The sequence below is a fragment of the Ptychodera flava genome, assembly GCF_041260155.1.
Source record: "Ptychodera flava strain L36383 chromosome 23 unlocalized genomic scaffold, AS_Pfla_20210202 Scaffold_23__1_contigs__length_28996876_pilon, whole genome shotgun sequence".
Taxonomy (NCBI): domain Eukaryota; kingdom Metazoa; phylum Hemichordata; class Enteropneusta; family Ptychoderidae; genus Ptychodera; species Ptychodera flava.
Window position 1 is genome coordinate 5,136,025 of NW_027248277.1, and position 72,089 is coordinate 5,208,113.

The 72,089-nt window shown below is 37.3% G+C and overlaps 2 protein-coding genes and 1 long non-coding RNA gene across 3 annotated transcripts; all 3 read left to right on the forward strand.

The window, feature by feature from the left end:
• The first annotated feature begins 11,116 nt into the window (after positions 1-11,116).
• On the forward strand, positions 11,117-15,971 carry LOC139123720 (uncharacterized). The gene is made up of 4 exons (XM_070689876.1): positions 11,117-11,404; positions 11,558-11,743; positions 13,541-13,734; positions 14,359-15,971. The coding sequence occupies exons 1-4, from the start codon at positions 11,165-11,167 to the stop codon at positions 14,573-14,575; spliced, it is 837 nt and encodes a 278-aa protein (XP_070545977.1). The 5' UTR covers positions 11,117-11,164; the 3' UTR covers positions 14,576-15,971.
• A 12,763-nt stretch (positions 15,972-28,734) lies between these two features.
• Positions 28,735-31,990, forward strand: LOC139124201 (uncharacterized). Its single transcript, XR_011549883.1, has 4 exons — positions 28,735-28,787; positions 29,743-30,051; positions 30,509-30,607; positions 31,647-31,990. It is a non-coding gene; the product is annotated as an uncharacterized lncRNA (long non-coding RNA).
• Positions 31,991-38,686: 6,696 nt separating this feature from the next.
• On the forward strand, positions 38,687-44,529 carry LOC139124253 (uncharacterized). The gene is made up of 4 exons (XM_070690393.1): positions 38,687-38,733; positions 39,489-39,799; positions 43,799-43,897; positions 44,207-44,529. The coding sequence occupies exons 2-4, from the start codon at positions 39,491-39,493 to the stop codon at positions 44,357-44,359; spliced, it is 561 nt and encodes a 186-aa protein (XP_070546494.1). The 5' UTR covers positions 38,687-38,733; positions 39,489-39,490; the 3' UTR covers positions 44,360-44,529.
• The last annotated feature ends 27,560 nt before the right edge of the window (positions 44,530-72,089 follow it).

Consider the following 72,089-nt stretch of genomic DNA (forward strand, 5'->3'; position numbering starts at 1 on the left):
TACCGCTGAGGCAATGTCACTCTAATATTGTGCCTTCTTTACATCTTATTCCAGCCACAAGACTCAAATCTGCTCCAATGGAATAAAACATGCATTCACACAGCCCTAAAGATGTGCCTTGACAAGATAAATGTCATCTCTGAGCCCAAACTGGATAACTTCCATCCAGGCCAGCACCCCTCCCTATAAACATTGATGCAGACACATCAGGCCAATATCAGAGCATAACAATGCCACTCACAGAGTGTGACTGCAATATGTTCTTCTATTTTATTTTAATTATTTTCAAAATAAAGGCCAGAGTCACATGATATTATTTGCAGTTATAGGTCAACTTTATGAAACATAAATTTTCAGACCAATTAGACATACAAAAAAAACATCAATTAGTGCAGACGCAATACACTTTCTAATGTACTTTCTAATTACACTACCGCTGAGGCAATGTCACTCTAATATTGTGCCTTCTTTAAATCTTAAATTTTGAATTTTGCAGACACAGGCCAAAATCTTATGCTATAGCATAACAATGCCACTCACAGAGTGTGACTGCAATATGTTCTTCTATTTTATTTTAATTATTTTCAAAATAAAGGCCAGAGTCATATGATATTATTTGCAGTTATAGGTCAACTTTATGAAACATAAATTTTCAGACCAATTAGACATACAAAAACAAACATCAATTAGTGCAGACGCAATACACTTTCTAATGTACTTTCTAATTACACTACCGCTGAGGCAATGTCACTCTAATATTGTGCCTTCTTTACACCTTATTCCAGCCACAAGACTCAAATCTGCTCCGATGGAATAAAACATGCATTCACACAGCCCTAAAGATGTGCCTTGACAAGATAAATGTCATCTCTGAGCCCAAACTGGATAACTTCCATCCAGGCCAGCACCCCTCCCTATAAACATTTATGCAGACACATCAGGCCAATATCAGAGCATAACAATGCCACTCACAGAGTGTGACTGCAATATGTTCTTCTATTTTATTTTAATTATTTTCAAAATAAAGGCCAGAGTCATATGATATTATTTGCAGTTATAGGTCAACTTTATGAAACATAAATTTTCAGACCAATTAGACATACAAAAACAAACATCAATTAGTGCAGACGCAATACACTTTCTAATGTACTTTCTAATTACACTACCGCTGAGGCAATGTCACTCTAATATTGTGCCTTCTTTACACCTTATTCCAGCCACAAGACTCAAATCTGCTCCAATGGAATAAAACATGCATTCACACAGCCCTAAAGATGTGCCTTGACAAGATAAATGTCATCTCTGAGCCCAAACTGGATAACTTTCATCCAGGCCAGCACCCCTCCCTATAAACATTGATGCAGACACATCAGGCCAATATCAGAGCATAACAATGCCACTCACAGAGTGTGACTGCAATATGTTCTTCTATTTTATTTTAATTATTTTCAAAATAAAGGCCAGAGTCATATGATATTATTTGCAGTTATAGGTCAACTTTATGAAACATAAATTTTCAGACCAATTAGACATACAAAAACAAACATCAATTAGTGCAGACGCAATACACTTTCTAATGTACTTTCTCATTACACTACCGCTGAGGCAATGTCACTCTAATATTGTGCCTTCTTTTACACCTCCAGCCACAAGACTCAAATCTGCTCCAATGGAATAAAACATGCATTCACACAGCCCTAAAGATATGCCTTGACAAGATAAATGTCATCTCTGAGCCCAAACTGGATAACTTCCATCCAGGCCAGCACCCCTCCCTATAAACATTGATGCAGACACATCAGGCCAATATCAGAGCATAACAATGCCACTCACAGAGTGTGACTGCAATATGTTCTTCTATTTCATTTTAATTATTTTCAAAATAAAGGCCAGAGTCATATGATATTATTTGCAGTTATAGGTCAACTTTATGAAACATAAATTTTCAGACCAATTAGACATACAAAAACAAACATCAATTAGTGCAGACGCAATACACTTTCTAATGTACTTTCTAATTACACTACCGCTGAGGCAATGTCACTCTAATATTGTGCCTTCTTTACACCTTATTCCAGCCACAAGACTCAAATCTGCTCCAATGGAATAAAACATGCATTCACACAGCCCTAAAGATATGCCTTGACAAGATAAATGTCATCTCTGAGCCCAAACTGGATAACTTCCATCCAGGCCAGCACCCCTCCCTATAAACATTTATGCAGACACATCAGGCCAATATCAGAGCATAACAATGCCACTCACAGACTGTGACTGCAATATGTTCTTCTATTTTATTTTAATTATTTTCAAAATAAAGGCCAGAGTCATATGATATTATTTGCAGTTATAGGTCAACTTTATGAAACATAAATTTTCAGACCAATTAGACATACAAAACAAACATCAATTAGTGCAGACGCAATACACTTTCTAATGTACTTTCTAATTACACTACCGCTGAGGCAATGTCACTCTAATATTGTGCCTTCTTTACACCTTATTCCAGCCACAAGACTCAAATCTGCTCCAATGGAATAAAACATGCATTCACACAGCCCCAAAGATATGCCTTGACAAGATAAATGTCATCATTGAGCCCAACTGGATAACTTCCATCCAGGCCAGCACCCCTCCCTATAAACATTTATGCAGACACATCAGGCCAATATCAGAGCATAACAATGCCACTCACAGACTGTGACTGCAATATGTTCTTCTTATTTTATTTAATTATTTTCAAAATAAAGGCCAGAGTCATATGATATTATTTGCAGTTATAGGTCAACTTTATGAAACATAAATTTTCAGACCAATTAGACATACAAAACAAACATCAATTAGTGCAGACGCAATACACTTTCTAATGTACTTTCTAATTACACTACCGCTGAGGCAATGTCACTCTAATATTGTGCCTTCTTTACACCTTATTCCAGCCACAAGACTCAAATCTGCTCCAATGGAATAAACATGCATTCACACAGCCCTAAAGATATGCCTTGACAAGATAAATGTCATCTCTGAGCCCAAACTGGATAACTTCCATCCAGGCCAGCACCCTCCCTATAAACATTTATGCAGACACATCAGGCCAATATCAGAGCATAACAATGCCACTCACAGAGTGTGACTGCAATATGTTCTTCTATTTTATTTTAATTATTTTCAAAATAAAGGCCAGAGTCATATGATATTATTTGCAGTTATAGGTCAACTTTATGAAACATAAATTTTCAGACCAATTAGACATAGAAAAACAAACATCAATTAGTGCAGACGCAATGCACTTTCTAATGTACTTTCTAATTACACTACCGCTGAGGCAATGTCACTCTAATATTGTGCCTTCTTTACACCTTATTCCAGCCACAAGACTCAAATCTGCTCCAATGGAATAAAACATGCATTCACACAGCCCTAAAGATATGCCTTGACAAGATAAATGTCATCTCTGAGCCCAAACTGGATAACTTCCATCCAGGCCAGCACCCCTCCCTATAAACATTTATGCAGACACATCAGGCCAATATCAGAGCATAACAATGCCACTCACAGAGTGTGACTGCAATATGTTCTTCTATTTTATTTAATTATTTTCAAAATAAAGGCCAGAGTCATATGATATTATTTTCAGTTATAGGTCAACTTTATGAAACATAAATTTTCAGACCAATTAGACATACAAAAACAAACATCAATTAGTGCAGACGCAATACACTTTCTAATGTACTTTCTAATTACACTACCGCTGAGGCAATGTCACTCTAATATTGTGCCTTCTTTACACCTTATTCCAGCCACAAGACTCAAATCTGCTCCAATGGAATAAAATATGCATTCACACAGCCCTAAAGATATGCCTTGACAAGATAAATGTCAACTCTGAGCCCAAACTGGATAACTTCCACCCAGGCCAGCACCCCTCCCTATAAACATTTATGCAGACACATCAGGCCAATATCAGAGCATAACAATGCCACTCACAGACTGTGACTGCAATAATATCTTCTATTTTATTTTAATTATTTTCAAAATAAAGGCCAGAGTCATATGATATTATTTGCATATATAGGTCAACTGTATGAAACATAAATTTTCAGACCAAGACATACAAAAACAAACATCAATTTGTGCAGACGCAATACACTTTCTAATGTACTTTCTAAATGCAATTATAGGTCTTACAAGACCTCTGTTTGACTTTCACTCTCTTATTAGTTTTATTTAATTTTAATTGCAGTCATAACACATAAATCTACTCCAATGAGGACATCAAAGCTACCACACAGCCAATGCTGATATGCCAGAGCTACATGGATATCCATTCAGACCGTACATCGATATCCATTCAGATCCAGAAATTATGTGGGCGTCATATAGTGTTCTACATTTTTAGTTTAGGTATCTGGAATTTTTTTTTCATTGTTTTTGAAATTCGTGATTTTCTCTATTTTCCTTTCAAAAACATGTCTTAAACCATAAGCCTGGGAGCTTTGATTTTTATTTTTATTGTTTTTTCGTGATTTTCTCTATTTTTCTTTCAAAAACATGTCTTAAACCATAAGCCTGGGAGCTTTCAAATTTGGACTTCATGTATGTAAGGTTTCTATCTTTCTTATTTCTTTGTTTTAGAGAAAATACGTAAGATATACGTTTCGGGGGAATTTTTGCTTGTCGTAATGCTTTGATATTTGATTTACATTGTAACATACTAATGAAAAAAATATTAATATTTTATTGGGGCGGTGGAGTAAATTTATCATTTAATTTCTTGTAATGTTTATATTTATTTATATTTAACATAAACATAGTATTTACATTGATATGTTTATGTTTATATGTTTGTGTGCAATTTTTGTGTTGATTGAAAAGAACAGATGAGTACCATCACGTGCTCATTATTTAAGACCGTGACGTGTATAGGTGTTTTCAAAGTATCATCACATTTTTAGTAAATAAGGTTTTTTGAATAAATTCTCTTGTTTCAATAAACAGTGATAATCTCTTTACGCAACATTGTGTTTTTGTTTTATTTTATATAAAGCGAGATGCATTTACATGGGTCTTTAAGGTAACTTCTCAGGTCCACACAATTATTTTCTTAAATATGCCTATTAAATTCTGTATTGTCCAACTAGTCCCCATTTCATGACTTATTGGTGTGCCCATGGGTCGATAATGAAACAAGCACTGGAAGTCTGCGAATTCCTTGGAAAAATTGTAGCAATTTAGTTTCTCTGTTTTAATTCGTTCTTTTGTCTTTGATGAAATGATGTCACTAAAACAGAAAATACTTTTTAAAATGATTGCTAGTTTTCTTACAATTAAAACGACGAAAAGAAACAACAACACTATTATCAATCAAGGGGTGATTACGACTTTTATTCAGCTACGTGGTATCTTCCCAATGTGGCCATTGTGGTTCATTGCTTGAACCAGCATCCACCTGTTTCGCCATTGTCTTGAAATCGTAATGGTGACAGGCATAGTGTAAATCCGCCATCCTCAAATGCTCATCATGTTCTCTCTGTAATTGTATTTTGTGTCCTCGACTGGCATGTTTCTTCTTCATTACGTATACATCACACCGTTTGCACGTATCTTCGTGTGGTTTTCTGAGCCCTGTGTTCAAGTCCTCTCTCACAATTTTACGAAAAGATGCATAACTGATACCTTGTTTTCCCATTTGTGATTGGTTTGATATGAATTGTCGGTGGAGCTGTGATATGCTATAATTCGGTGCCAAGTAAGGTTTAAATCGAGCATTTCTGCAATAGTGGGACTCTTCTATTCTATATCTGCATACGTATTTGGTGACATCAGAAAGTGTCTCCTGATTTATTTTCACGTGATGTTTTGCATGTCGACCTCTTGCATCCGGTAATGGCCCCGTCGAGCATGGTTGCAATTTGCTGAGAATTGTTCTAATGCGCTTTGCACTAATGCCAAACATCCTCAGAAATGCATCTTTACAAACAAAACTATGTTCACAGTTTTGATTAGCCAGGCGATAATGAACTCTTTTCCTGTACACTTTTTGATGAACATCCATCAATTTGTACAACATAAGGTTCTGTTCATTATAAGTCCGTCGATCGAAATTCTTCCTAGTTGCTATTAAGATCTCCTTGCCCCCAAGTTTCCACAAGCAATTACCCTGTCGACAAGCGCATTCCATGGACAGGCTGTCAATATTAACATGGGAGCGATTTTTTCTTGGCTGATTCGACCCTCTCTGTTTTTTTCGACGCCTCTTGCGTCTGACTCGAGCTGTCGGTGTTCTGCGGTCTTGCCATAATTGCAGGGGAGTCCATGTATAAGCAACTCTCTCCACTAAAGCAGCGTCTCCCTGACCGACCATATCTCATACACCAAAGAGCGTCGTTTGTTCTGGAATAAATCAGTCGCTAAACCTACTAGTTAACTCAGCAACTGGCAAACAAGTTTGATAGTGACCTGGTGTTGTTGTTGTTAAGTTGCCTAATAATTAACTTATATCGTCTCAGTAAGACCGCATTATGATTGAGCGAAATAAGGGGCTGTTTTACGTTGTAGAGTTTCGAGAATGGAATATGTTGACGAACAGAGATTTTGTACAACGAACGACTGGCTTGTGATACATATGGACTTTCACAAAGCATTGCCTGCTCCTAAACTCAGTTCACAAGACTTTTATTTTAGATCAACATTACAAATGAAACTGTTGGGAATTTACAACGGGACAACTGAGAAGATGCAATGTTATCTCTGGTCAGAGCTCGATGGTGGAAAATCACCCAATGAAGTTATGTCCTGTCTTAATCACTATATTCATAATACAGGAGTAACGAGTAGACACGCCATTTTCTACAGTGACAACTGCCGTGCAGAATTTAAGTGTGGGAATTTAATGTTTTATTTTGACCACCTGTTACGGAAAGGCGTCTTTCGACGAATTGATTACAAAACTCTAGTAGCTGGACATACCTACTCAACTTGTGATAGAGTGTTTGCAGCCATAGAAAGGCGGGCAAGTCGTTTTCAAACCATAGAAACCCCACAGGATTGGATTGGTGTTATCAAAGGATCGTCTCTGAATGGAAACATCGACGTGACAGTGATGACTTACAGTGACATTTTAAATTATTCCGAGTTTCTCAAAAATGAGTACATTGTGCGTTATAAAGATACAGAAAAGGAAACATTTTACTACCAAGATATGCATTTTTTCAACTTTGGAGAAGGCGAAAGGATAAATACTGACGGCGTTCTTAGCACATTCAGACACTCTGACAAGGTTTGGGTGCGCAAATCGCTCGATCCACGTGAGACACCGATTACTGTGGATTTCAGAAAGAAGAAGCAGCGGCGATGTTTGCAAGATTACGTACCACAACACGTCCGTCAAGAAACTAAACCCTTGCCAAGGAAACTCTGGAGGGACCTTCAAAGCCTAGCAACAAATTATCTGTCTCCAGAGGCAAAGGCATTTTACAAAAATCTACCGGTGGAGGCAAGTAGCGGCTCTTTGGACCCTTATGATTTTGATGATAACGACGACTGAAATGGACGGTGCACAGTCATTTTAGTTTGAAAGTTTCTGGCGGGTTTATGATAAGTTGCTATCTTCGAACACCTCCAAGGGTGAGATTTGTCTGACGTAAGGGCAAAGTTTCGGATTTGACTATTTGAATTTCAGTTCTTATGCAACACGTTCAACGTTTTATTTTGCCCGTACAACCCATCCACACACACTTGACCCACTGAAAAACGTAAATGGGCCACATTCGAAATTTTAGCTATGTTCATTGTTTATTAGTCAATAAACACGCCTCTTCCCTGCAGTTCAATAGTTTGTACATTACTTTTCTGTCGTTTGTCTGTCTGGCTGTCTTTCTGACTGTCTGCCTGTCTCTCTGTCTCTCTGTTCGTCTCCCTTCGTTTTCCTTCACTTTCGGTTCATTCATTCATTAATCAGTGAATCAGTCAGTCGGACGGTCAGTCGGTCGGTCAATCACAAAAAAAATGTATTCATTCATTCATTCATTCATTCATTCATTCATTCATTCATTCATACATACATTCATTCATTCATTCATTCATTCGTTTGTTCGTTTGTTCGTTTGTTCGTTTGTTCTTTCGTTCATTCATTCATTCTGATGGGCCTTTTGTCCCAGTTAGTCAGTCGGACACTTATTATCTATGTCCACTTGAGCCAACAACCAACGAATTTAAACAGAAATGGTCAGTCAATTCCAATTGTCAATGATCGGAATGTCAGTAGCGATTTGTGGGCCTAGAAAAATCTTAAATCAAATATAAATTGGCTGTAAAAATGGCTTTTAAGTGCATGTATTTTGAACTGGTTTCTATATACGTGAATAAACACGATGAAATTATGATTGTGTTATCAGAACTCTGGTGATGTTTTACGATGTAAACATAGATCTATCACGGTGACGTCGCGTAGCACAGACGTTTGGAACAGCTTGCGACACTTCTACGCGTAGTCAAAATTACGTGTAATATTTCCAGGATTTTCTTGATATTTTCTCTTAGCTTAGAAATTCGATCTCTTGAAGTGTAATCCTAAATTAGTAAGCATCCTTCATGTGTCAAAATTTTGTACAGTATGCGTCAACATCGTCGATATTTGCGATTTATCCCCAAACGAATACAGTGTAAACCCAAATCTTAATGTTTTAGAGGTCAAAACGACATACAAACCTCGTACATTATACGTACGGACGTGGGAAAACTTACAAGGAAAGTATATATTTAGAAAATGTTCGTATCGTTGAGAAAACAATTTAGTTGAAATTACGAGATTTATTTTATTTCTGAACATTTGTGTCAAACACGCATAACTGAACTACAAAGTCTGTAAGTCATCGTGCATACATGTACGTTAGTGCGCTGCTAAACTCTCAAAGCCCTCTCGCCGTCTCCGCCAACTGATCTTTGCCACTCAGCGTTTCGAAGCTCGCCAGCGAGCCGGCCGAGCCGGCTAAGCTACGCTACGCAAAGCTACGCTGGCGTCTTGCTCTGCTAAACAGTTGAGGGCGCATCACTCTGGACAGTACGTAGCGGAACTTCTGCTGTGAGAGAGTCTAGTGCGCTGCGTGCGCGTAAATCTCTCTAATATCAAGAGAGTTTAACTTATTTTTATTTCATGAGATTTGCCAGCTGTGAGTATGCAAAATGACCGTAAATGACGCAATGCTGGCTATCTATGCATTGCATTCCCACTTCTACATAAACAATGGTCACTCCAGTGTGGGGGCCAGTGACGTCGGCGATTCTGACAAGGTGGCAGGCACAGTTTCAGCAATCGTTTGGTAAACGAACGCTTTAAAAGTATAATATTATCTGCCGACGAAATCTGGTTTACTTTGTACCTTCAAACGATTGCAGATAACGCTACAGCTTAATCCTTACAGAATTAAGTGACACACGGTAGTGTTAAATTTTATTTCCCGTTTTTTGACGTTTGTGGCCGTCCTCCATCGTTTTGGCTCACGGGATCTATTGGTATCTATTGCCAACATGTCTCTAGCCGGCTGCTCTTTTCTCTGTCAGTAAAGGGAACAATACATCTGTTGGACGTGAAGTATAGTAGTCAGGTTTCCTTCAAAGTTAGTACCCATGTTTTGGTAATTAATTGGTGTTGCTGACACGGTTGATTAAAGCACAGTCCCTCAGAGGGACTGTGATTAAAGGGACAAAGGCGTTCATTTCAAAGGCGCCCAGGCCTCGCAGTGTGTTTTTTTTTCTAACCGCAAACACTTTTGTGGTGGCTAAATCACTTCACACATTGTGTCAAACAGAAGCCATTGTTCAACGTTAGCACGCACTTAATAAAACAATAAAGGACGTGTGCCGGAGACATATCACCGGCAGGTTGGCGACAAACATGTAAATACGATCTTTAAATGATCGTGTTCCCATGTGCATGATACACTAGCATTATAACACGGTTTATGTTTAAAATGTCGATTCTGACACTAAAAATTAGTTAAAATGTGGGTGCAAAGGTTAGTTTCATGGATACGTTTCATGTATTATAGCCGAATACTGCTAAATATATCTGCGAATGGCTATAAGTATCAGATGGTCATTAATATTTACTAAACATCGAAAACATTCCTTATTACCAGTATAGATTATAGTATCCAACTAGTGACGAAATAGAACAGAGTGAACACCTATTGCCTGGTCATGAGGGCTATAGCGCCCGTCTATTACCCCGAGGGACCGTGTGTTACCAGAAACACATCGCTATTCCCCGAGGCCGTAGGCCGAGGGGTATAGCGATGTGTTTCTGGTAACACACGGCCACGAGGGGTAACAGACGAGCGCTATAGCCCGAATAAAGACCAGGCGATAGGTGTTTTATAACACACCACATGCTCATGTTGTATTGTTATATAGTTTTTAATATGTTTTGATATTTTGCACCACAACAATCCATTGTGACAAGTTTACCGGGCGATGTTTCCACAGTGGTTTCAGTTGTACGTACATGGTACCACTATCTTTCAAAAAATATTCTAAGCATACCTAGCGACATCCTTAGTTGCACTTTAATCTTTTCCGTCGATGAGCTGTTCAAGTTCCTACGCTGTTGGAATGTTGGAAAATGTTGGAAAATCTGTTTCAGAGAATGTGTCGTCACCTATCCCGGACGCACATCACGTTTTAGTCACCCGCCATTGTTGCAAAGCTGCAGACGACAATACGGTCACGTGACCGGGCACTTTTCCAAATTTGGTCAGAACTATTTCCCTAGGGAAATAGCCTTTCAAAAAATACCCTCTGACGTCACTTTTGTCGATCCGATGGGGACTAGACGTATCTATTTTTCTCGTCACGTGACGTATTCTGGCGAATCGCGACATGGAATGAGCGCGTGGTGTGTTATAATTGGGTATATTTTACAATCCCGCAGTCCTAGGAAATGGTTCCCCCGTTGAGAAAACATCTGACCATACATCCGAAATGCTGGTAACTAATCGATGATACCCCTGATCAATCACGTGACCTTGTGTATGTAAATGTGGCATTCATGTATATTCTAGAAAGCTATTGTCTATTTGACGCATTTGTAGTTACTTAAGATTCAGTCTGTTGAGAAACAGTGCTAGCGAGACAACAGTTGGTGCTACTCTAGCAGTTACTAAATATGTCTAGTTGGATAAGGAAACGACGGGGCCATGTGCGATCTATTGTCAACGCCACCCACCGATCTGTACAGTGTCCTTTTATACAAAAGTGGATGGATCAGCATTTGATATATACAAGAAAAGCGAGGGACTTTGTGCAGTCAAAGAAAATGTATGAATCGTACAGATCATGGGTTGAACGTTATTCATCGGGGGACCGGCAAGTATTAGTAATGGTGACTGAATGTCGATTTTTCAAGGTGAGAACATAGTTCTGTGTAAATACCCCATCGTTTTCCAATGGTAGACTAGGGGAGGTAGACGGTAGACGACATTTCTTTTTGTGCATTTTTACTCGGACGGATGTGTAAGCATCAATGAAAAAAATACGTTTGCTTCCATTTCGCTTTCAGCAACTCAGTTCACGTATTCTACAAAACAAATATGTGACTAAATCGAAGTTAGACGGGACTAAAATTTACAGGGGAGTTATATTGAAATCTTCGGGGAGAATTTCGACGACAAAACCACAGTGGAATGTGCTGGCAAGAGCTGCGAGGAGTTTCCTTGATGATACGAACAGAGAATTACCACTTGAGGTAAGGACTTTTGTTGACTGCTTTAGATACTCGACAATGATGTGCACGGGGTTCTAGACGTTTCGGCACCAAGTCGTTTCGGCCCAAGACGTTTCGGCCTCCCGATTTCAGGCCCCAAGTCGTTTTGGCACCGCGACTGACCCAAGACGTTTCGGCACTACTCAGGGCTATCTGAGGGAACTAGTGCTGGAGCGTAATGTTGCAAATCAAAGCACTAGAAAAGTAAGTGTCAAATAACATTCATGTACATCATGCTTCACTTTGTGAGAACATAGTAAGAGGCCGTAAGAAAAAAACTTCATATCGTTTTTAAATCTGTGACACAAGTTTATCGATAGCAATAGCCGCCGACACGGCAAATGTTTGAAAGCGGTGCCAAAACAGCACGGCAAATGTCACACAAATGCACAGAAAAGTACTGGTCAGAACGCAAAGGTCACGCTTACGAATATGACTGGTCAGTCAATTACTAAATAGTTTGAAAACAAATCGAAACAGGGATGCCGAAACGTCTTGGGTTGCGGTGCCGAAATGACTTTGGGACGGAAATTGCGAGGCCGAAACGACCAGTTACCATGTGCGCGCCTCTCCTGTACAACTGATTGCATGGTTTGCAGTAAAATGAGAATCAGAAATTTCACTAAATGTGCACAGTCTGCGCGTGAATCTTCTTCCAATTGTGCTTTGATCATGGATGTAAAAATTTTTTTACATCCATGCTTTGATAGATATGAAATGAATTTTATTGCCTACAGAAACGTGTCTGATGATCAAAGGTCAATTATAAACAAATTAAACAATTAAAATGATTTGTCATGATTGTGTTGCTAATATCGGTAAAACGTGCATTTGAAACTACGAAAATGCTTCGAGTGTACAACTCAACTGATAATAAATTAAAGATGCCGTAAGATAAGAATCACTGACCGTCGATTTACGATATGAATCACAAACTATCGATTCGGTAAAACCAGCATATTTGTAATCATTGAGTTCAAATGTATAATATTTTACAAACTGCTGTCTATCGGCTTATAACATCTAACAGCCTGAGTGCCCAATCGGTCAAGACAAAACCTCGCGGGATTTTCTTTCAAATAATGAAACAAGTTCACAGTAGGGATGAGCTAGGGTAGTTTCGCCACAGGAAACAACGGGCACTCACGCCACGGAGTTTGAATATCAATCATGGCCTCTCACCTGACGCTACAGACAAATAATTTTATATTGCATCAGTCTTGACTTCGCTTTCACTGATAATAGATTTAGTGTCCGTGGTTCGAGATAGCTTGACTGTCACAACATTTACATTGAAACGCAACAGACTCTCCATACATTTTTTGTGGCAAGTAATGCGAATCCAGGAAAACGTATATAATTATTCACGAATTTGGTTTACCATGTTACTTGTTTACTTTTTTCTAACACACTGAGTATGGTTATTGTTTTTAAATCGGCAGTCTCCCTTACATGAATAAGTGAAGCGTTAACTTGTGAACTACAGGTCCGACTGTTAAAGACATGTAGTAGGGTGATCAATATGCCTTGAAGTGGCAATCACAAATGAGGAGCGGGATAGGTGCGGCCATGGTGTGGCTTTGTCGTGACCCATAGTCAATTTATGTGTATATAGAGAACTGCAGGCATGAACTGATATGCCCTGTTGGCAACTTTGTATTGAGTGTGAAGTACATACATGCATGTGCGAGTGTATGCAATCCTTTGGCCTTAGATTGGGCGAAAGGATGCGCCACTGTATGGCTTAGGCCTAACGTCTTGTCTTAATTATCTTTGTAGGTGAGAACTGTTCGCGACAGACGAGATGCAGGGCGATGTGTGTTTTTGACGAGGGATATTGAGGCTTGGGATGTTGTGTGCGAGTACCAGGGGAAGCTGATAAGTGTGGAGGAGTCAAAGCGACGGGAGGAAGTGTACAGACGAGAGGGGAAATGTCCACGAATGCTTCACGTTATCGGACAAAAGCACGAAGTGTAAGTGTAATAAATTTGAGCACAGACAGTACTTAGAGCGAGAGTATGCATTGTGTTTCTTTTTGTGTGTTTTCTCCAGGAGACTCCGTGCGTAATTGATAATTGCTCAAGATTATGCGAAAACAAAGACAAGATTTGGATACGGAAATTATTATGTGGCTGAGAATGCATTTACATGCATTTTGCCAGCATGACAGTGGCAATGCACCACCATGTCAATGTGTTAACTACCTGACGCGCTGACAAACAAACAATAAACAAACAAACAAACAAACAAACAAAGTTTACAATGACCAGCTGTCCCACAAACAATACAGTTGTATACGACGCACGGGCGACACACATACAAGCCAATGGTATCGTACTGCCTGTCAAAACCATGTTTACTTTGCATTGCTCTCAGGCCAAAACACTGCATCATGGCTTCCGCTTAGCACTACACGGCAACAACAACACGAACTCTCATGGAAACACTTTCGAGGTTATAAGTGTTTTGAATTCGCAAGTTCTTTAATTATCTGCGATCTTAAATTTTGTGCGCATCAATCACAATCACAATGTTATTTGCAGACTATTTTCATGATAAAATTATAGTAAAACATAACTTGTTTTTTTTTTAATCAGCATCGACGGATACGACGTTCCGGATGGTGTGGAGAATGTCGGAGGTCTCGTTAATCACAGCGCCAACAACGTTAACCTGCAATTATTTCGGATAGGAGATCGTGTAGTGTTTTTGGCAACGAAAAATCTTTGTCGGGGAGTAGAACTGTTATACAACTATGGTGACGGTGGTGAAGAGGATTTCTTTAGAAGTTCTCAGACACTTACCGAAAATTAAAGCCCCATTAACTTTACTGTTTGTGCTATCTTAATTATGTCGGTTTCTGATCAAACGCAAATTATGGAAAAATTTATTCCCAAACATTGGCCACAGAAAGTTTCAAAACCTTGCTAACGGGGAGACAACTTAATATTTTACCAGGTAAATTATTTTTTACTTGAAAGCCAAGGGCGTGCTTAAATTTGATTGACACAATCTACCTGTTAAGGATTGAAATAGCAACATTCTCCGAGTAAAAGTCCCATCAGCTGTTCTTGACCAATACTAGAAAACTTTCTGTGTCCACACTATGGGTAAAACTTTGGCTTGAGTTTATACTTTTGATTTAAAATTCTCATGATAAAAATAATTCGAAAGATACAGCTATTGAGCCTTTAATATAACCAGGTTATTACAAAAAAATACCGGTATTTACGTCCGAGTACGTCGTGCAATGTACGAGGATATAAGATAACATTATTGTTTTGCACCTTTCAGTTGAATTTTATGTGCAAATTTGAAAAATATTGCTTCAAAAACTGCCGATGCGAACAACTGTCAACGGCATATTGACAACGCAAAAAAAATGCTACAATGTATGTTGTTTTCGTCCTAGACGCCTGTGTACTAGTGCGTGCTCTGATCTGGGGTGTTGTGACAATGCCTGGCACCTCCATTGTACGGTGTACTCATGACGTAAATCCCGGTATTTTATGAATAACCTTGTTATTATTACGTGCAAATCTAAAAAAATATTGCTTTAAAAAACTGCCGATGCCAATATCGGATTTTCGATCGTGGTATAGCGTTTTGAGTACAATACTGAATGCGCACGACAGTGAGCGGTCTGATCACATTGTGTGGGTTTGGCTGGCGCAAAGCCAATTTCAAGTTGTGAATTATGAAGAACGAAATCTTCGCCTAGTGGGGAAAATCACGCAATCTCACCATCGTGAATTTGTTTTTCGAGAAAAAAATTGGTTTGAGACTGTGCGGTGAAACTCCATATAAGTTACGGCAGTAGGTGCATGAAAAATAACGGAATTTACTCAATGATGCTTTTTATTTTTCTTGCAAGTGAGCAAATATTGCGTTGTAAAAATGTCGGCTTGAACGAAACCCTGTCCAATAATTTCTCTTTAGAATTTTGAATTTCTCTTTTGTCTTTAATTTTGTCTTGTAAATTACCATTGACTGCCTGCCTAGGCTAATACATTGATAAGCTTGTTCTGTAGTGTAGTGTGATACCAAGAATCCCTAACGCTTTACCAGACGTTTTTACGGACTCTTATTTTGTTGGGTGATTCTCCGTCATTTAATATTTATTGTATACAATTTCAATGTACATTGTATATCTAAACTCTGACTAATTATTAAATATGTCTTTTACTTGGTATGGCAGCCAAGAGAACGTACACAGTTGTCCGACTACGTTACTGGTATTGGAGAGTGTTTGATGAATCACAAGTACATGTATGATGCTGTGTTTTGAGTTTTTCAACTAAAGAAATAGACAAATCATTTCGATCATCCAGCTTGACATCGTCAAGCGTTATTTAAAAGAGAATACGTTACTGGTATTGGAGAATGTTTGATGAATCACAAGTACATGTATGATGCTGTGTTTTGAGTTTTTCAACTAAAGAAATAGACAAATCATTTCGATCATCCAGCTTGACATCGTCAAGCGTTATTCAAAGGAGAACATCCTTCGTATTTATTGAGAGACAACAGGAATGATCTTTAAAAAAACATTATTTAAATATAGACACCTTCCCTTTCACACCTGATATACAGTACTTTCTTTCGGGCTTATACATGTACAGCACCATAGCTTGCAGAACTGTGTAGAATATTCATCTGCATATTCAGCTTGACACTTTAATCGCCACTTGATGTGAAAACAATTCAATGGCTTAGGGGTGGAACATTTCATATCTCCGAGGGGGTCTGAAAGATTTTGGAAAAGAAACATTCCCAGCAATCGTCAATTAAAAAGATAAGCAGCAGATAGATGGCTTGACGTAAAACGTTTTCAACCTAGAAAAATATGGCGCCTCATCATTCTTCTAGGACCCCCCCTCCGTTGAATATCGAATTGTCCATCCATTATATAGGTAGTTTTATGAGAGCGATCTCTTTTCATCTGAGAAATTCATCTGGTTTCGGTTTACGAGAATCGGAAGTCTAAGGTAAATACTTGATCTTGAATTGATGTGGAAGAGTTCATATGACGCGTTATTACATACATGTAAGGGGATGACCAGCCTCCCGGGACCAGCCTAAATTGCTGAGGAATGAACTCGGAAACAAAATTGGTGAAATAAACTCAATTTGAACTAGCGATTAGATTCGGTTGAAGAAATGTTATGAAATATTCAGCTTCGAATAACAATTGCCTAAACATTTCTGAATAATACCCATCAGCTGCCATTTGAGAAAGACACCCTCCTTCTAAAGTGTAGTTAAACTTGACCAGAACGACAATGGCTGCTGACAAGCTGAACAACTTGAAGCAGGATGAGAAGGAGAAGTTGAGGCACACTCTCCATGAGAAAAGCCAGATTTCCAATGAGTGTGTGCTCTGGTCTGGGGGCACATGTCGTAATGGTTATGGTGCTATAACCATCAGAGGTGAGAACACTTTTACAGCTTATGTCCATCAAATCGCTGTCGTAGTTAACGGTCAGCGATTGGTGGGCAAGCCGTTTCAGTGTTCCCACCTCTGCAACCATAGACTGTGCGTCCGGCCGGAGCATATCTTTCAGGAAACCCGACTTCAGAATAATTCTCGGAGAGCGTGCTTTGCCAAGCCAAGTCGGGCATGCCCACACACCCCTGCGTGTATCAGGTATAAGTCTATGTGTAAATTGTATAGTATCAAGATAATATGATTTTGCATTTATAATCCGCAAGCAAAGTGTAATTGTTATTGTTATGTCGCATATTTTACATACCATTTTTTGATCAGTTATAGCCTAGTCTCCTATGAAATAGTCTCAAACACCGCATTATAAAATGTAGTTGTGTTTTATATAAAGTTGGAAATGCCAATCATACGGTAAGGCCGAAGTAATTAAATTCTTTGTTTTGCGTCCCCACCCGCGTAGGTTTTTAAGGTTTCCATGAAAAACACACACAGTGTACTTGAATAGGAAATTTTAGGACATGACCGCTTAGCTTTTCTGAACTAAAATTTTGTTACAATTTTTTATTTGCTGCAATTGAATTACATTGTGTTAATTTTCTTGTGTGTGTTTTCCGCCGCTTAGACGCGTACCTTTTCCCATTTAGAGTGGACGCAAAACAAAGGATTTAATTACTTTGGCCTAACTGAGGTGGCAGCTAGCCATTCCTTGACAATGTGTCCATATGCCTGTACACGTTCACCATTTTGCTATAAAAAAGCTGTCGATGTGGGAGTAACAGAATTCAAAACTTGTAGATACCGCTGAAAGCAGCTCCCTCCCTACCATAAGTCGATTTTATTTAGTATGCTTAAGGTAGGGCGAGGGCTGTTTTTAATGGCAACTACGAGCGAACGTTCGAAATCACGATTTCATATGATTACATAGTATCGTAGCTAGCTGCAACCGCATGGTTTCTATGTCAATTTTTAATCATCAAAATGAAATTTACAACTGTATAGACTATACAGAGTGAGCACTGTGTGAGGGACTGCGTCGCTTAGGCTCAGTGCTGCGGTATAAACTCGATACAAAGAAAGATATATTCCATCTTTAGGCGTACCTAGCCCAACTTTCTGTCTATTAGGCCTAAGAACACCCTTCGGACCAGGAAAAAATTATCTGTACTAAAGAGCTGACCTTAATATACAAGAATAAAATATATGAAAATCATAGCATTTGTCTAGAAAAATCTGTCTTTAATAGAGAGATGTCCCGATTAGAAAGGTGTCCAGATTTGAGGTGTCCATAATGCAAGGTTTCACGCCTTTCTTGTCAGGACACCTCTCTACAAATGTTTTCAAAATCAAACTTATGATTTCAATAGAATGTTAAATGCTACTTTAAGGACACCTCTCTGTTTTGGGCAGTTTTTCTGTTCCCAGAGGTGTTCACTTTCACTGCATTACACATAAAGCTAACCTGTATAATCAAACGCCCTCTGGCGGCTGGCTTTGGCTGATTCTGTGAGTTGATCTGTAAATTACCACGCATGCACGAAAACTCATTTTTTAAATTTCACTTTTATATTTCAGATAAGGTTTTTCAACCATCCCTGCAAAGGTTTACACCGTTGACAACATGCACTCGAGTAACTATAGCTCAAACAAGCTGTGCGCGACCGCGCCATGTTTGTTTACTTCCGCAATTAGGCCTGTATGGTATTGGACAGTTATTCTGTTTGTAGTGCCACTGGAATCAAGCAAACCTAACAACTGAGAAAATCATGGTGATCGATAGAAGGTAACCTGTTCAGTTCTGTCAGGTAGGTAAACCGGCGCAGAGACCTGCACACACGTTGTGACACAGATCCGTAGCCCATGCCCAGTCAGCTTTCCTCGACGATGCTGTGTGTGTAGTCGGAAAACGTAGGCACACACAGCATCATCGAGGAAAGTTGTGGGCTACGAAACTGCAGCAATCTGTGGATTAACTTCAGAGACCTTGTAATCTCTGCTCGAACGAATTTGCATCTCCATCGCTATTGTGGCAGTTGTGGGGGCTTGGCTGACCATTTTATAAAGATTACAGTAGTCGACTGTGCTGTAATATTGAGGGCATGCAATGGGGCTTGTTTCTCTGCAGTGGCAAAACAACTTATTTGTTAAAATAAAACTTGTCTAAGGGTGCGGGCCAAGTAATCGACACTTTTTTTATTAAAACAATTATCCGGAAATTAATAAGCTCCGAACCCCATCAAATTATATATTTTCTAACAACATTACAGTATACCGCTGAGGCAATGTCACTCTAAAATTGTGTCTTCTTTAAATCTTATTCCAGCCACAAGACTCAAATCTGCTCCAATGGAATAAAACAATTGCATTCACAGAGCCATAAAGATATGCCTTGGCAAGATAAATGTCAACTCTGGGCCCTAACTTGATAACTTCCATCCAGGCCAGCACCCCTCCCTATAAACATTGATGCAGACACATCAGGCCAATATCAGAGCATAACAATGCACTCACAGAGTGTGACTGCAATATGTTCTTCTATTTTATTTTAATTATTTTCAAAATAAAGGCCAGAGTCATATGATATTATTTGCAGTTATAGGTCAACTTTATGAAACATAAATTTTCAGACCAATTAGACATAGAAAAACAAACATCAATTAGTGCAGACGCAATACACTTTCTAATGTATTTTCTAATTACACTACCGCTGAGGCAATGTCACTCTAATATTGTGCCTTCTTTACACCTTATTCCAGCCACAAGACTCAAATCTGCTCCAATGGAATAAAACATGCATTCACACAGCCCTAAAGATGTGCCTTGACAAGATAAATGTCATCTCTGAGCCCAAACTGGATAACTTCCATCCAGGCCAGCACCCCTCCCTATAAACATTTATGCAGACACATCAGGCCAATATCAGAGCATAACAATGCCACTCTCAGACTGTCACTCCAATATGTTCTTCTATTTTATTTTAATTATTTTCAAAATAAAGGCCAGAGTCATATGATATTATTTGCAGTTATAGGTCAACTTTATGAAACATAAATTTTCAGACCAATTAGACATACAAAAACAAACATCAATTAGTGCAGACGCAATACACTTTCTAATGTACTTTCTCATTACACTACCGCTGAGGCAATGTCACTCTAATATTGTGCCTTCTTTACACCTTATTCCAGCCACAAGACTCAAATCTGCTCCAATGGAATAAAACATGCATTCACACAGCCCTAAAGATGTGCCTTGACAAGATAAATGTCATCTCTGAGCCCAAACTGGATAACTTCCATCCAGGCCAGCACCCCTCCCTATAAACATTGATGCAGACACATCAGGCCAATATCAGAGCATAACAATGCCACTCACAGAGTGTGACTGCAATATGTTCTTCTATTTTATTTTAATTATTTTCAAAATAAAGGCCAGAGTCATATGATATTATTTGCAGTTATAGGTCAACTTTATGAAACATAAATTTTCAGACCAATTAGACATACAAAAACAAACATCAATTAGTGCAGACGCAATACACTTTCTAATGTACTTTCTAATTACACTACCGCTGAGGCAATGTCACTCTAATATTGTGCCTTCTTTAAATCTTAAATTTTGAATTTTCCAGACACAGGCCAAAATCTTATGCTATATCTGTGCTAACAATTGAAATAGTACGTTAAAAATTGAACTGAATGAGTGGCTATTTTGAAATATGTTGTAATTAGCTTGACGTTTTTCACTGGCTTATGTCCAGTTTTCCGATTGGCTTATGTCCAGTTTTCCCATCGGCCTATGTCCAGTTTTCCGATTGGCTGATGTACTTATATTCTGATGAGATTCAAGCATTGTTTTGAGTTGTACCACTTTGTTGAAGGTATATCAGTAAAGGAAAGTTGTATTTAATCAGTAGGGAGATGCTTAATTCTGTTAGTGATAAACATTAGTTTGTAGGTGGAGATAGAGGCACGTACAAATACTGTAAGCTTTGATAATCTAGGGTTGAATTTAAAATGTCATTTAAAAAAGGCCTAACACAGTGAGGACTTTGACACCTGTACCAGAATTTGGAATGGGCCAGAGCAATATGGCGTCCAGTGATTGCACTTGGGCACGATACTAACTACTTATTCTTACTGCCTCATGCAATTAATTTTCTAAGTATCTTTCTTCGTGATTCATATTTGAAAGACATTCTGTGTGTGTGTCTCTAGATTAGTTGAGCAAATATTAATGTGATTGAGGGTGGGAGACAGTTTTACTGGCAAGATCGATTGCTACGGCCATGGAAGTATTATACTTCCATGCTACAGCTGTATACAGCTGTACTGCGTGAGGGCGCCCTCAAGGAATCCATCAGATTTTGAAATGGAAAGTTTTACTTGTTGGTGTACAAGTCTAATTAGTACGCATAACACCAAAATAAAATATCAAAAACTATAGAAGCTGATAAAAAGGATCTTCAGACTGATTAAATAACGGTAGTCAGAAGGTTTGACAAACTTTACAAATATAAATAAGGGAGCCTTCAGTAATTATAGGGGCTGGGCCGGAAAAATTGGGCAGGGTCACTTTTTAGAAAACAATTCAAGGGGGAGGGTCACTTTTTATGAATCTATCTTGGGGGAGGGTCACTTACGACAGAAGCTGATTTTATGGCCAAAACTTTGATTGTCCATGTGATATTTCCTGAATAGCAAATCACCAACAAAATACATGCACATTATAGACCGCTCAAAAAAATCATAGTTTCATCATAGACCACAATGCATAGTGAATCGACATTACAGTTAAATTCCAAATCAAATGTGTTGCACAACCATAGACCACTCTAGTCTAATCAAGAAATTAATATCAATAATCAAGCATACATATATGCACAGATTAATCTAATTTTGTACTAACAAAAAAAACATTCACAGTTTCATCATAGACCGCAATGCATATTGAATCAACATTTCAGTGAATTTCCAAAATCAAATTTCTTGCACAACCATTGACTTGTAACCACTCTAGTATAATCAAGAAAATTTATATCAATAATCAAGAGTACACAAATTTAAAGATTTACCTATTTTGTATTGGAAAAACTATTGATAATTTCATCATAGACACCATGAATAGTGGTGTGCGCGAAATTCCCCAAGGCCAAACTCTCCCTGTAATTACTGAAAGCTCCATAAGTTATTGAAGTTAAGTTACTTTTTTCAATATTACAACAGATATATATATATATATAATATATATATATATATTATATATATATATATATATATATATATATATATATATATATATAGTGTGTGTGTGTGTGTGTGTGCCCAAAGTGTGTTTGTATGCGAGTATTGCCCTATTATAAAAAAACACAACGATTCTCCCCATTGAGCTTTAGCTTTTCCAAATTATGGTGACCCCTTTCACCAAAATCAAGATCAAGGTGACCCAAACAAATCAACACCCGCTCCCCGCATGACACTTTATAGTCCATAGGTAGACTACAGTACATGTAACTCAATATAAATAATTCACCTGGGATATTATAATATTTTGCTGCGTTTCTTTGCAGATCGCGAATCTGCTAAATAAATTCAAATTGCGGTGTAAAATAATAGATACCAACATGTTCAAACACTTCCTGGTCAGTGAATTCAAAGATGAGTAAAATGTTTCACACACCGTTGCTTTGTTGTAAGTCTATCATGACATAAAAGATCCGGTAAGGAAATGTAGATGAAAGGAACCGCCTTCTCTACGTATGGATTTAATGAATTGATGAAAACTTTTCCCTCATTCTGTGCCTGGAAAATCAATAAACTTTATCAGCAATTAAGATTATCAAAATTTAAATAATCTGGTGCGTTTGAAAATGAACAATTGCATTGTTGAAGGATAATGATCATTGACAACGTGTTAACAGCAATCTTTAGATTAATTCTATGGCTAAAATGCTTATTTAAGATACTTCTGGTCTGTCTTTATTCGCACACAATGAGCACTGAAAGTGAACAAGATGGAGTTTATGAACCTATTATGGTCACTATCGGCTATTCAATTTCATTCGATTCAATTCAAATATCTTTTCCACTGTCCATAAAAATTACCTTTGCGCTCATCGAATTTTAATCGAAACATAAGACAACATAACTCTACAACACTAGATTTAATGACAATCTAAAATTGACACAGCTGTAGGCATACATGACTTTCTAAATCGACCTTTTTACCAGCCTGGAATGAATAGGACCACCCTGAAGGGAGCATATGAAATTGGCAATGAGGATGACGAGGTGAACCATCAATGATATTAAGAGCTTTTATATTTACTGCAGAGTGATGAAGACTTGATTAAGCAGTTTTGCCGGTGACCGATTAATTGTACAGTTCCGCCACGTTCACAATTCGGGAAAGTTTGTTTCTGTTTTTGGCAGAGAAGATACCACACCTTAGGTTAAAATTATAATTCAAACACTCTTAATGAGAGACATCTGCACAGTTAGGAGAGTATTCTTGCAGGCATCGAATGAGTTAAGCATTCTAAGGAGGTGTAATCACTGTAAGGCCTCTTTTCACTAGACAATCAATGTTTATCTAAAGCAAAGCTTTTCATTTTGATACAATCCTACACTTACCCCAAGTCTGTGAGTAAATATTTAATAGACATTAAATCAGGTCCAATAATCGTTATCATTCAAGGTAACTAAGAAAGTTACCAGGTCCAAGGAACATATTGAAAATGACAAAGGCAATGGGGTCATCTTGAACCACAAAGTAGTGGTGGATAAGTAACTCTGCCAAGAAAAAAATAAGCCAATGGGCGGTGGGCGAGCAACCTTACCGTACATAGGACCTGGCACTGACTGTGAATGAGAGTATTGTAATTCACAAACTCAACAAAAATAGGTACTGTGTTACATAACTAAGGTTCATTTTGGACGGTTTTGCAGATGCATACCGTGTGTGTCGCTTATAGATACTCTTTAATAAAAGAGTGGTTTTGTATGATGAAATTTCGTTCAATTCGTCACGTGGTTCGCCCAACGACATGACCAGGAAATTGTAACATCGAGGATGGGATCAACCTTGATTGATCAGAACATATTTATTTTCATTTTCGCCACCTTTTCAACCCTAAAACAAAGCCTTACATACTCTTCACGCTGCAATTGCTGATTCTTAAAAAAATGTCGTCGTCTTAGAAAATTCTCCTTTGTATTTTTAGTTTTAGAAAAATTTGTATTTCTGTGTTTTATTACCCAAAAAGGCTTGCTGCATTGTTTAAAGATAATGACTATTGCCAGCTTGTTTACGGCTATCGATAGTTCAATACCATAGCTATAAGATCATGTTTGGGATTTTTGCCCAGGCTGCCGTTGTTTTCACTCATGCAACCAATAAAACAACAGCAGTCTGAAGAAAGCAACAATAAAATAATTGAACTACATTAACTCGATCAGTACTTATACAATATGCCAAACGTGTAGTTTATCAGCTATGCATACGCAAGTACAAAGAACTCAATCTCTGATAATAATGTTGGACGCCTAGTTTACTCAGATCACGTTTAATTTTGCTGGTCCTAGATTATGTTTGGCAGTCTAGCACTAGTCCAAGAAAGGAGAAAATGAGCTGTTCTAAAAGTGAATGCGGATTAAAATAAAATTGTACGTTTGTGAAAATCGAAAATGCATATTTTGAATTTGAAAATGTCAAATATATTTGAATTTGATTTTTTGAGAAATCCTCCGTATTGTGTTTCTCAAGTACTATAATTTGTACTCTGAAAAGTTTTGAGCTTTACAGTTTCTAAGTGAATGGTACCTTAAATGAGGTTCTCTAAAATCTCTGTTTTCGACGATTAAATAAATAAATGACAAGGTCGATACGTCCTTAAAAATCATAGAAATAAAGCGTATAAGTAAAAAACATATATATTGACATTTTAATTTGTCCATTGAAGTCGGAACCAAAGTCATTTTACCGCTTTCAGTCATATTTAATTTTTGCCTACCGTTTTTCTTCTATTATTGACCAAATCGACTCGTTTTCATCGCCTACTCCGCCTACACTTTGGAACGTCAGTATTCGGTAAGCGATTTGTGTGAGGGCGCACTTATGGAGCTGAGCGGAGCTGACGACTTGACCACTTAGTGCACTGAGACATCTATGCCTTGTTCGGCACTTACTCATTCATTGCAGATATTGACCGTTGGGTTAATGAGATGCGTTGGAACCTTTCCAACCGGAGGAGCTCGGCAAGAAAATCTACATGATTTCCATTGGTTATTAAGAACCACTCCCCACAACCTTACAAAATGTGTTCGCTCCTATAGGTACAGCGAAGTAATAATAATTGACATTTATTTCATTTAATGGCATGCATATTCGACATGAAAATGCCAAGATTCTATAAAAACAGTGACTCTATCTGTATATAGTATTTTGCTTCACAGCTTTACCACATAGATGCTGACTTCAAGGAAAGTATTCACCTTGTTTGAGTTAATTTGCGTTTTGCCCTTTTGACATTGCAATGCAAAGACCACTCCTCCCCCACCCCCGCCTCCAGTTATTCTTTACATTATAAGGTTTCTCTCCTGCAATGCAAAAACTATTATAATAAAATAGATAGTGTAGATGTGACAGCCAATTATATATATACAGATAATAAGATACTATTCGGAATGAATGGAATACAGCAATGTACTAAAAGTCGACATATCAATAATGGAATTTCAAGGATTACGGCATGTCACCTTGAAGAAAGCGACAATGCCTGACAATGTCTGTATACTTCTAACATCCCACAGTGAAAACCAAGGATATAAGCTTTACGTGAGCTGTATTTAGTAAAACGACCATGACGTAAGAGTGATGTCAATTATGTTTTCTCTCTCTGTACTGACATTCTTCTTAAGAGAATACAGATGTTAATCAGTTTGTTATCGTGTTTAAATATGAATAAAGTTTTCACTTTGACCGGAACCAATTAGAGCACAATGATGAGATATTAGCATAAAAGTACCGAGCGAACAGAACTTAAAACTGTTTGAGTCGTTAAACGAAGTTCAAATTGGGAAAATCTGAGTTAACTGTGTCATGTTTAATTTGTTCGCTTTCAAAGCTTTCAACAACCCCTCACATAAAGTGGTATAGTCTCCCTTTAGAATAAAAACAAAAGCTGACGTGGGGAATATAACGCCTTTTACAATCAACATATATATAAACGTACAGAAGTGTAAAAAATGTACTCGACTTTTATCGACCTTGTTACTAATTTAGGAATATCCTATACGATAACTGAAAGAAAAAAGCGAGTCTGAGATTTTTACTATCTTCTTTTGTTTTCTGTACAATGCATTGAAAGAAACAAGAATAAGCATTAATTCCATTGTTGTATATTTTGACTAATGAAAACATATTAACATGTTTAGCGAAAACTAGACTTTCCGTATCGAGGCAATTGATAATTAGATTGGCAAAATTGGCACAAATGTTCTCAAAGACCAGATTTATGCCCTATTGGTGGTGTTCATGATCCAATGGGCCGCACGGCATGAGGGCGCTACTGTGCAGCTTACCCAAATATCTTGTTTTCACTTTCGCAACAAAGCAGCAGAAGAAAACATATTTCAGTATAAAATGTGCTCCTATTGCGTCATTACACCTAAAAAATAGAGACTGCATATATCTTAATGACACCCGTTCATGCCCCTGGAAGGGAGGGTGGCGGGGGTAGTGACTTTCTCATTTTGCTCTTTTATTTTCTTCCCACAAACAAACATGTAGCGCCTCCGATGTCAAAGTTTGTTGGTCTTTATTAATCTTCAATTTTGATGTCAAATTTACAACTGTTGTGACTAGGAATGTAAACGTCATAGTGTGCTCGACGTTTTTATACGGACTGCGGCGACTCAAACAGCTCTTGCGCGTATGTCTCTATTCTAAGCCAGTTGTCTTCTGCTAGATAATAGCACATTGATGGATGTTTTCTGAAAGTAAAATGACGAATTAATAGCTTCATTGAGATTTTTGATGGGCCGTAAGAGTGGTGCACAGAAACTTCTGTGATCTGCTATACATTCAAACAGTTGGACAACTAAATGTATACGCAAAATAGAGTGAACTGTGTTTGTCCGAGCGGTTTTGTGGTTTCTCCGCAAGGTGTCTGGGTGCCGTACGTTGTGAGTTTGAACCCGATTGAAAACACCGTATTTTCTAGTCTTGCTTGATAGCTCTGCTAGTGGATAGAATTGTTTCCGATGCTGTATTTCGCCCTCTCTAAGCAATTTATTCATTGCTTGGATAATGTTTGTGTGTTCGATGTGTGATAGGGAGTGAGTGATCCACGAACTCTTCAGCGTGTGGAAGGGTCGCAGTCAGAAAAAATGGTAACAACTACAAGCCCGGTTATTGAACCACTCCTTTGCAGAGTGGGGATATGGCCCAGCGGTTCTGTCTATTTCTGCTCCACTAGGTGACTGGCTTCCGTATGAGTCGAACCCGATTGAAAACACCGTATGTTAAATTCCTGGATTACTCCATATCATTATATATTTCTTTCTTTTTTGCCCCCGAAACAGCTTTGAATAAATATCTATATTTTCCGGTATTGTAGGAATATCATAAATTTTCAAAATATTTAATAGGTCAATTTGCTAGAACCGTCGCTGATATAGACGTGTGCATATGCTCAATATAACCATTTTAATCGTTGTTTTCGAATGTCAAAATATTAATCGATTCGTCTCAGTAACTTCTTCATGTTAAGATCTATGAAAACTTTCACATACTTTAGAAATAGCCATATTCAATATCCTACACTTTATACATTTTTCTTGAAATAATAATTGGATAATTGTTGGTAACAAACATCTGTTTCAACAGAGACAAGGGAAGCAGTTTCAGATTACTTCATATTATTAAGTTTGTCAACACTGCGTCGTACATGTAAACTGCAGATAGGGAGTTGTTGTTTATATTTGAATTCTAGTCCTGTTTAAAATTCAAGTCTACAATAAATATGCAGTCTACCCATGTACGGACTGAGTAATCAACTAAATACTAAATGTATGTTTCTGAATACGATTTTGTGTAGTTAAAAGCTAAACTATCGGGGAAGTCATAAACTTGTCCATTACTGTACATTGATTTTCAGCGATAAATGATGCCATCTTTTAACTCGGAGTTCAGTTACTCGTCACAGGAAAAGGTTTACAAGCAGGTGACTATAGTACGCAACATAATGTGATAACAGAAAGGAAAAGAACTAAAGCATCACAAATAACACACATATACATTTTAAATTTGTTGGCAATTTTTGAGACAGATATAATTTTGGAGGCTAGCAGTACTAAGAATACATGTGCCAGTTTAACCAGCTTGAGATATTTTACTGAGCTTGTTCATTTTGATGGTTTCTGCTATACTTTTGCTAAATTTAGTACATCAGCGAAAAACATGTTATTAAAATTACAAGTGAAAATGTTTGTGAAGAATATAAATATGCGAGTTTGCAACACTGCGCACACATCATGATATTACTGGGCAGCGCAAGAAACGGTAAACTGTACCAGGGTTTCAGTGAGTACTTTTAATACGGCTAGTTTTAAATCGGGTTCAAACACGCAACATACCGGCATCAGTCGCCTAGCGGAGAGGCCACAGAGAGAACCGCTCGGCTAAATCTCCACTCCCGAAAAAGAGTGGTTCAATAGCCGGCTAAGTTGTTACATTTTTCTGACTGAGACCGCTCCACACGTTGTAGAGTTTGTGAAGCACTCACAAACTTAACTTATAGCTATATTGCGTAGAGTCTTGATTTCTGATATCTTATATTATGCCTGAAATCGTCTTGGTCATATTGTGCCTTTATTGCTAGAAGTTTCCCCTGCTATAGTACCCTAAAGCTATAGTGTTCATTTTCCTTAAATTCATTTAAACACATATAGTTTCTGAAGTCCAACAGAAGGGAAGTTTTATGTTTATACGTTGTTCGAGTTGTTAAAGACACATTCCTCAATCACTTAATTTTGTAGAAATTATTGATGACATTACTAGTTAATTTGTGTCGGTTATTTTGTCATTGAACCGTTTATCATACTCGGTATTATGTGTTGAGAACTCAAAAATTAGCCATGGCACATCATACATGCAATGAGAATACAGCGCGTAGTTTATGATCTCTTATGACAGTCAGTGAGCCAATTTTTTTTTACATTACCCTTCTGGTATGCTGCTGCTTCTGTGGTCTCCTTTGAGGCCCGTGAGTTAACTATTTTTTAGTCTGGGGCCGTGTTGCCTATAAATAGACAATACAGTTAACAAATGAAAGCTTACACACTGCCATTCTGTATGTAAATATCGATACGTGTTACGTAATTAGTCTGCCTCGTCGCCTACTTTGCGCTGTGACTACTGAAATGTATTCTTGATTGATGAAAGTGATTCAAAGTTTTGAGAAAAATTAAGAAAAATCTTCTATTTCTTAGAGCTCTCGACCTTAATCATCTTTCATGTCTTCTCTTTACTTTTCAAGACATGCGGCTGGTGATCCTCTTCGCCACCCTGCTGCCAATCATTCTCTGTGACTCCGATGAACCGTACGTATCTGAGGAATGGAAGTGTTCGCATGTTACAGCGACTGAATATGATGGTGTCGTGATGAACGCAGTTATTCAACAGGAAATAGAATGCACGGAAGAGTTGTGGAATTTACGTGACGAACTTGAGGAAAAAACCCATTTGAGACCAATTACATTTACAAAACCATCGGACCGTTCATCGAGGGAACCAAATCATATCGACTCGCTGAGGTGGTAAAGACGAATTGGAAACAGCAAATTTGGTAAGTAAAGGATATAGTTCTGCCATAATCTCTACTTTTACGAAAGTGTTTTATTTGTTACTTTTGAACTATGTGGACGCGCTAAGAATGTGTTTCGTAAATAGAAACAGATTGAGGAGCGAAACGATAGACAGACTGGAGTAGATCCGGATAGAGCATTCCGAAGGATGTAGATTGTATTTCTTTTCAATATTTAATAGCTGTTTTAGTCCTCTTCCCAGAATGCTGGCTGTAACGACATATTTCTTTTCGCATTTAAATGCACCATGTACAAAAACACCTACTATGAAGTTCATTTCGTGATATATTATGTAACAAATATAGCAGTAGATTATCCAATTGTGTATTGTTGATTTTTTATGTTTCCCTTATAATACTATATGAACACACAAGTGTGCCTGTGCACGATTATATTGTGTCAATGTTTAGCAACATGTGTCCCTCTTTAACGTTTCAGGGATCCAGAATTAAAGGTGAGGAAGTGGTCATGTGTTTCAATGGAACGCTAGACTTCTATACCGGACACAAACTGAGGGCGAGAAGCAACAAAATGGACGTAAGTTACCTGTGACACGATAAGTTGTAATTTCCATCGTGTTCTAATATTTAAGTCGTTTGATTAAGAAAAAAGTCTCTTGTTCTACTGTTGTCATCATGTCGAAATGTTGAACTTGAACTTATCAAAACAGCCTGTATGTCTATGGTAACCAATTATTTTGTTTCCAAACGAATGTAAGTCAGCTAAATCACGTGACATTTTCATTATGATAACTTTTGCTATAAATGTCGAACTACAGTTTGTTGTTCTCTTCCAGCAAGCACACTGAGCAAAAGTATCAGGCTTGCCAACTCAGCCTGTAGATGTATATATATCAGTATTATTTGATATACTGCATCTCCGTAAATGTCTACAGAGTATTTATGTCAGGCATTTCACTAATGCTGTATTTGTGAGCCATAGGTTGTCGCGGGGCTCAAGATAAAGTTGCAACTCAAATGCAAATTAGAAAGCTTGGGTAAACGATGTTTGTCTGTATCAAGACTATGACTAACTGAGTCTTCTCGTGTATGTATGTATGTATGTATGTATGTATGTATGTATGTATGTATGTATGTATGTATGTGTGTGTGTGTGTGTGTGTGTGTGTGTGTGTGTGTATGTGTATGTATGTATGTATGTATGTACACGGAGTGAAGGACGGAAGGGCGGACGGGTAATGGGAGGGAGGGAGGGAAGGAGGGACGGGCGGAGTGGGAAAATGAACGGTAGGACGGAGGGAAGAAGAGACGCATGCGAGAATGGGATAAAACTTGATCACTACACCAGATAAAGAATCTTTATAAATGATACCATTGTACCTTTTGCACAAAGTTCAAATATTCTGGTTTTTCTCGACCACAGTTGAACAACAGGGACTGTGGTAGAGCTTACAATTTTAATTCTGCACGTCCGAACGTTGTTTGCGGAGTCGAACAAGAAACATAGTAATCTGGCGGCGAAGGACAATGGCCATCCTTATGGCCAGACCTTAGCAATAATCAGACAAGATCGAGTTAAATACATGACTTTGTGTTTCTATTTCACGATTTTTAAGGAATGTCCTGAGCGATTGGCTGGAGACATTTGGTGGAACCCTCCTGGAGAGATTACATGGTCTACGAGTGCGCAGTACTGCAGTCATACCCATCTCAATGACACATTCCTATACTATTGCTTGTACCACCATCCTGAAATTGATAAAGAAACATAGTGATAATTTTGGACGCCGGAACTATGCCAATGGAGAGCCTAGAATCAAAGTGAATTTTGACTTTTTCATTTCAACTGTCGAGACATTGTATCGCTGGTTCCCGTGATAGAGGAAATTGTTCAACAGTATCACATTATGCTTTTCATTTACCGTGGTATTGTCTAAATTCTTGTGTTAAAAATAAAAAATGCTCCTTATCAAACTTAAAGAATATGATATCTTTTCGTGCTTTGTAATTTCTGAAGCTGAAAAAATGAACATCAGTTCTATCATCAAGCAGAACTTGTGAGGTAGTAGACACTTTCTGTAGCCGATTGTAAATTTGGAAGACAACATTAACAATTATTTTCTCGTAGCCCTTACGGAAAATTGAGATCTACATCTAGTCCACATTAGATCTACAGTAGACTTTATTTTAATTGGGCAGTAGATGAACTGCTTCATCTACTTTTGTGCATACTAATGAGGTCATAGTTCAGAGAGTAGATGAAATGTAGACAAAATGTGGATGAAAAATTAGACGAAATTTAGATCTCAGGTAGATGAAATGTAGACAAGATGTAGATCTGTTGCTTCGTCTACTTTTGTGCATATTAATCATCAGGTCATAGTTTAGAGAGTAGATAAAATGTAGATGAAAGGCAGACAAGATGTAGATGGAATAAATTACGTATAGGATGTAGCTTAGACAAAGAACAAGAAATTAGTGAGGCATGGAGATCTTGCAAAAGTGTTGAAAATGAAAATGTAAGTATGTTAACATGTCAATCAATTTTTAGACTTTAAAAATTGATCGATGGCCATGGTGTAGCACAGGCTAGGGCTGCAGTTCATGATGAGTATCACAATATTGCATATCACAACAACATCTTCTTGATGTAATTTGCTGGCAACTTCACTGAGCACCATGGTATCAATGGACCTTTGCATAACATGAGATATCTCACGCTGGAAAAATCAATAATTCAATGACCGATCATGAGTGGTATTCAGGTCGAAATAGAGAGTAGAACATTGTGCATGCTTAGGCCTACTCAAATTTTTCAAATCTTTCTCAACTGTACATACATCATTACATGATTAACAGAACAAACTGCATACAAAGCATTTCAGTACATTCAACGAGGCTTTATTAAAACATTTAGAACTGAAATATTCTACATGTTACACAATCAAAATTCATATGGTCGTGGTATTAAAACAGGCGATCAACAAACCTTGCCTACCTCAACGCGGGCCTACCTTACAAGTTGCATTACAACAGTCAGTACACGTACTGCAGTACAGTACAGCTGTATACTGGCAGTGTAGAGGCACTGCCATCGTCAAGTTATCGATGCCAACCTATGTCTCAACCCGATGTAATTCTCGATCGGAACACTTTCTATGCATATCAGAATTGATGTCACATTGTTTCCAAGGTGTACAGATGACGAAAATGTGCTTGAAAAATAAGATTTGTTCAAGTACGAATGGTGAGCAGGCTGGCTTCTCTCTCCGATATGCATTGATATGCTGAACCGTTGAAAACATGGCGCCTTGTGATTGCGCATGCGCATAAGGTCAACTCTCACAGTTGACCCGGAAATCGAAGCCAGTTACAAGGTCATTTGCTCTTAAAGAGCAAGAGGTGGAGGCTGAAAGGTGGTGGGGAGATCAGTCCATGCGCGAACTCTCCATGAAAATGCAAGAAAATACGTCGCTCAGGTGAAGAAATTACTTAAAGCAGTACTGGTAATTTTTAAAGCTAACTCGTGTTATGCATGTGTACTGAAATGCCATTGCCAAAATAACACTGTAATGTAGTCTTATCTGTTACGTTTGTGGCAATGATAACAATGTCAATACAATTATTTGTAAGTTGACTGAAAGATAGGGCCGTGGCTGCTGATTTTCACACGATTCAGAAGTGACTCAATGATACTCAGAAAGTTTTATGCGAGGATAGTTTTGATTTTATTTTTTACAATTAAAAGCAGCTGGGATATCAAACAGGTTCGTTTGATTGTTTGTTGGATATGAAGCCGAGGAAATAAAGTTATTAGTTAACAAATAGCTCACTTGCATATTTATGAAGTTTTGTAATTAGTCACATAACTCCAAAAACAAAACTTACAAATTAGATCAGGGTCCAGCCCGTGGTTAGATGCTACTGTATTGACCCATCTGAAGAAAGTATCAATGAAAACATTGATTTTTTATTAGATTCACTTTAAAGTCACTTTTTCAAAAATTAATTACTGGATAATCTTTACATTTTTAACTTTACCACAAAATTGTAGTTTGATCCCTGTGATATTTTGTATTTGTGTTCCTCGAGTTAAACAGGAGAGCCTTAGGATGAAAAGAAATTAATTCACTAATTTCTTCTCTCTTGTTGTACAGTATATATTCAAATGTAAGAAAATGTCTTGTCTTTTACTGATGCCTTCTCGCATGGAGCCTGCAGTTTGCCAATCATAGAATTTTAAGGGATTGCATTGTTGGACATAGTATACAGCAAGAAACAGTACATTAGATTAAATGTACCGGTAGACAAGATGGTGATTTTTGAAGTAGAAGTGGATGAGTCTTTGTTTGCCTAAGTGAATTTTGTAGATGAAACTCCCTTAGATTGGATGGTAGATCAGTGTAGATCAAGCGCAGACGAAGTTAGTGCGAAATGTAGACATAGTCATGTCTGGTGTGGACAATATCTGTAGACAAAGCTTCATGTAGACAAACTGCTGTGGCTGTTCATCTACAAAACCCTGATGTAGATCTACATAAAGTCTACTGCAGACGGTCCGTAGATCTACTCTCATCTACTGTGGACATAGGTTTTCCGTAAGGGAGGTTCTGCAAGCCTCATTCTCTCTGTACCTCTCTGTCTCTCCTGTCATTCCACCTTCCTTCCTTTCTTCCTTCCCTTTAGTTTCTCTCCGACTCTCTCTCAGTCTCTCTCACTCTCTATCACTCTAGCCCTCTCTCTCTAGCCCCCCCTCTCTCTCTCTCTTTCTCTCTCTCTCTCTAGCCCCCCTCTCTCTCTCTCTCTCTCTCTCTCTCTCTCTCTCTCTCTCTCTCTCTCTCTCTCTCTCTAGCCCCCCTCCCTCTCTCTCTCTCTCTTTCTCTCTCTCTAACTCTCTCACTCAGACTCTCTTTTCGCAGGTTTTCAATTTTAAAATTTGTAAATTGACTTTTTTCTGATGTTGATGGTAATATCTGAAGGATACATTCCACAAAAAATACATCTTTCAACCGATCGGGACAATAATTACTGCGTTAACTTGTACGCCAATCACCGATCAAAACTTTCACATAGACTATATATGCTAACGATAACTTGCATTCTTGTACCGATATTTAGGGACGGGCAGTTTAAGGTTTACACTCTTAATGAGGGACCTGTAAACCAATTGGGGAAGATTCTGGCAGGCATCAAATGATTTAGGAGTTGTTAGGAGTTGTAATCATTGTTGAGTTTCTTTTCACAATGTGATCAATATTTATGCCAAAGCAAACCCTTTCGTTTGAATGCAATGCTACACTTGACCCGAGTTTGAGGGGCATATAAATATAATAAATGTAATATAAAACATAATAAATTTAAGGAATAAGCTTCAGCAGACTGTCATTGAAGTGGCAGGCTTTTGTGTAGTTTGTGATGGCCAAGTAACACAAGCCACTGGAGGCCAGCAAACCTTACCGTACCTAAGAGCTTGCAATGACTGTGGAAATGAAAGTTGTAATTCACAAACTCAACAAAATAGGTATTGTATTGCATATCTAAGGTTCATTTTGAATGGATTTGAAGATGCATACAGTGCAAGTGTCGCTTACAGATAACTTTAAATGACAGAACGGTTTTGTATGATGAGATTTTGTTCAGGTCTTCATGTTGTTCGACCGATGACATGACCAGGAAATTGCAACATCGAGGTTGAGATCCACCTTGATTGATCAGAACATATTTATTTTCATCATTACATACTCTTAATGACGAGATTTCATTCGAGTATAATAACCCCTTTATCATACATGCATGCTTTGCTTATGACTGTTTTTTTTCTATGGACGTTCCTAAATTAGGGACGAAATCAACTGAAATCGACCACGCTTGCTCCTCGCTATACTCATATAAGTTTCTTGCTAAGGAGTGATGCCAACATTATCACTTGTTAGTATTTTGATATTATTCCCGTGTTGGGCCATTGCACTTCAATGGAGGGTTTATTGCACACTTTTAAAGCGAACAATTTACTTTGTCGACCTCGCTGCTATATTTTGGTATGCCCCATACGATAACTGAAATAGCAAGTCTTGGATTACTATTTTTCACATTCCTGGCCGCTGGGAGTGCGGGATCGATGGTGTGTGAAAAATCGATCCCACACTTTCAGAAATCGTCCTACACTCTGCAGTAAACATTACACGAGCTCTGATTGGATGATGAACAGCCGATTTCGTTCCACTCCCAAATTTTATCCAATGGCACGACAAGTAACACACGGGAGATACTACAAAGTAAGTAGGTCAGAGTACAGTGGCAGACGACAGAGTTGTCACGATTTTTGATAATTTTGTACGTGTCCAATGTGAATTTAACGCATTTTGTGGTCATGTGAGAAAAAGAATCTCACACACCAAGGACCTGGGATCAGATTTCTCACACTCATTGGGGATATTTTGTCTCACACATGCATGCGGCTCGTGTGAGACAAAAAATCCCCAACGAGTGTGAGAAATCTGATCCCAGGTTCTTGGGGGTGTGAGATTCTATTAGTCTGCTTTTGTTTTCTGACAGATTGAAATCTTACTGTCTGCTTTTGTTTTGTGAGAGATAACATTTAAAGAAAAATCGATGAGAATTAATTCCATTGTTGTGTCTTTTGACTGTTAAAAATTCTTTTTTGACGTTTTTACGGATACTGGACAGACTGTATTAAGGCAATTGATAACTAGCTTGCCAAAATTTGCAGAAAGATACAGACAGACCAGATCGATGCTGTATTAATTGTTTTCATGGACTAACGGCCGGCATGGCGTGACAACGCAACTGCACAGCTTACCCGAATATCCTGACTTTACTTTCATAGCAAAGCAGCAGAAAAATAATATTGCAATATAAATGAGCTCGTTTTGCGTCACCACACCACAAAACTAGAGACGGCATGCGTGTCTTGAAGACCTTCATTCATGCCCTTGGAGGGGAGGGGATTTCGTGACTTCCACATTTTGCTCTTTACTTTTCTTCCTTCAAAACGAACATGTAGCCCCTTTCATGTCAACGTCTGTTGGTTTCCATTAATCTTCCACTTTGATATCAAAATCTACACCTTTGGTGACCATGAATATACACGTTATATAGTGCTCGACGCTTTTGTACGGACTACAGTGACTAGAATAGCACTAACGCACGGGTTTCTATCATATGCCATTTGTCCTCTGTTTGATGGGTATTTTCTGACAAACAAAATACAGAGTTAATGCGTGTGGTGCACTGATACTTCTGTGACTTGCATATTAGGGCCTTTACTTTGACGTTATACGCTAAATACAGTGTACTGTAATTATGGTTCTTTTATTACTCCATTTTATTCTATTTTTAAGTGTTTGCCCCAAATACCGCTTTGAATAAACGTGTATATTTTCCAGAGCTGTTGAAATCTAATAAATTTTCAACATTTTCATCTGGTCAATTTGCTAAATTCGTCGCCGACAGACACGTCTGCATATGCTCTATACAACCATTTATCATTATTTTTAAATGTCAAAAGTTTTACCTATTCGTTTTGTAACTCTTCATTGTAAAGGTGTTACGAACCTTTCACGTACTTTAGTAATAGCTGCATCTGATATCCTTCACTGTTCATTGCCCTTAAAATTGCCTTGTGTAGCTCAAATTGTGCCTTTTGCGAAAGAGATAATTGGAACAGCTGAATACTATTTTATACTATTTAGCTTGTCAACACGTCTCCCTCAATTCCATACACAAACAGGCCAGAGGACGTTCTCTATTAGTGCCTCAGGTTTCTGGAACTCACTTCCTGATGATATTCAGTGCAGCCACAATGTTGACATTTTTAAAGCTCAGCTGAAATGTTTTATTCGGGATAATATGATAAATATAACTTGTGTTTTTCATTCTCTTTGCTTTGTTGATATTTTAAATATTTTATTTATATTTTATTTTGTCTGCTATTTGCCTTCACTGTTTTTTTAACACTAATTGGATTTGAATTCTGTGTGTTTAATTAGGACCCCATGGGAGATTACAGCCTTATTGGGTAATTGTAACTCGATTTAAGCATGTAAACGGGTAATCCTTTAAAGTGAAATAAATAAATAAATAAATAATAAATACGTGTAAAATTCAGTGTTATTGTTTACATTTGAATTATAGTCCGGATCAGAATTAAAATGTCAACAATACATATACAGTCTACAAGATATTGTCGTTAAACGCAAAAATATTGAAAAGGAAAATCAAACCCCTACTTGCCCTTTACAGTAGGTGAATGATGTCATCTTTTTCACTCTGATTCCCGTCACTCGATACTGAAAAGAATTCAAATACTGACAAGGACAATACGATATAATAATATTGTGGGTAAGAGAAAAGAAAAACACTAAAATATGGCAAAAAAATAAATGTATAAATATGTTTTTTTTTCGGCAATTTGTGTGATAGATGTAATTTTGAAGGCTATTAATACATTAAGTCTACTTATGAAACGGTGGCATGCTTTAATTTCTGAAGTGGGACCATTCATGTTGACGTTTTCTGCTCTGCCAAACTTTTTGCTAAATTTGGTGTATCAGGGTAAAAACGATCTCAAAATTATAAAAAGAAAACCTGTTCAGGAATAAAAATGTGCTGGTGTGAAACACTGAGCAGATGTCGCTCCATTGTTGTGCAGCCCATGAACCAGTAGATTCTACCTTTCTTGCAGTGAGTACTTTACACTAATAATTCTATTACTAACATGGCTTCGTCGTTTTTCTATTGTCATGCCTGACTGAAACCGTCTTGGGTAAATTGCGCCTATAGATTACAAGAATTTTCCCTTTGTCATATTACCCTAGAACCATCGTGATTACTTTTCTTGAAATCCATCCAAGGAAACTCATATGCCATTAGTTTCTAACATTGAAAGTCCGGTTCTGAAATCATATGATTAATCGTCTTTGGTGTTAAAGTCGCAATTCTCAACCTAAAATAATTGCGTAAATTATTGACGACATCACTAGTTCCATGGTGTCGGTCTTTTGTCTTGAACCATTTGTCAAGTTAAGCGTTTGATAAAATTCAAAACCATTCATGCCAACAATAATTTAAATACGGCGCCTACTTTCTGGTTTCCGACCAAGGTAGAATGGAAAGACAGTCGGATTGACAGTCAGGTTTTAATAGAACCCTTCTGATATGCTGCTTGCGTGGTCTCCTATTAGGTGGCCTGTGAGGTAACCAATGATGTAAAAGTCTCCTTGCGAAAAATTGGGACAATTTTAATATTCACAATGTAGATAAAAAGGGCCACTTTAATTAAAACATTAATAAGTGTTCCTTAGGTCACCGTGAGATTGAAAGTTCCACCGGGAAAGTTGAAGCAAAAGATTGAAGTCTCCGTTTTCTAGGCTCACGTGACCTTATCAATCGTTTGTCCGTAGAAAATCAATTAAAATTTGTTTTTTTCCATCTTCAAGACATGCTTTTCGCGATCCTTTTGGCCACCCTGTTGCCAATCGTTCTCTGTGACTCCGATGAACCTTTCGTGTCTGAGGAATGGAAGTGTTCACATCTTTCAGTGACTGAGTATGATGGTGTCGTGATAAACGTAGTTGTTCAACAGGAAGTAGATTGCACGGAAGAGTTGTGGAACTTACCTGAAAGACTTGAGAAACTTGAACCATTTGAGACTAAGGTTCTTTACAAAGCAATTGGTCCGTTCATTGAGGGAACCAAAACATATCGACTCGTGGACGTGGTGCAAGACAAATTAGACACGGCCGATCTGGTGAGTAGAAGACATAGTTCTTTCACTAATCTCTGTGTTTTGCGCAAGAGTTTTTACTTGTGTTTGACGTTGTGAAGGCGCGAGATTACCTGTTTCCGAGACAGAGGCTGAAGCAGAGTCGGAGAGTTAAACGGACAGCCTAAGAGAGAGATCCACTGACAGAGCCAAGTGTTGAGGAACACAGATACGTATTTCGTTTTCGTTTCATCATTATATGTGTGAAATCTTCAAATCTTTTTACCTATTCTTAGAATGCTCTTGGTAGCGACAGATTTGTTTAAGCATTTCTAATGCGCAAACTACAAAAAAGACATGTTCCTTTCCGTGGCATACTCTATGATAGAACCCCATCGTCTTGAAGGGCGCCCTGGGTCGTTCAAAGGAATATCGTGTACTTTGCCTGTACGTTTCCTCGCGACTGTCGGTAGAATACACCGTATCCCATGGGATCTAAGATCTCAGAATCAGAGTCTGAGTAGGGTACGGCTGAACTGCATACATGCTTCGGTTGGGACGGGGGTGAACGGACAGCATCTGGCGAAGAAAGACGCGATGACGAGTTGTTTTCTGTGGCCACGATGTTGAATGTGAAGTTGAAGACCCTCCGGTGATATGAGTATTAGAGAATAGCCAGGGTAACTATTTTTGAACTTGCTGGCGACACCATTGCTAGGATTACAAAGTACTGATCGCGCGTTGGCTGTTCCCCGTCTCAGTGACGAAGACAAAGGGGCAGGTAATGAGAAACCGCTAAATATGGAACTACGAAATCTGATTGGTTAAACCAAGGGGTACTGTCATAGGCTGTTCAATTTTACTTGGAAGTAAAGCTAAAATTACCACATCTTCATGATGCAAACATGGCTAGAATTCAATCAAGGATTTAATAATCATACTGAAAAGTATTTAACTATTGGCAGCTACCAGACTGGAGTAAAAAGGACGCACTAACGAACATGCGCGATTAACAACTTCCGGGAGACCAAAAACTAGCACATTTCAAAATCTTTGATTGCCATGTTCTGCGTACACGATCTATGGCTGCAGACGACCAGAACAACATTACCTCGACTGAGGGTGCTTCTATCTAAAAGAGGGATCTGACTTACAACAACAATGGCGGTTTGCCTGTATCTGCGTCTTAGTACGTGCTGCTTTTATGGTCTCGTGTTACCCTGTGAATAGCGAAATCGCCACATTTTTACAGGAGCCGATCTATGGAGATGGGTACGGGTGATGTGGGGATCTATCGCTCACGTTGCTGGCCACAGACATTTGTCTGTGACATGGCCAACACTGGTACTACACTATCACTTGTCGATGTGCTCCGTTGCATTTGAAATATTTTGGGGTTTTTTTGCAATCCGACGTATAAACAACGTCCACTCTTACTCTCAGTCAAAGACGAGATGTCACAAATGAAAATATAGATGCATAGAGGCATTTGCATTGACTCGTACTTGCCAATATCAAAGCCAAATATATATATATATATATATATATATATATATATATATATATATATATATATATATATTGCTCTTAAAGGCCACCGGCCAAAATTGCAGCTTTACGGTACAAGTACAAAAATATTAATAACAAGAGAAAGAGTACATAACACAGTTAGAAAAACTCTTTTCTCAGTTTGTCTACTTTATAGAAACGATGCGAGCTTGAAAATGTCTGAACTGTTAGAGGAAGACATCAGAGAATAAAACTTGTCTAGAGTTGGGTGTGAATAAGACCAACGTGGTAAATATTGCAATCTTAGCCGCCGATATAATGGGCATATACAGATAAAGTGATATTCGTCCTCTATTTCATACAAGTCACAAATTTTACAAGTTTATCTTCGAAAACAGTACCCAGGGCTTTATCTTTCTCGATGTCAAGAACTTCTGAGACAGGCAAGGGCTCTCTTAAATTAGAAAAACATAGTCAAAGCTAAATATGTGTTAAAGACCTCCGAGATTATTGAATGGGATGACTTTAATTGATTTGCAAAAGGCATTCGATAAGGTTGATCATGGCATCTGGTACATAAATTGAAAGCAATAGGTTTGAATAACAAGGCGATTGATTGGTTCAAATCACATTTGACTGACAGACAAAAGGTGCTTACCGTGAAATGGTAGACTTAATCTAATTGGATCGAATTAATCATCGCGTTCCAAATAGGATCGATATTTTGGTCCCCTGCTGTTCGGCTGCCAATTGTCATCTTTCATCATATGCTGATGATTCTTCATTTCTTGTCATTGGAAGCAATTATCATAGACAAATCAGTATACTTTAAGCCTAGATTGCAAAGTTTAAACGAATAGTTGATCGGCAATAGACTATCTTTGCAAATGTTTTAAACCGAGTCGATTATTTTTTGGTCCAGCCATAAATTGAGGAGCTATTCCGAACTGAACATCACCTGGAACTAGTATTGTTGCCAAAGACGTTGTAAGCTATCTGAGGCTGATTTAGATCAGAGACTGTAGGATGACAACATGGCCAGACGCATATCCAGAAAGCGAATTTTTGACTCAAGTTCCTATACCATAAACGTTGTTTGCTTGATTTTGAAACTGGGAAACTTATAACCAGCGGTTTAATTAACTGTATTTATGACTACACATGTGCGTATTGGTTTTTGGGACTTAATGCAACGACAAAATGTCGCTTAAGTAGAATACAAAACACAATTATCAGATTTGTTTGAAACTGCATACCCGTGCAGACATTTATGTCACTCATTTTGAGAAATTAGACTGGCTTCCAGTTGGATAAAGGGTTGCAAATTTAAGCTAAACTTGATGCATAAGGTAGTTCTTGATCAAGGACCGTCTGATTTGTCGTCAACTGTTTATCATAAGACAAAATGTACATAATCATAGCACTCGATGCGGAAATGTTTCTGTCTATATACCATTTAGAGCTAAAGTCTGTCAAAATGGGTTTCATTATTCAGCATCACAATTCTGGAATAATCCTGCAACATCAGAATTTTTTTTTAAATTTGTGCCTTTAAACGAAAGGTAAAGTTTCAAAGAACTACTTACACAGTGTTCTTGTTGCAAGATTCAACAATGAGTATTGTCAGCTCTTGTCCTTGTTTTGGTGTTCTTACTTGGGTTATTTTGTTTCTGTGTTAAGTGTCAATTTTTTCGTGTGTTTTTTATTGTTATTTGAGGTCGTTTATTATTCTAGACCACATTTGAAATCAGTCCTTAGACTTTTCTGCGTTATCCATGTGCAAACAGATTTTGATTGTGAGTTTGTTTATATTAGCTATTGTTAATGTACGTTCAAAATATTTTACACTGTGTTTTTTACTATTCTAGCAAAATAAATAAAATAAAAAAATGAAGAAATACGTCATCAACCATGAACTGAAAATTTGACTGACTTTGTGAGACGTTAAATGTAAAATGTGTCCAGTAAACATTTATGTTACTTTAAGCGACGAACGACTGGGGAAAAATAACGGGTACATCACAGGCCAATCAATGTGTAATGATTGACATACTTGTCCTTCACGCTGTGTCAAACTTTCAGTTCATGTAACTTTAATACACAGATCCGTAATTGGTAGCCTTCACACCTAATTAAGATTTATTAATAAAAATAATCTGCATATCAGTGTTCACATCTATGCTCACACAAAAAAGTAATTGGACTCACTGAAATTCTACCCGATGAAATACCTCTACTAGCCGATGAAATAAATTTGTATTGCATCAAACGTAAAGTAGGAAGACTTAATGTATTAAATGTATCGTCTTCGGCTTGCATTTGTATGGCTCCGTATAAAATACTTATGTACCATGTACCATGTACATACTCATGTAACTCGAACCAAAAAGTTCAGGATATCGGTACAAATATCCTCACTGCGTCTTTCACAGGTTTTATGTTTTGCTTTTAATACCATATAAGACAATCGCCTGTGTTTCTTCACGTTATATCCAATTAATATTTAGCAATTGTGTCACATTTTTCACGTTTTAGGGATCAAGGATTGTAGGTGAAGAAGTGGTCATGTGTTTCAATGGAACCGTGGACCTGTATACCGGACACTTTGGGTTGACAACTAGCAAAAGAATGGACGTAAGTAAGCTGTGCCTCGATACCTCGTAACTGTGCAGCTTTTGCACAAAACGTAAATCATTTGCTTTTCGAGAACACGGTACAATCATAGTTCCTCGAGTTATAGGAACCGTGTTTGAACTGAAGTGATATTTCACATTTATAAAAAATAGTCATAACTTAATCACAATTCACGAGCAGTGTTGTTTCAAGTGAGATCTCCTTGATGGCGATAGTGAGTGACCATCCTAATAGCCTGACAATAACAAAGAAGAGAAGACCGAGTTGAATACATGATATTATGTTTCTCTTTCACGTTTTTTAAAGCAGTGCCCTGAGCTATTGGCTGGAGACATCTGGTGGCATCCTTCTGGAGAGATTACATGGTCTTCAAGTGTGGTTTACTGCATGCATACCCATCGTGATGATTACTTCCTGTACTATTGCTTGTACCACCATCCAGAAGTTGATATCGAAAAATGATGACAAATTTTGGATACAGGAACAATGCCGATGGACACCCGAGAATAAAAATGGAGTCATTATTTTTAAAGTTTCTTTTAAGCTGTTAGGACACTGTAGGGCTGATTCCCTCGACATACATTATGTAGCTGCATATTAAGGGCTTACATTTGTTATTTGCCATTACACTGTCTAAGTTGTTCTGTGAAATAATTGGAATGGTGCATTATCCATCCTAAAGAGGAGGATAATGTTTCATACACTGTGATTGCTGAAGCTTAGAAATCATTAAAGGGCCATTATTTGTAACATTTGACCATTTTTTACCTTGGAAAATTCCATGTTGGAGGCTCATATTTGTTGCAAAATTTTGTTTTACGAAGAAACAAACATGATTAGTGATGTTATAGCCACATAAAACTGCTAATTTTTGTTCAAACGTGTTGCCCTTCCGAGCTCGTTTGTTGACGTCTGGCATGCTCAGCGTGCCGGGGAGAACGCAGATATGGTGACGCCGCGATCACGCAAGATGTACAAGTTCACGTTTATTGCGGGATCAAAACAACATTGCGTCGTGGATTGCCAGACATCTGGCTACCCAACGTGCTCGGACAATGGACTGCGACGTAAGTACCGGGCATAAGTAATGAATATTTATTTTGAAATTGCTGTAAATGGCTCGCGCAGGTGCAGAAGAATGCCTACGTTGCAATCCGCGTGTCAACAGAGTTTGTATTTCTGTCCGGACAAAAATTGAAATTTTCGTTGTAAAATCACATGTTATTTAGTTGTAGGGCACGTAATGTTTCCGAATGATATGCGATTCTCTGTTATTTGACAGGCTATTCAACATGAGCCAGTGATCATTTCAATCAAAACTAACGGAAAAATCGCCAGAAGATACAGCTAATGGAACTTTAATAAAAACCTTCAGTAGAACTTGTGAAATAGTACACACTTACCGTAACCGGTTTTAAATTTGGAAGACGACAAAAGTTGCATAGTACTCTCTCTCTCTCTCTCTCTCTCTCTCTCTCTCTCTCTGTTCTATTTTTAGTCTGAAAACTGATACAATATGATTTTTATCTGATCGGAATAGTAACATCAGTCAATTCTATATTACACATCGCTAAAAGGCATCTTCCGACTACACTGTGACTAGACTTAGATTAATACTTTGTGAAAGGATATCATGTAGTGTATGACTTCTACATTAACTTGAATTCCAATTACCCTTTCGGACAATCAAAAAAGTGTATTGTTGCTCGATATACGTCTAGTCAGAACTCTTACACCGATATTTAGCAACCGGGATTTGTGTTGAAATTCACGATGGCTGCTCGTGAGGAAAGAAAGATATCTGCGGAGAACAAAATGCTCTCAACAATTTGCAGCCATGGTAATGATTTGAAAACGATTAACAGAAAGGTCAGCGAAAAAGCATTAATATTTTGGTAATATGAAAACAAATTGTCAAATTGTTGGAACTGAAAAAACTTTGAATCCTTAATGCATCGTCCTAGGATCAAATAGTGTATTCCTCATGTTCCTGCATTGCCTAATGAGATCTAATCAACGTTAACAACCTTGTGTCCCTCTTGAATCTGTAAACCTGATATCGTATTATATCTACGATATTATGAATCTTGCGAGAGCATTTATTAAAGCGATCACTGAATTATGTATGTCTGACATCTTGCTTATTGTAGTACACATTAGACTGAACGTCTTAAACTTTTGCTAAAATTCCAAATAAAAACTTACGTTTTTATCAAAACAAATATAAGTAGAAGGGGATCGGTCTAGAAATATTTGAACTAAATAAACAAAGTGCCATAGAACTACCGATATTCGAAACTTAAAATAGTCGCAATTTATATCAAGCGGGGGGGGGGGGTAGCGACTTTAACTAAGTCTTTGAAATCTTTACTAACATCGAGAGGTCTACACGATGTAAATCAGAACAGTATTGATAAAATCTGAGTCGTAATTTCAAGCTTTTGAAAATACTTTGGTCATTACAAGGGTATTTTTAACCTATGTCCCATCATAAAAACAGGAAAAATCAAGTAACGCTGTGCAAGAGAAACAATTAACACAGAATTTATGTATTATGAATTTTAAATTGCCGCTGTACTCTATGTTATTTCTATGACTGAAAATACAATACAGTCAACTCTACATTTACGGAAATGGCTTCAAAATTAATCAGCATAGCCTGACGAAAAGCGAATATTACAAGAAATCAGTGTTCGAAGTTTCTCGCGCATTACACTTCATGTGTAGGATTTATAGTTAATGCGATTAACTAACACAATTCTCAATCATCGTTTATTAGAGCCTATGCATATTTGAGTGAAGGACACTTTTTTCTAAAGAGTATGTATCATAAGAGAATTTAGCTCTATCTTCGCACACACTAGAGCTAATAACTGGCACAGCGTAAGCGTATTTTGGCCCATGCCCACCGAAGTAGGTCCATGTCGCAGGTTGGCGTGTCTTTGTCTATATGTGTGTCTGTAATATGTCTGAATGTGTATTATGAATTTTTTGAGAAATCACCGCCCACTGAAATAGCGTCGAACAAAGTTTCGCAAGGGGTGTTTGCGGCGGATTTGGACGTTAGTCTATGGAATATCCCATAGCTGTGGTTGCGGGATTAGAACCGTAAAGTCAAAACCAACCCGTAGAGGGCAGGAATCCCGTCTGAATACACTACAGCTATGGACCCACAGCTAGGCCGGTCCCATACGGTGCAGTGCATTCATGTCGTCTACACTGCTGAAGAATACGGTCCCGTGTGACAGTGCATCATTATAGAACCGATATACGATACGTTTGCTGTTGACGAGTTTAAGTATCTAGGGAGTGAATTACATGCATGGTTTGTGATCAATAAAACACTTCAGAATCGATAATTTATCGACAAATAGAGATATACTACGCTTTAGACTCATGTCGTTGAATTACATTCGAAAAAGAGGTATTCATAAGTTTTAAATTCAGGCTAATAGACATATGTAACAAAATCGAGACGAATAGTATTCAATGTGTTCATTACCAGTATGAACGTTTGTTTACGTATATTTGTTATGCTCTTATAACAGTCCTCAATACAGAGACAAGACACGGTACTTTATCATATACCCATGCCCATATTGCTACATCCTAGTGACGTTCACCGTAAAATATCAGCCGTGATATTTCACGGTAAACGTCGAGATATGCACGATGAACGTCATCAGTTTTAGAGTTTTCCCGAACTACATTAGCAGTTTGTTGGTAAACAACGTAAACAACAAAATGGCTGCCGCTCACCGCCTGCGAAGCGATATCGGCGACGTAAAAACTTGAAGGGCTTCGAGGAACACGGGTATTTCTGGCTGCAAAATATGGAAATAACATGTTGAGTCTTGAAATGTTTTCCCATGGTATTTTGGGGGTCAAGTTCTAGCAAACATTCTGCCGTTCGTACGGCGCCGGCACTGTGCATGGTCTCCCCCGAACAGGTAGTGAGCGCGTGGCGTGACAGGGATGTCGCACGCGCGACGACTGTTGACATGGCAACTCTCAGGGTAAATAAACAAAATGGCGTCCCCTCTCCGCGCGAGCTCCGTGCCGTACGACGATCGAAATCAGGATAGATTTAAAGCCGAGCACAGTTTTTGATCGATTACAGTTGTATTAGCATATTGCACCTTAAAAGGTTCCTCCTGTATTACGATTTTTGTATCCCGGTGTCTGTCTGCTTGGGTTTCATTGAGATATGGACAACTTGCAGCGATGTCGCGCGTGATGTTTACTTCGTCGTATACTTAATGAATGAAGCCTGTTCACATAAACATTCTGATATTTATGCGCAAGGCGTAATAAAGTAAAGCCTCAAATTTTAAGGTTTTTCGTTGTATTAGTAAAAATATGGGCATGGGTATATGATAAATCGGTTATTACCCAATATCGCCTGTTTCTTGTGTCGTATCAGCATTCGTGTCATTTGTGCTGCGTCAGACACTCGACTTCGTCTCGTGTCTGACGCAGCACAAATGACACTCATGCTGATACGACACAGGAACAGGCGATATTGGGTAATAACCTCTAACTATTTATACTTTCTGGATACTCCACATTTTTCTTGAAATACAAAAAATAAAGCTTCAACTATGTGTCTATATTCTCCTTTTCTACAGGCCTTAAATAGCAAAAATGAAGGCGAGATAGGGATTGTCGGAGAGGAGATTATTTAGATTATTTAAGTTCTTGGCTACGTATTGATAGTTTGTATCGAGATATGATTCTGTCTGTGTCATACCTGATCAATGAAAGCATACCTTGCTTTCAGTCGTTCACGATAGAAATTTTGTGTCTTCACGCGATTATATATGGTATCTGTCGCTTAGGGCTAATCTTAACTGATGTTGTATTCAGGGCACGCTTACACATACCGGACACCTGGTACAACCACTACACGGCTGGTTCACAATGACACGATTGCTATTTTATCGGTCAATCACATCATCAAACGGACGTTAGCCCAATTACAGGATGAGGAATACACATGACCAACTACCCCAACGGAGTTTTTTAGCAAAATGTTGGCAAAATTGTGAAAAAATGACTTAGGTATATTTTATAAGGGTAACAAAAATCGACTTTGGCGCTAAAAGGGTTAATTTTAAATATCTGTGCAGCATGTCTTTTTATCGCATCTTTGTCCTTGGCACAGCAGGTAGTAATTCTAGAGAGACATGTGGACTCCTGAGGCAAGTGGACCTAAATACTCGCTTACCAAATCGGGTGAACTACGTTACTCTCCATAGAATTTGTCCCAAAAGATGACAGAGTATGGTTCTGTACACGGTGACTCAATCGAGGCGACGGACAAGGAATGGGTGTCGCACATTTTGTGAAACACACTTACGAAAATCTTGGCTAAATTAGTAATAGATATAACTTCACGATATTTCATTGTCGACAGAACATTTACTTGCGGTATTTATATGCTACTTTGGACGTTCTTCCAATACATTTGTCATCGATATAAATTTGGTAGTTCTACCAAATCAATTGTACATCACCCAACTAACTTTGCATAGATAAGATAGCTAATCCTGAAATAGACTTCAGCAGACAAACCCTGCCAACTGCAACAGCAGTTCGAAAAGACCCCCAGCGTTAGGCGCAGCCTGTCTACACTTCACTCAAATGATAAAAACAAAAAAGACTGGGCGTATTTTTTCATCGTGTCTGCTGGCGAGAGTGCGAGATAATAAATCTATAGTGTGTTAGTTTGCTTTGAATTTCCATTTAATCAATAATAGCTGAAATGCTTGAGTTTCGATCTGAACAACGTCCGCAAAAGGCAAACAAGATTGGAACTAATGTGGGATAATCGGATCTTAATATTTTTCACATTTCTCAAAAGTGTTACGTACCCTATAGCTGAATGTTGCAACATTACAAATTACTGATACAAACAAGGACATAACTTAAAAAGGTAAGCAGGCGAGCTCACATTTGCATTAAATCGACATTTCTTCACCATCCAATTATCCCAAATTAGTTCCAATCGTGTTGGCGTAAAATCTATTTAGAAATACGCATGCCCTGAAACTTTTGTAAAAAAAATTATTTAAAACGTCAATCTATTATGCACCTCACTACGTAATTGATAAGCTTCAAAGCACGGATAGTTCTTGCATTACTCTATATTGTTCTCTATTTGCCTTTATTTACCTCAATACTGCTAAAAATACATGAATTTATTACCCATTATCCTCATTTTATCGGATACTCATTCTGCATAATATCCAGAATTTTCTTAGATCTATTTGCTGTAACCATCCCTCATAGAAACGCCATCATATTTTGCATCTATCATTTTGATCATTATTTCCGAATGTTGACAATTTTACTGAGTTGTTTTCGTAACTCTTTATGAAAAGGTGGTTGGAAACATACGCAGACTTCAGAAATGACGATATTGAATGGATCTAACAGAAAACACTTTTGCATTGCCCCTGAAATAATAGTTTCATTGTTGGTTGGCTGCACCTCACACTTTGTATCTATTTTAACATAGACAATGGGAAAACTCCAGGGTTTCAAACAATCGAGGCACGGCCTAACTCTCCGTGCATATTGATACCTCCATGGCTGTGCATGGTTTGTGATTGATAAAACACTTCAGAATCGAGACTTTGTCGATAAATAGAGATAAAGTACATTAAAAAAAAACAGGCATTCGTACAAGCTGAATATTAATTTAGACTTATAGAAATACATAACATAACTATGAATAATACTCAATGTGTTTATCACCGATAAAAATGTTTGTTTGCGTATATTTTACGTAAATACTATCTATAACAATACAAAAATACAGATAAAACAACAGCACTAACGCACGGGTTTCTATCATATGCCATTTGTCCTCTGTTTGATGGGTATTTTCTGCCAAACAAAATACAGAGTTGCGTGTGGTGCACTGATACTTCTGTGACTTGCACATTAGGGCCTTTACTTTGACGTTATACGCTAAATACAGTGTACTGTAATTATGGTTCTTTTATTACTCTATATTATTCTATATTTGAGTGTTTACCCCAAATACAGCTTTGAATAAACGTGTATATTTTCCAGAGCTGTTGAAATCTAATAAATTTTCAACATTTTCATCTGGTCAATTTGCTAAATTCGTCGCCGACAGACACGTCTGCATATGTTCTACTATACAACCATTTTATCATTATTTTTAAATGTCAAAAGTTTTACCTATTCGTTTGTTAACTCTTCATTGTAAAGGTGTTACGAACCTTTCACGTACTTTAGTAATAGCTGCATCTGATATCCTACACTGTTCATTGCCCTTAAAATAGAATTTTGATTGTTAGTGTTGCTCAAATTGTGCCTTTTGCGAAAGAGATAATTGGAACAGCTGAATACTATTTTATACTATTTAGCTTGTCAACACGTCTCCCTCAATTCCGTACACAAACAGGCCAGAGGACGTTCTCTTTGCGTGCCTCAGGTTTCTGGAACTCACTTCCTGATGATATTCGGTGCAGCCACAATGTTGAAATTTTTAAAGCTCGGCTGAAATGTTTTATTCCGGATAATATTGATAAATATAACTTTTGTTTTTCATTCTCTTTGCTTTGTTGATATTTTTAAATATTTTATTTATATTTTTATTTTGTCTGCTATTTGACTTCATTGTTTTTTTAACACTTATTGGATTTGAATTCTGAGTGTTTAATTAGGACCCCATGGGAGATTACAGCCTTATTGGGTAATTGTAACTCGATTTAAGCATGTAAATGGGTAATCCTTTAAAGTGAAATAAATAAATAAATAAATAAATAAGTAATAAATACGTGTAAAATGCAGTGTTATTGTTTACATTTGAATTATAGTTCGGATCAGAATTAAAATGTCAACAATACATATACAGTCTACTCTTGTACAGACTGACTTTTTAAGCTGCATACTTTTTACCTGAAGAAGATTTTGGTGTAGAAAAAGATATTGTCGTTAAACGCAAAAATATTGAAAACAAAAATCAAACCCCTACTTGCCCTTTACAGTAGGTGAATGATGTCATTTTTTTCACTCTGATTCCCGTCACTCGATACTGAAAAGAATTCAAATACTGACAAGAGACAATACGATATAATAATATTGTGGGTAAGAGAAAAGAAAAACATTTAAATATGGCAAAAAATAAATGTAAAAATATGTTTTTTTCGGCAATTTGTGTGATAGATGTAATTTTGAAGGCTATTAATACATTAAGTCTACTTATGAAACGGTGGCATGCTTTAATTTCTGAACCCCATTTTGACGTTTTCTGCTACACTTTTTGCTAAATTTGGTGTATCAGGGTAAAAACGATCTCAAAATTATAAAAAGAAAACCTGTTCAGGAATAAAAATGTGCTAGTGTGAAACATGAGCAGATGTCGCTCCATTGTTGTGCAGCCCATGAACCAGTAGATTCTACCTTTCTTGCAGTGAGTACTCTACATTAATAATTCTATTACTAACATGGCTTCGTCGTTTTTCTATTGTCATGCCTGACTGAAACCGTCTTGGGTAAATTGCGCCTATATGTTACTAGAATTTTCCCTTTGTCATATTACCCTGGAACCATCGTGATTACTTTTCTTGAAATCCATCCAAGGAAACTCATATGCAATTAGTTTCTAATATTATTATGTTATATATATTATTATTATTATTCTGTTATGAAATCATATGATTAATCGTCTCGGGTGTTAAAGTCGCAATTCTTAACCTAAAATAATTGCGTAAATTATTGACGACATCACTAGTTCCATGGTGTCGGTCTTTTGTCTTGAACCATTTGTCAAGTTAAGCGTTTGATAAAATTCAAAACCATTCATGCCAACAATAATTTAAATACGGCGCATACTTTCTGGTTTCCGACCAAGGTAGAATGGAAAGACAGTCGGATTGACAGTCAGGTTTTAATATAACCCTTCTGATATGCTGCTTGTGTGGTCTCCTATTAGGTGGCCTGTGAGGTAACCAATGATGTTAAAGTCTCCTTGCGAAAAATTGGGACAATTTTAATATTCACAATGTAGATATAAAGGGCCACTTTAATTAAAACATTAATAAGTGTTCCTTAGGTCACCGTGAGATTGAAAGTTCCACCGGGAAAGTTGAAGCAAAAGTTTGAAGTCTCCGTTTTCTGGGCTCACGTGACCTTATCAATCGTTCGTCCGTAGAAAATCAATTAAAATTTGGTTTTTTTTCCATCTTCAAGACATGCTTTTCGCGATCCTTTTTGCCAACCTGTTGCCAATCGTTCTCTGTGACTTCGATGAACCTTTCGTGTCTGAGGAATGGAAGTGTTCACATCTTTCAGTGACTGAGTATGATGGTGTCGTGATAAACGTAGTTGTTCAACAGGAAGTAGATTGCACAGAAGAGTTGTGGAACTTACCTGAAAGACTTGAGAAACTTGAACCATTTGAGACTAAGGTTCTTTACAAAGCAATTGGTCCGTTCATTAAGGGAACCAAAACATATCGACTCCGACTATCGACTACCTGTTTCCGAGACAGAGGCTGAAGCAGAGTCAGAGAGTTAAACGGACAGCCTATAAAGAGAGATATCCACTGACAGAGCCAAGTGTCGAAGAACACAGATACGTATTTCGTTTTCGTTTCATCATTATATGTGTGAAATCTTCAAATCTTTTTACCTATTCTTAGAATGCTCTTGGTAACGACAGATTTGTTTAAGCATTTCTAATGCGCAAACTACAAAAAAGACATGTTCCTTTCCGTGGCATACTCTATGATAGAACCCCATCGTCTTGAAGGGCGCCCTGGGTCGTTCAAAGGGATATGGTGTACTTTGCCTGTACGTTTCCTCGCGACTGGCGGCAGAATACACCGTATCCCATGGGATCTAAGATCTCAGAATCAGAGTCTGAGTAGGGTACGGCTGAACTGCATACATGCTTCGGTTGGGACGGGGAGTGAACGGACAGCATCTGGCGAAGAAAGACGCGATGACGAGTTGTTTTCTGTGGCCGCGATGTTGAATGTGAAGTTGAAGACCCTCCGGAGATTTGAGTATGGGAGAATAACCAGGGTAACTATTTTTGAACTTGCTGGCGACACCATTGCTAGGATTACAAAGTACTGATCGTGCGTTGGCTGTTCCCCGTCTCAGTGACAAAGACAAAGGGGCAGGTAATGAGAAATCGCTAAATATGGAATTACGAAATCTGATTGTTTAAACCAAGGGGTACTGTCATAGGCTGTTCAATTTTACTTGGAAGTAAAGCTAAAATTACCACATCTTCATGATGCGAACATGGCTAGAATTCAATCAAGGATTTAATAATCATACTAAAAAGTATGTAACTATTGGCAGCTACCAGACTAGAGTAAAAAGGACGCACTATGTGCGAACATGCGCGATTAACAACTTCCGGGAGACCAAAAACTAGCACATTTCAAAATTTTTGATTGCCATGTTCTGCGTACACGATCTATGGCTGCAGACGACCAGAACAACATTACCTCGACTGAGGGTGCTTCTATCTAAAAGAGGGATCTGACTTACAACAACAATGGCGGTTTGCCTGTATCTGCGTCTTACTACGTGCTGCTTTTATGGTCTCGTGTGACCCTGTGAATAGCGAAATCGCCGCATTTTTTCAGGAGCCAATCTATGGAGATGGGACGGGTGATGTGGGGATCTATCGCTCACGTTGCTGGCCACAGACATTTGTCTGTGACATGGCCAACACTGGTACTACACTATCACTTGTCGATATGCTCCGTTGCATTTGAAATATTTTGGGTTTTTTTTGCAATCCGACGTAACAACGTCCACTCTTACTCTCAGTCAAAGACGAGATGTCACAAATGAAAATATAGATGCATAGAGGCATTTGCATTGACTCGTACTTGCCAATATCAAAGCCAATATATATATATATATATATATATATATATATATATATATATATATATATATATATACAATATATATATATATATATATATATATATATATATATATATATATATATATATATATATATATATTGCTCTTAAAGGCCACCGGCCAAAATTGCAGCTTTACGGTACAAGTACAAAAATATTAATAACAAGAGAAAGAGTACATAACACAGTTAGAAAAACTCTTTTCTCAGTTTGTCTACTTTATAGAAACGATGCGAGCTTGAAAATGTCTGAACTGTTAGAGGAAGACATCAGAGAATAAAACTTGTCTAGAGTTGGGTGTGAATAAGACCAACGTGGTAAATATTGCAATCTTAGCCGCTGATATAATGGACATATACAGATAAAGTGATATTCGTTCTCTATTTCATACAAGTCACAAATTTTACAAGTTTATCTTCGAAAACATTACCCAGGGCTTTATCTTTCTCGATGTCAAGAACTTCTGAGACAGGCAAGGGCTCTCTTAAATTTGAAAAACATAGTCAAAGCTAAATATGTGTTACAGATCTCCGAGATTATTGAATGGGATGACTTTAATTGATTTGCAAAAGGCATTCGATAAGGTTGATCATGGCATCTGGTACATAAATTGAAAGCAATAGGTTTGAATAGCAAGGCGATTGATTGGTTCAAATCACATTTGACTGACAGACAAAAGGTGCTTACCGTGAAATGGTAGACTTAATCTAATTGGATCGAATTAATCATCGCGTTCCAAATGGGATCGATATTTGGTCCCCTGCTGTTCGGCTGCCAATTGTCATCGTTCTTCATATGCTGATGATTCTTCATTTCTTGTCATTGGAAGCAATTATCACAGACAAATCAGTATACTTTAAGCCTAGATTGCAAAGTTTAAACGAATAGTTGATCGGCAATAGACTATCTTTGCAAATGTTTTAAACCGAGTCGATTATTTTTTGGTCCAGCCATAAATTGAGGAGCTATTCCGAACTGAACATCACCTGGAACTAGTATTGTTGCCAAAGACGTTGTAAGCTATCTGAGGCTGATTTAGATCAGAGACTGTACGATGACAACATGGCCAGACGCATATCCAAAAACCGAATTTTTAACTCAAGTTCCTATACCATAAACGTTGTTTGCTTGATTTTGAGACTAGGAAACTTATAACCAGCGGTTTAATTAACTGTATTTCCGACTACACATGTGCTTACTGGTATTCGGGACTTAATGCAACGACAAAATGTCGCTTAAGAAGAATACAAAACACAGTTATCAGATTTGTTTGAAACTGCATACCCGTGCAGACATTGATGTCACTCATTTTGAGAAATTAGACTGGCTTCCAGTTGGATAAAGGGTTGCAAATTTAAGCTAAACTTGATGCATAAGGTAGTTCATGGTCAAGGACCGTCTGATTTGTCGTCAACTGTTTATCATAAGACAGAATGTTCATAATCATAGCACTCGATGCGGAAATGTGTCTGTCTATATACCATTTAGAGCTAAAGTCTGTCAAAATGGGTTTCATTATTCAGCATCACAATTCTGGAATAATCCTGCAACATCAGAATTTTTTTTTAATTTGTGCCTTTAAACGAAAAGTAAAGTTTCCAAGAACTATTTACACAGTGTTCTTGTTGCAAGATTCAACAATGAGTACTGTCAGCTCTTGTCCTTGTTTTGGTGTTCTTACTTGGGTTATTTTGTTTCTGTGTTAAGTGTCAATTTTTTTCCTGTGTTTTTTATTGTTATTTGAGGTCGTTTACTATTTTAGACCACATTTGAAATCAGTCCTTGGATTTTTCTGCGTTATCCATGCGCAAACAGATTTTGATTGTGAGTTTGTTTATATTTGCTATTGTTAATCTACGTTCGTAATATTTTATACTGTGTTTTTTACTATTTTAGCAAAATAAATAAAATAAAAAAATGAAGAAATACGTCATCAACCATGAACTGAAAATTTGACTGACTTTGTGAGACGTTAAATGTAAAATGTGTCCAGTAAACATTTATGTAACTTTAAGCGACGAGCGACTGGGGAAAAATAACGGGTACATCACAGGCCAATCAATGTGTAATGATTGACATACTTGTCCTTCACGCTGTGTCAAACTTTCAGTTCATGTAACTTTAATACACAGATCCGTAATTGGTAGCCTTCACACCTAATTAAGATTTATTAATAAAAATAATCTGCATATCAGTGTTCACATCTATACTCACACAAAAAAGTAATTGGACTCACTGAAATTCTACCCGATGAAATACCTCTACTAGCCGATGAAATAAATTTGTATTGCATCAAACGTAAAGTAGGAAGACTTAATGTATTAAATGTATCACCTTCGGCTTGCATTTGTATGGCTCCATGTAAAATACTTATGTACCATGTACATACTCATTACCTCGAACCAAAAAATTCAGGATATCGGTATGAAATATCCTCACTGCGTCTTTCACAGATTTTATGTTTTGCTTTTAATACCATATAAGACACTCGCCTGTGTTTCTTCACGTTATATCCAATTAATATTTAGCAATTGTGTCACATTTTTCACGTTTTAGGGATCAAGGATTGTAGGTGAAGAAGTGGTCATGTGTTTCAATGGAACCGTGGACCTGTATACCGGACACTTTGGGTTGACAACTAGCAAAAGAATGGACGTAAGTAAGCTATGACTTGATACCTCGTAACTGTGCAGCTTTTGCACAAAACGTAAATCATTTGCTTTTCGAGAACACGGTACAACCATAGTTCCTCGAGTTATTGGAACTGTATTTGAACTGAAGTGATATTTCACATTTATAAAAAGTAGTCATAACTTAATCAAAATTCACGAGCAGTGTTGTTTCAAGTGAGATCTCCTTGATGGCGATAGTGAGTGACCATCCTCATAGCCAGACAATAACAAAGAAGAGAAGACCGAGTTGAACACATGATATTATGTTTCTCTTTCACGTTTTTTAAAGCAGTGCCCTGAGCTATTGGCTGGAGACATCTGGTGGCATCCTTCTGGAGAGATTACATGGTCTTCAAGTGTGGTTTACTGCATGCATACCCATCGTGATGATTACTTCCTGTACTATTGCTTGTACCACCATCCAGAAGTTGATATCGAAAAATGATGACAAATTTTGGATACAGGAACAATGCCGATGGACACCTGAGAATAAAAATGGAGTCATTATTTTTAAAGTTTCTTTTAAGCTGTTAGGACACTGTAGGGCTGATTCTCTCGACATACATTATGTAGCTGCATATTAAGGGCTTACATTTGTTATTTGCCATTACACTGTCTAAGTTGTTCTGTGAAATAATTGGAATGGTGCATTATCCATCCTAAAGAGGAGGATAATGTTTCATACACTGTGATTGCTGAAGCTTAGAAATAATTAATAAAAACCTTCAGTGGAACTTGTGAAATAGTACACACTTACCGTAACCGGTTTTAAATTTGGAAGACGACAAAAGTTGCATACTCTCTCTCTCTCTCTCTCTCTCTCTCTCTCTCTCTCTCTCTCTCTCTCTCTCTCTCTGTTCTATTTTTAGTCTGAAAACTGATACAATATGATTTTTATCTGATCGGAATAGTAACATCAGTCAATTCTATATTACACATCACTAAAAGGCATCTTCCGACTACACTGTGACTAGACTTAGATTAATACTTTGTGAAAGGATATCATGTAGTGTATGACTTCTACATTAACTTGAATTCCAATTACCCTTTCGGACAATCAAGAAAGTGTATTGTTGCTCGATATACGTCTAATCAGGACTCTTACACTATTATTTAGCAACCGGGATTTGTGTTGAAATTCACGATGGCTGCTCGTGAGGAAAGAAAGATATCTGCGGAGAACAAAATGCTCTCAACAATTTGCAGCCATGGTAATGATTTGAAAACGATTAACAGAAAGGTCAGCGAAAAAGCATTAATATGTTGGTAATATGAAAACAAATTGTCAAATTGTTGGAACTGAAAAAACTTTGAATCCTTAATGCATCGTCCTAGGATCAAATAGTGTATTCCTCATGTTCCTGCATTGCCTAATGAGATCTAATCAACGTTAACAACCTTGTGTCCCTCTTGAATCTGTAAACCTGATATCGTATTATATCTACGATATTATGAATCTTGCGAGAGCATTTATTAAAGCGATCACTGAATTATGTATGTCTGACATCTTGCTTATTGTAGTACACATTAGACTGAACGTCTTAAACTTTTGCTAAAATTCCAAATAAAAACTTACGTTTTTATCAAAACAAATATAAGTAGAAGGGGATCGGTCTAGAAATATTTGAACTAAATAAACAAAGTGCCATAGAACTACCGATATTCGAAACTTAAAATAGTCGCAATTTATATCAAGCGGGGGGGGGGGGGTAGCGACTTTAACTAAGTCTTTGAAATCTTTACTAACATCGAGAGGTCTACACGATGTAAATCAGAACAGTATTGATAAATCTGAGTCGTAATTTCAAGCTTTTGAAAATACTTTGGTCATTACAAGGGTATTTTTAACCTATGTCCCATCATAAAAACAAGAAAAATCAAGTAACGCTGTGCAAGAGAAACAATTAACACAGAATTTATGTATTATGAATTTTAAATTGCCGCTGTACTCTATGTTATTTCTATGACTGAAAATACAATACAGTCAACTCTACATTTACGGAAATGGCTTCAAAATTAATCAGCATAGCCTGACGAAAAGCGAATATTACAAAAAATCAGTGTTCGAAGTTTCTTGCGCATTACACTTCAGGTGTAGGATTTATAGTTAATGCGATTAACTAACACAATTCTCAATCATCGTTTATTAGAGCCTATGCATATTTGAGTGAAGGACACTTTTTTCTAAAGAGTATGTATCATAAGAGAATTTAGCTCTATCTTCGCACACACTAGAGCTAATAACAGGCACAGCGTAAGCGTATTTTGGCCCATGCCCACCGAAGTAGGTCCATGTCGCAGGTTGGCGTGTCTTTGTCTAAATGTGTGTCTGTAATATGTCTGGATGTGTATTATGAATTTTTTGAGAAATCACCGCCCACTGAAATAGCGTCGAACAAAGTTTCGCAAAGGGTGTTTGCGGCGGATTTGGACGTTAGTCTATGGAATATCCCATAGCTGTGGTTGCGGGATTAAAACTGTAAAGTCAAAACCAACCCGTAGAGGGCAGGAATCCCGTCTGAAAACACCACAGCTATGGACCCACAGCTAGGCCGGTCCCATACGGTGCAGTGCATTCATGTCGTCTACACTGCTGAAGAATACGGTCCCGTGTGACAGTGCATCATTATAGAACCGCTATACGATAAGTTTGCTATTGACGAGTTTAAGTATCTAGGGAGTGAATTACATGCATGGTTTGTGATCAATAAAACACTTCAGAATCGATAATTTATCGACAAATAGAGATATACTACGCTTTAGACTCATGTCGTTGAATTACATACGAAAAAGAGGTATTCATAAGTTTTAAATTCAGGCTAATAGACATATGTAACAAAATCGAGACGAATAGTATTCAATGTGTTCATTACCAGTATGAACGTTTGTTTACGTATATTTGTTATGCTCTTATAACAGTCCTCAATACAGAGACAAGACACGGTACTCTATTTATACTTTCTGGATACTCCACATTTTTCTTGAAATACAAAAAATAAAGCTTCAACTATGTGTCTATATTCTCCTTTTCTACTGGCCTTAAATATCAAAAATGAAGGCGAGGTAGGGTTTGTCGGAGAGAAGATTATTTAGATTATTTAAGTTCTTGGCTATGTATTGATAGTTTGTATCGAGAAATGATTCTGTCTGTCACATACCTGGTCATGAAAGCATACCTTGCTTTCAGTCATTCACGATAGAAATTTTGTGTCTTCACGCGATTATATATGGTATCTGCCGCTTAGGGCTAATCTTGACTGATGTTGTATTCAGGGCACGCTTACACATACCGGACACCTGGTACAACCACTACACGGCTGGTTCACAATGACACGATTGCTATTTTATCGGTCAATCACATCATCAAACGGGCGTTAGCCCAATTACAGGATGAGGTATACACATAACCAACTACCCCAACGGAGTTTTTTAGCAAAATGTTGGCAAAATTGTGAAAAAATGACTTAGGTATATTTTATAAGGGTAACAAAAATCGACTTTGGCGCTAAAAGGGTTAATTTTAAATATCTGTGCAGCATGACTTTTTATCGCATCTTTGTCCTTGGCACAGCAGGTAGTAATTCTAGAGAGACATGTGGACTCCTGAGGCAAGTGGATCTAAATACTCGCTTACCAAATCGGGCGAACTACGTTACTTTCCATAGAATTTGTCCCAAAAGATGACAGAGTATGGTTCTATACACGGTCACTCAATCGAGGCGACGGACAAAGAATGCGTGTCGCACATTTTGTGAAACACACGTACGAAAATCTTGGCTAAATTAGTAATAGATATAACTTCACGATATTTCATTGTCGACAGAACATTTACTTGCGGTATTTATATGCTACTTTGGACGTTCTTCCAATACATTTGTCATCGATATAAATTTGGTAGTTCTACCAAATCAATTGTACATCACCCAACTAACTTTGCATAGATAAGATAGCTAATCCTGAAATAGACTTCAGCAGACAAACCCTGCCAACTGCAACAGCAGTTCGAAAAGACCCCCAGCGTTATGCGCAGCCTGTCAACACTTCACTCAAATGATAAAAACAAAAAAGACTGGGCGTATTTTTTCATCGTGTCTGCTGGCGAGAGTGCGAGATAATAAATCTATAGTGTGTTAGTTTGCTTTGAATTTCCATTTAATCAATAATAGCTGAAATGCTTGAGTTTCGATCTGAACAACGTCCGCAAAAGGCAAACAAGATTGGAACTAATGTGGGATAATTGGATCTTAATATTTTTCACATTTCTCAAAAGTGTTACGTACCCTATAGCTGAATGTTGCAACATTACAAATTACTGATACAAACAAGGACATAACTTAAAAAGGTAAGCAGGCGAGCTCACATTTGCGCATTAAATCGACATTTCTTCACCATCCAATTATCCCAAATTAGTTCCAATCGTGTTGGCGTAAAATCTATTTAGAAATACGCATGCCCTGAAACTTTTGTAAAAAAAATATTTAAAACGTCAATCTATTATGCACCTCAGTACGTAATTGATAAGCTTCAAAGCACGGATAGTTCTTGCATTACTCTATATTGTTCTCTATTTGCCTTAAAGTTTATTTACTCAATACTGCTTAAAATACATGAATTTATTACCCATTATCCTCATTTTATCGGGTACTCATTCTGCATAATATTCAGAATTTTCATTAGATCTATTTGCTGTAACCATCCCTCATAGAAACGCCATCATATTTTGCATCTATCATTTTGATCATTAATTCCGAATGTTGACAATTTTACTGAGTTGTTTTCGTAACTCTTTATGAAAAGGTGGTTGGAAACATACGCAGACTTCAGAAATGACGATATTCAATGGACCTAACAGAAAACACTTTGCATTGCCCCTGAAATAATAGTTTCATTGTTGGTTGGCTGCACCTCACACTTTGTATCTATTTTAACATAGACAATGGGAAAACTCCGGGGTTTCAAACAATCGAGGCACGGCCTAACTCTCCGTGCATATTGATACCTCCATGGCTGTGCATGGTTTGTGATTGATAAAACACTTCAGAATCGAGACTTTGTCGATAAATAGAGATACAGTACATTAAAAAAAAACAGGCATTCGTACAAGCTGAATATTAATTTAGACTTATAGAAATACATAACATAACTATGAATAATACTCAATGTGTTTATCACCGATAAAAATGTTTGTTTGCGTATATTTTACGTAACTATAACAATACAAAAATACAGATAAAACAACCAGTACTGAAATTCAGAATTAATGTTTTCTTAAGCAATCAACATTCTTTACACCATATATATATATATATATATATATATATATATATATATATATATATATACATACATACATATAAGTGTGTGTGCTTGTGTGTGTGCGTATTTGTATATATATATATATATATATATATATATATATATATATATATATATATATATATATCAATATCACTATATGTGTACATTTCCCCTTAATATACAATTTACATGTACAAGTGTACGCGATCTTGCTGTTCAATAACATCAGCATTACCATGCATAACACTCGGTGGTTCGTATATAACTGTTTTGTTCAAACAACTTATTTGTCCTGTAATCAACACAATAAGCAAAGGCAAAAACGGATGTCATTATACTTTACTTTACTTACAAACTATCATTTGTAGAGCAAATATGAATTTTTCTTCCATATAGTTTTCAAGCTTGTCACAGTGTCTGGCCGGGTTTTTGAAAATCAGTGCAGCCTATTTTAATTCTCCAATACACACTGTCTGCATGGAACATCCAAGTTTGCATGAGGCAATCAGCAGTGATCTCATAAAAAGTGGAAAATGTGTTGCTTCAAATAACTCATTATTATTAAGTACAGGTTTAATGTACTGTAGTGGTATCTTGTGTTCCAATCTTGAACAAAAGGTCTGATTTGTAAATTCGTGTGTAAAGAAAGCAGCATTTCTGATTGCATCAAGAAGGCTTAATCTACATTATACTGGCTGCAGGTGTAATTCATTTCAGTTCTATGGTCAATCTATGTATTGCATCGATATATGACTTGTATGTCTCTCACATGACGACTGAACTTGAAGCATTCATCGTTATGACTCACAACATATATTTAGTCACCACTGTAGCTTCGGGATTGCACAAAATGTAAGGTTATTTCTAAAATACTTGGATTTATGTCCTAGTACATCGTGCAGCGGAGGTATTGTCCGAGACGCGTAGCGTGGAGGAAAATACCGAAGAGTACGATGTACGAGGACATAAATCCCGGTATTTAGTGAATAACCTTATTATTATACACCTTTTTAGCTAGATATCTTTTAATCGCGTCCTCGTCCTCGGCGTAGGTAGCTCCTGATACATGTGGACTCCAAACACCGGAGGACTTCTAAGTAAAAAAATTACTCTTTATCCAATTGGGTAAGCTACGTTATTGTGCATAGAATAACCGTACGATTACGACAATGTATGACTTTGTACACCATCACTCCATCAAAATATTGGCTCTCAACGAAAATAAAGAAAAAACTGAATTCAATTACGGGCTGAAAAAGTATTATTTTATAATTGTACACATGTGACACTCATGTGAATAATGGTGAATTTTACTTAGGTTTGAGTGTCAAGCTTCAAATTTTACATATAACTGTTGCTTATTTTACAACCTTTCTTCATTTTAAATTGATAATTAAAGTTTCTTGTTCAACCTCGTTATCCAAGTAAAAAGGAAATACTATTTAGCTTGTCATCACAACGTCTTTACCTGGAACAAAAATCTAACGATCAACGATAAATTTGCGGTGGACACATGTATATGGGATGAGTTGAAAAGCTTAATACTACCCATATTAAAACTACAATAGTGAAAGAAATCCCTCAGCAGCTTCTTGACATTTCACACTACATTTTAAAAAGTAAATAATAGCTCCTTTAAGGTTCACACTGAGTTTCTTAACAGAGGCTTTACAAAAATCTTGTTCAAAAACAGATAGACTTAACGACACTATATGCTGGGCAACAGAAAAGAAAGGGACTAAAATATCGCAAAAAATACAATAGTTCCGGAAATCAATAATGTGACATCTGTGTAAATTTTTTAGTGAATTATTATGAAAGTTTTCACGTAACCAGTCTTTTGCTTAATTTAGTATATCAGCGTTATATTACCTCAAAGTTATGTAAGCAGCGTAATATAAATATGAGCGTTTGCAACACTGCGCAGATATCACAATATCGCTGTGCACTGCGTAAAACAGTAAGTTGTATCAAGGTTTCAGTGAGTAATTTACACCAATAGCTATATTGCATAGAGTCTTGTTGGTTTCTGTTAGTCGATTACTATGTCTGAAAATCGTCTGGATATATTGTGCCAAAATGACCAGCATTTTCCCCTTGACATGATAAACGATAGAAATCGTATTTAAGTTGTTACAAATCCGTTCAACATAACTCACACTTTTCCTTAAATTGTGAGTCATTCAGCACGGAAATTATACGGCGATCCATTGTTTAACTTGTTAAAACCGCAGATCTCAATTTCCAATTGTTGTACTAATTTTTCACGATAAAACGAATAACATACTGTTTGCCATTCATCATTGAATATTTTTATCACATTAATCGTTACATTTTGAACGACTTATGCCGCAGAAAGAATGATACAAGGTGCGCATTTCATGCTTTTCGGTTAACGTGCAGATGAGGACCGGTTTGCGAGACAGTCAGATTTTTGCAATACCCTTCTGCTATGCTGCGTGTGTGGTCTCCTTTTGGACCCATGACGAAAGCAGTGTTTGATTTTCCCCTTCCTTAGCGTTAAAGAGGGCACTTTTCTTTAAAACATTGATACGTGTTATGATATGCATGGGTTTCTCTCGTCCTGATATAGCCTAGTAACCACTGAGTCTGGTTCTCGATGTTCAAGATAATTGGTCTAAGCTAACTTGGAAAAGTTTGGAGTTGAAAATTTTCCTTCTCTAGGGGCACTGGACCATAACCATCGTTTGTCCATAAATAATAAATTTGGATTATTTATTTTATTTCTTTCAAGAGATGCTGTTGGTGTTCCTCTTTGCTACTCTGTTACCAATCGTTCTCTGTGACTCGGATGAACCGTACGTGTCTGAGGAATGGAAGTGTTCACATGCTGCTGGGACAGAGTATGATGGTGTCGTAGCAAACATATTCGTTCAACAGGAAGTAGATTGCACTGAAGAGTTGTGGAATTTACGTGACGAACTTGAGGAAAGTGAACCATTTGAGATCAAGTATATTTACAAAACAATTGGTCCGTTCATTGAAGGAACAAAAACATTTCGACTCGTTAACGTGGTACAAGACGAACTGGACACGGCAGATTTGGTAAATAAAAGATGCATTGTTGTCATTCATTTCTGTTTTTTGTTCAAGGGTGATCACTTGTTTTTAAATTTATCGGGGCGTGTGATTATTTGTTTCTGAGATAAAAACGGCGGCGGAAAGATAGACATGTGGAAAGAGACTCCGTCAGAGAGACAGATTGGCGAGGGAGTGAAGTAAATGCGCATTAATTGCATTTTCCTTCACATAATCCTTTGTGTGAGATCTTTAATTGTTGTTTTGACTTATTCCTAGAATGCTTGCTGTTACTGACATATTTTTTTTTGCTGTGTTGAAAAAAAAAACACCGACTTTGAGGTTCCTCTTCATGATATCTAATGTAACGAATATGTCATTATATTATCAACATTAAATCTTGGGTATGCTTTATGTTTCCTGTGTAATACCATACGAAACACTCTATTGTGTTTGTGCGAATGTTACATCTCTCATATCAATATTTAGCAATTGTATTGCTTATTTAATGTCTCAGGGATCCAGCATTCCAGGTGAGGAAGTGGTAATGTGTTTGAATGGAACAGTAGACTTCTATGACGGACAAAAGCTGAGAGCAAGAAGTATCATAATGGACGTAAGTAAGCTTTGACTCCATAACTTGTTTTTATTAACATTTTAAAAAAAAAATATTTGTCTTGTTTAATTACGAATATACTTTCTCGTTCTTCTCTCGTCATCATATCAAAATTATGTGACTTCAACTGGTTAACACAGCCTTAATGTCTATGCTTATCATTGTTGTTGTTGTTGACACAGGAATATGTGAGGCACCGTTTCGCTATTTTTCACTATTTTATGGCTTTTGTAGGATTCTTTCTGAATAGCACTATTGTACCTATTGCAAAATGCGCAAATCTGTATGTATGTATGTATGTATGTATGTATGTATGTATGTATGTATGTATGTATGTATGTATGTATGTATGTATGTATGTATGTATGTATGTACATAGATACATATATACATGGATACACACATACATACATACATCCATCCATACATACATCCATCCATCCATCCATCCATCCATCCATACATACATACATACATACATACATACATACATACATACATACACGTACGTACGTACGTACGTATGTATGTATGTATGTATGTATGTATGTATGTATGTATGTATGCATGTATGTATGTATGTATGTATGTATGTATGTATGTATGTATGTATGTATGTATGTATGTATGTATGTATGTATGTATGTATGTTTGTATGTATGTATGTATGTATGTATGTATGTATGTATGTATGTATATATGTACATAGATACATATATACATGGATACACACATACATACATACATCCATCCATCCATACATACATCCATCCATCCATCCATCCATACATACATACATACATACATACATACATACATACATACATACATACATACGTACGTACGTATGTATGTATGTATGTATGTATGTATGTATGTATGTATGTATGTATGTATGACTGCGCATCTAAACATGCCATTATATCAAAGGCACTGATAACTTCATAAAAAGTTACAATATCACTTTAAGACAGATTTCATTGTTGACTATACAGAACGTCTATCCTTTTTGCCAGATCCAATTGATTTAGAGAAATGACCGATTTGAATGTATGACGTGGTGCTTCTCTTCCACTGTGTTTAAGGAGTGACCTGAGCGATTGGCTGGAGACATCTGGTGGGATCCTTCTGGTGAGGTTACATGGTCTACCAATGTGATGTACTGCACCCATACCCATCGTGACGACTACTTTCTGTACTATTGCATGTACCATGAAAAATGATATCGAAACGTAATATCAAAGTTTTGGAATGGATACAATGCAGCTGGATATGCGATAAGCAAAAAGGATCTAGTAAAGTTTAATTTAAACTTGCTCAAAATGCAGAAAAGTATTGTCAAATTCTACTAATTGAAACATCCATTTGTTAACATCCTGAATACATTTTCCTTAGATCGAATAATAAATGCTGAGTGTCTCTCGAATTTAAAGATCTAAACGAGTACATAAAATGGTTCTGTGTTGCCTGTAAGATCTCTTCACTACATGACAGCTTTTCCCGACACATATTTAGATGTGGTGAGTATGGCTGATACCCACCACGTCTATTAAAATTCAAGAGTCTACTTTCCTTGTTTACACACACGCTTATATCGATCACAACAGGTTGACAATGCCCGCACGTGGGTAGTGAATTAAGATTAATCTTTGTCAGACAGTTACGACTCCGAATAAAGCAAGACAAATATGATGGTTTCTCAAATTTACCTACAAATACAACACTATCGTTCATCAAACAGGGAAAACTATGCAGACCTAGCAAAGCCGTCTGGAACAACATCGGAAATACAATAAGCACCTAATAACCATGATACTCCACATCGTTTGCCTTATAGCATGGGGGTACTAGCTTCTGGCTCCATGATTGTAGCAAGCAACTAAGCATGGAGGTAGTAGAGAACCCGTTTATGTCAAAAGACTAACGAATGCGTGACCGAAAAATAAAACCACGTAGGTTTACTACTAGTATTTATATTTATAAACTTTCTGTCATGTGATGGTCAGCTATTAGCCCTACGGCCGGGATAAGTCAAGAGTGATCCGCTATGACTGTGCCGTATAGCCCTACCTAGAAAAGCGGACTACATGTTGTCTTTCATCCTGGCAAAAATTGAAACCACCTAAGTTTGTGTCTTTACATATTTCGTTCACTATATTACCCTCCACCACAGGGGAGAAAATAGTAGATGAACAAAAATCACCGAAACTTTTGCACCCACTGACCACTAATGTGTCTTGTTTCCTTCTTTCTCGAAACTGCTAATGAGAGTTTTAATTACAATGTTGCTTTGCGAGTCGCCTACCTGGCCATTTTAAAAGGTGAACAAGTTGACCAGAGCAGTTAATTTTGACCAAAGAGGTTCAAAAACCTTGGTCAGGGTGCTAAAAGCGTGCGATAGAGCTATTGAAGAGATAAACATTGAGAACAGTGGGATTAATACAGGTGTGACTTGCCCAACCTGTTGAGTTTCTGCGTTAGGAAAAGTTATAATGGATTCATTTTGATTATGTAAACTTTAAGTCAATTTATGTCTCTGTATTCCATAAATCTTTCAAGGAAAAGGTGGGATGTATTCAAAAGAACACTGCAGCAGCAGTAGATCTAAGATATGGCTTGAATTAGTACGCACACTTAATCTCAAAAGACTTCTCTCAGCAAGTGTCCAAAAGGAAACGTTAATCTATACCTTAAAATCATGAATAATAATCAAGGGTCATCATATTAATCATAGTAGTGAAGCAACAAATTTCTCATATTTGTAATTTTTTCAATAATTCAAAATGGTTGACATTCTTGTTAACTCTATAGGTACAAAGTAAATTTCTAATTTTCACAAGTTTAAAACTGTGAAAAAGTACACTAAAAGAGTTTAAAATAGAGCAGCTATGAAAAGAAATTATATAAAAACTTGAAAGTTTAAATATTTGTCCACAAGACGCATTCTACCTTAAGCGATGGTCAACTCACATGTGGCGTGGTCTGCAAATAAATAAATTGATTTATATTAAAATTTACACTAAATTGACATTTTGATGAGAAAAAATGTAACAAAATAATCGGGAACGCACAACTAAACCGTCGCTCGTTAGCACGGATATGAGCATGCAACATTTGGCGTTAGATGTACGCTATAAAGTGTAACTTAATCTCTGTAATTACAATGCTGACTGTACACATATGACTGTGTAGATGCAACATTTGGCGTCAGATGTACGCTATAAAGTGTAACTTAATCTCTGTTATAACAATGCTGACTGTACACATATGACTGTGTAGATAAGCTAAAATCTTGACTTCGCATCACACTTCAGGTGTAGAATAAGAAGTGGCAGCGTATCCACAAAACAACGTCAATGAAAAAATAGACAAAAGTTATACAGTTATGAAGCAATAAATTGATGACATGTGATGATTGCGATAGATCTTGAAAAAAGGCAGTTCTTTTAAAATGTCGGATTATCTCATTCTGTTACAGTTTTAAAGGCTTTTTTTCTTCTATTTGTTAAAAAATAGATCTTCACAGAACTTTCAATAAGTTATACTTATGTATGCAGATTTAGTAGATAGATTTACGCAAAATTTCATGATACAATCAGTTTTGCACACCGGACAAAGCATTGTGTTCCGCAATTTATAAAGAGCATGTACCAAAATCTTTGGTAAATCAGTAACAGATAAAAATTTGAGATTATCTTTGTCGACAGAACATCTACTTTGCGGTGGATTTACCTTTTAGTACATTTTTCCAACACACTGTCATTGATATTAGTGTCGTGGTTCTATCATATCAATCACACACTACCCAACTGACTGCGCGTTGAAAAGATAGCCTATCCTAACATAGATATCAGCAGATAAATCTGAAATATATTACAGTCAACTGCAACAGCCGTTCGATAAGACATTTAGCGTTATGTGCAGCCTGTTTGGACTTCAGCGAATGAACACTTATGAAGAATCACATCCAATGATACCCACGAAAGAGACTCGGCTTATTTTATCGCGCCCGCTGGCGAGAGTGCGAGATGATGACTTTGCATTATGTTAGTTTGCTTGGAATTTTCAGTTCGCCAATTTGAGCTGTAGTAGAACCGGGTTTTGGTCGGATTAACGTCCAAAACAAGACATAATAAACTATTAGTCACGCTTGCTGTGATAAAGGCTTCAACAATAAATGTCGTAAAAATAATACCAAGAATATCGGTCAGTTTTGAGGAAGAAGTCATTTTCTACTGAAAATAACATCATTTCAGAGAAGATCAAACGAATATAAGATTTGTATATTATTTGAAACTTGCAATTATTTGAATAAACTGTATCTTGATACAGAGCCTTGATACACAATGTACAATCTCCACTCAGAAATTGAAGCTCGGTCGGCGACAGTAGTGCGCTGCGGCATGGATAATTCCAATTAAGTTAGAGGGTCTCCTAGCCGTTGACTTCGCGCTTCTGCTGCAGGCGAATTAAATATTCCAAACTTTGACTTCTTTCAGTCCTGTGCGATAAGACATTTAGCGCCCAACTGGCTCATTAAACGTGGCGGACATCTAAGATTTTGAAAGGAGCTCTCCAGCTAGAGATCGCACTTTCCGTGCACTGGTAAAAATTTTTAGTGAAATTATCCACTACACGGCAACTCTACACGATGGTAAGATCTGCACAATATAGAGAATGCAGTGGTTCCGTGGATGTTACAAATTATACTTAGGCCTAATCTACTAAAACTTTGACTATGGCATCTATAATTGGGGCATACACTTTGAATTACCGATTCACATCCATGTAACCTATAGTAAGGTCTATGTTTTTGCAAGTGTTTATGGAATCGAGGATTGATATTGAACTGGTGTATTGTTCATTTCTCTAATATTTTTGGGTTCGACGTATTATATACTAGTATAAAAAGACAAAAAATGTATATTTTGGAAAACGTGCAATACCCAAAAGTTGCTGTAAAATGTCGCTTGTGGCAGAGATTAGTATGGCTACTCTGAGACTCTTTAGCTAGGTTATAAATATCCCTGCCGCAATCTTAGTATGGAGTTTGCACACTGTAATTAGAAGATCGCACGGGATGTCTATGTACATGGCATTTGCATTAGATTCTTTATCACCAGCCTCGCACGTGACACACTGTAACTTTTGACGTCTACAAAAAAATTCAAAACATCAATCCTTTATGTACCTCATTATGTAATTGAAACGCTGCACAGCACGGATAGTTTCTGTATTACTCTTTATTGTTCTATATTTGCCTTCAGTCAGTTCAAATAATATAAGCAATTATACATAATTTTCCTCATCATCATTAGGTATCCATCATCCGTAATTTTCATAATTTTTATTAGGATTTAAATCAATTGGCTGCAATTCTCGCCGACAGGAACGACAGCATACTTGACATCGATCGATTTGATAATTATTGCCGAAGTTCGACAATTTTAGCAATTATTTTTCGGTAACTGTTCATAAAAATAAGATTTGGAAAAATTCCACGTATTATAATACCTACAGTCAAAGGACCTAACGGACTTAATTCTTACTGCCCTAAAATAATATATTGATAGTTTGTTGTATCTCACACTTTGTATCAGTTAAACATAGACACTTGAGACACTCTCTGGTTTCAAACAA

Bases quoted from the DNA above. Each gene is read 5' to 3' on its own strand.
- LOC139123720 (XM_070689876.1), top strand. From the start codon at position 11,165: ATGTCTAGTTGGATAAGGAAACGACGGGGCCATGTGCGATCTATTGTC. The intron at 11,405-11,557 runs GTGAGAACATAG...TTTCGCTTTCAG, and splicing joins CTGAATGTCGATTTTTCAAG to CAACTCAGTTCACGTATTCT. The intron at 13,735-14,358 runs GTAAGTGTAATA...TTTTTTAATCAG, and splicing joins ATCGGACAAAAGCACGAAGT to CATCGACGGATACGACGTTC.
- LOC139124253 (XM_070690393.1), top strand. From the start codon at position 39,491: ATGCTTTTCGCGATCCTTTTGGCCACCCTGTTGCCAATCGTTCTCTGT. The intron at 39,800-43,798 runs GTGAGTAGAAGA...TTCACGTTTTAG, and splicing joins AATTAGACACGGCCGATCTG to GGATCAAGGATTGTAGGTGA. The intron at 43,898-44,206 runs GTAAGTAAGCTG...TTTTTAAAGCAG, and splicing joins CAACTAGCAAAAGAATGGAC to TGCCCTGAGCTATTGGCTGG.